This window comes from Molossus molossus, unplaced genomic scaffold (assembly GCF_014108415.1).
Source record: "Molossus molossus isolate mMolMol1 unplaced genomic scaffold, mMolMol1.p scaffold_m16_p_5, whole genome shotgun sequence".
NCBI lineage: Eukaryota > Metazoa > Chordata > Mammalia > Chiroptera > Molossidae > Molossus > Molossus molossus.
In genome coordinates, this window is record NW_023425388.1 from 183917 (window position 1) to 254954 (window position 71038).

The 71038-nt window shown below is 52.1% G+C and overlaps 1 protein-coding gene across 1 annotated transcript; it reads left to right on the forward strand.

Moving 5' to 3' along the window:
• Positions 1 to 17164: 17164 nt before the first annotated feature.
• On the forward strand, positions 17165 to 56655 carry MAP3K7CL (MAP3K7 C-terminal like). The gene is made up of 5 exons (XM_036243557.1): positions 17165 to 17206; positions 19120 to 19228; positions 32290 to 32351; positions 42039 to 42154; positions 56475 to 56655. Exons 1-5 carry the CDS (start codon positions 17165 to 17167, stop codon positions 56653 to 56655), a joined length of 510 nt encoding a protein of 169 aa, XP_036099450.1.
• The last annotated feature ends 14383 nt before the right edge of the window (positions 56656 to 71038 follow it).

Consider the following 71038-nt stretch of genomic DNA (forward strand, 5'->3'; position numbering starts at 1 on the left):
GTCGGTGCTTCGCTGGGGGCAGAGGTGGGTGGGGAGGGAGATTCAGGGGCGGGGACGACCCCCTGGAGCTGGGGGCCGAGGTGGGTGGGGAGGGAGATTCAGGGGCGGGGACGACCCCCTGGAGCTGGGGGCAGAGGTGGGTGGGGAGGGAGATTCAGGGGCGGGACGACCCCCTGGAGCTGGGGGCCGAGGTGGGTGGGGAGGGAGATTCAGGGGCGGGGACGACCCCCTGGAGCTGGGGGCCGAGGTGGGTGGGGAGGGAGATTCAGGGGCGGGGACGACCCCCTGGAGCTGGGGGCCGAGGTGGGTGGGGAGGGAGATTCAGGGCTGGGATCGACCCCCTGGAGCTGGGGGCAGAGGTGGGTGGGGAGGGAGATTCAGGGCTGGGATCGACCCCGTGGAGCTGGGGGCAGAGGTGGGTGGGGAGGGAGATTCAGGGCTGGGATCGACCCCCTGGAGCTGGGGGCAGAGGTGGGTGGGGAGGGAGATTCAGGGGCGGGACGACCCCGTGGAGCTGGGGGCCGAGAGGCACACGCTGCTCAGAAGACCTCCAGCCACTCGTGGGGACGTGGTTCCCGTAGCTCCTGTTCGGGAAGGTCGGTGAAGGGGCAGAGGGGGAGCAGGGTGTGACCTTCGGCAGTGCTCCAGGGACCTCCTCATGCCGCACAGGACGAGGGGCGTCCTGCCCAGTCACCTTGGAATGCACAGGCCGTGCACGCCCGGCGGTGGCCAGAGGGCTCCGTGGAGGGAGATGCGTTCAGGGCAGGAGGAAATGCTGCTTTTGAAACTGCTGGAGGGACCTCTCAGAACGGTCCCGGGCAGTCCCTGCCTCGCTCTCGGACTTCTCTCCACACTGGGGTTCCTGAGCCTCCCTGCTTCTCCTCACCCCAGACCCCGGGGTCTCCATGTGAAGGAGACAGGGTGGCTTCCTGCGGGTGGTCCAGGAGGCGGCCACCGGAAGGTGGTCCTGGAGGACAGGGGTCCTTGTCCAGGCAGCGGGAGCTCAGCCACAGGTCAGGGCTTGGGAAGCACCGCTGAGGGGCTTTGGCCCCCACTCCTGGTCTGAGGCTGCCCAAGGCGCCCCCTGCACAGCCCCCCGGGCAGCCCTGGTGTGACCTCCCGCCGGAGGGTCTGGCTGGGCGTCTGTGCTGACTGCTAGGAGGAGTGGGCGGCTGGCGTTCAGACCCCGGCGTGCGGCACGTTCTGCTCACAGAAAACCGGCCTGGCCTGGGGTGAGTCCCAGGACTAGAACGGAGCCGGGAGACACGGCCGACGGGCTGTGCGAAAGGGACTCACTTCTGCTGCCGTCGCTCAGTGAGGACAGGGCTCAGAGTGACCAGCACTGAGGCAGGCGGGGGGCCAGCTCGGGGGAGTCTGCTGAGGGCTTTGGGAAGGACGCCCTCCCCGCCCCCGTGGAAGGTGTCGTGTGGGGATGTGGTGGCGGAGCTGCAGCAGCCTCTCGCGACCACGAGGACGTAGGGAAAGAACAACGGGGCACCAGCGAGAAGCCTGGACCTTACTGAGCATCAGCTTATCCCATCCTGCCTCTGGCCCGTCCATTCTGCGACAGGACCGCTGATCACGGGTCAGGACATTTTATTGAGCCCGGGCCTGTTTGGCCAAGTGGCTGAGCATTGGCCCACACACCAGAGGGTTGTGGGTTCAATTCCCAGTCAGGGGCACGTACCTGGGTTGCAGGTTCGATCCCCTGCGCGGTCGGGGTTGTGAGGGAGGCCACCAAGTGATATATCTTCCTCACTCAATGTTTCTCTCCCTCCCTCCCTTCCACTCTATCTAAAAATCAATAGATAAACATCACCAGGTGAGGATTAACAACGACAACAGACATCCTTACGGAGTCTTCTGTTAATGGCCGAGGGACGTGTCTTGACAGATACGGACACTTGTCTGCTGGGCACGAGCCAGATTCCCGATGTCCACAGCTACGCCGTGTGAGCTGCGTGACCTCTCTCTCAGAGATGAGCACACTGAGGTCCAGAAACGTGGAGTGTGTGTCCCCCAGCGTGGCAAGCAGGGTCCTTGTGCCCCTGTGGTAGTCACAGCGACACGCCCACCGTCACCTTGGATAGAAGCCGGGGAGGGTAGGGATGGGCAGGAAGCTGAGGGCAGATGCTTCTCTCCGCGGGGGACTCGACCTCAGGATATCTCGACTCCTTTTTTTAAGTATTTGATCTGCGGCTGATGCAAGCTTTTTATTTCTGTTTGCTCCCTGCACCGGGCAGTTCGCGGATTTCGAGTCTATAAAAGGAGTGAGCAGAGGGCCTTTGATGGTCCCTTCTGCTGTGGCCGCGAACTTGGCCTTCCCTGCCCCGGGCCCCCGGAGCCCACTCCTGAGAGCTCTAATTTGGGGACCAGGGCTGAAACAGCCCCAAAGGGACCTTGCTCGCTTGTCATTTAAATAGCTGAGCCCCTGCCACGGCCATCTCCAACCTCTCATCTTTCCTTTAGCTAAGCAGTTCTTTTTCCACATTTGGCTTGTTTGCGATCGCAGAAACCTCCTTTTCTTGATCCACTGCAGCTCTGCGTCTATGAAAAGCTCAGTGCAGGAGGGAGAGGGATCGACATTCCTCTAGGGAACGACCTCAGTCGGAACTGCAGAGCCAGCTGGGAGGGAGCATGTGGTTCCCACGTCTCGCTGTGGGTGCAGACGTTGCCGCTGTGAGTCCTGGGCCAGTGACTAGCTTTGGGCCTCGGCAAGTTACTTTGACGGCCCTTTGCCTCAGATTCTACATCCGGGAAATGGGCACAATAACAGTTCTAGCCTCGCCGACAGGACGAGGTACATGTGCAGGGCCCCTTGTTCAAATTTTGATGAAATGAAAATGCCGGACCCCTTGTTCCGGTTTCCAGATGACACCAGGGTGCTGCTCCGAGATCCTTCGTGAGCACTGGGCTGGGCCTGGGCCGGGGCCGGGGCCGCTGGCCCTGGTCACAGGGCCACTGGGAGGGTGACCTGCATTCGGGTATTTCAAGTCCTTAGCTGAGTGCCAGGCACATGTGAACGTTAGCGAAACCTGACAAAGAGGCTGCCCCAGCGCAGGGACCCGGGGTAGTGGGAGGCGGGTGTGGCTCCGTCTGTGGGTCCCGCACACTCTGTGTCCATGTGTCCACGGAGCAGCTTTGCTCAGCAGAGGCCGCTCCTCCAGCCGGCTCGGGACGCATCGGCGCGCCACGCACCGCGGGACCATGACTCCCTCACGAGCTTTGCGGTTTTTACCTATTTTTACTCTACTGTTCTCCAGCCTCCAGCCCAGACCTCAGGCTGCCAGGGGTGGGGAACCTGTTCTCTGCCAAGGGCCATGCGGACATTTATGACACCGTTCGTGGGTCACACGGAAGGACCAGCTTAGCCCTGGCCCAGGGTTAGAGCACAGCCAGTGGCCTGGACAGTTGTGCGATGGTTCCCGGCCAAGGCACGTACCTGGGCTGCAGGTTTGATCCTCAGCCCCGGTCAGGGTTGTATGGGAGGCAATCATTAACGTGTCTCTCTCATATCAATGTTTCTCTCTTTCTCCCTCCCTCCCTTCACTCTAGCTAAAACAACCGCCCGGCCGGTGTGGCTCAGGGGCTGAGCGTCGACCCTGCACCAAGAGGTCGCTGGTTCGATTCCCGGTCAGGGCACATGCCCAGGTTGTGGGCCCATCCCCAGTGGGGGGCGTGCAGGAGGCGGCCAGTCAATATTCTCTCGCATTGATGTTTCTACCTCTCTCTCCCTTCCTCTCTAAAATTGATAAAGAAAAAATTTTTTAAAAATTATTTTAAAAAAAATCAATGGAAAAATATCCTTGGATGAGGATTAACAAATGAACAAAAACCAAAATTATCAACTTAAAAATTAGCCTGCCATATTTGGTCGGGCTAATTTGGCAAAGCGTGTGATATTAGCTGGTACTGATTTCGAGGGGCTTATATAGTCCTTGGGATGGACCTCCCCCGCCCCGGCATCTACTGACTCCATCTCTGGCCACGGGGTTTGTTCCAATTAAGCCATGTGAGTTTAGAAGAGTCAAATAAATAACAGTGGGATCATGTCATCAAAATATGAGCAAAACGTACAAGTGTAAATTATTTTTAAAAGATAACTGTAAGTATAAATGATGCATGAGTTTCCTCAGGGGCTCTACCAGGGGGTGATTAAAGTGATTTAAAAGATGTCTTCTGGCCCTGGCTTGTTTGGCTCAGCGATTAGAGTGTTGGTCCAGAGAGACCCAAGTTCAGTTCCTGCTAAGGGCATGTACCTCAGTTGCAGTTTGTCCCCAGCCCTGGTTGGGTCGTGTGGGTGGCAGCCACTCGATGTGTCGCTTTCATGTCGATGTTTCTCTCTCTCTCTCCCTCTCTATCTGAACAAAAAATGAAAAAATGTCCTCAGGTGAGGATTAAAAAAAATGTCTTCTGGATTTAGTATTAGTAATATAATCTCATGGATATGACCAGAGGACCTATTCACAGTTACTCTATTTTTTGTTCTTTTTTAAAAAAAATTACTTTTTCTTCTTTATTGATTTTAGAGAAAGAGGAAGGGAGAGGGAGAGAGAGAGAGAAACATGGATGAGAGAGAACATCGATTGGCCGCCTCCTGCAGGGCCCCCACTGGGGATGGGCCCACAACCCGGGCATGTGCCCTGACTGGGAATCGAACCAGCAGCCTCTTAATGCAGGGTTGATGTTCAATCACTGAGCCACACCGGCTGGGCTATTTCTTGTTCTTAATGTGTCCTTCAAGAAAACTATTAAAACCCTCTCAGATCAATGACAGATACAATTTTCTTGAAAGCTTTGTTTGAAAAACCTAAATGGAGTACAAAATACCATTCTGTCTATATTTTCATTAATCATCATTTACTTTTTTCTTGGTAAAAAGGGCATGTCATTCTCATTCGTTGTGAATTTCAGAATCTAACGTTAGCCCAATCTAGCTAATTAGGCTCTGCGCAGGGTTCTTTAAGAATTTGAATATATAAATAGTTGCAGCATCAAAGTATGAATTAGCTACAGTTTGTCCAGAGGGCTTTTGGAAGCAATAAGCATTTTTCACGTTCAGGAATGTTTTCCTGATTGATACGTCACTCCCATTTCCACAGAACTCAGGCCATACTAACAGGCCCTCAGTGCAGATTTGTCTAATTTGAATGACGTGGCAAATGGTGAAAATACTCTGATGCTCATCTTGGTCACGTTCGCCCTGAGTAAGGCTTTTTGCTGGTTAATTAAGTGTTTGTGAACTCTGTTCTGACTATTTGTAGGTTGAACATAGTCTCAGATCTCAAGGGGAGATGCCCCCCATCCTTCATGGGTTTTTCTGTGACAGGACCGTGTCGGGGTCTATTTGCAGACGCTTGTAGGAAACTCCCCCCTTAGCGGCAGCCCTGACGGGCAGCGAGCCCTCCTGCGCCGGTGTTAACGGCCCTATTTCTGAACCTCATTCGAGACGCTGGGCAGCCACTCGTTTGTGGTTGATACTGTAATTTTCAAAGTGTATTTTTAAGAAGGTGATGGACAGTCCGAAGCCCGTTTCAGTCCGAGTGCGGTCGCTGCTCAAGCACACAGGACTGCCGTCGAAACGCTGCTTGAATTGTGCAAGTCCCACGGAGCGCGGGTGCCCACGCTAAAAAGGGGAGCAACAGGTGTCTTCTGAGGCCTCGGCGATCAGTCATCTTTGTGTCGGCACCAGGAGCGGCACCCCGCTTCTAAACAAGGAAGAGGCCCGGGTGGTTCTCCGCCGCTATTCTGGGACGTGATGGCTTAATCCGAAAACTGTTTTGATGAACAAAACACGGTCTCTTCCTTGTCACTTTTCTGGACGCCTTGGGTTTCGGTGTCATCGGGGACTGAATGGGTTTTGCTTGGGTACGAAATACCCGATGACTAAGAGGCTTGGCGGTGACACTGGTGGTGTGAGGGACCGGCTTCCACAGAAAAGGGAGAGGAAGGACCTTCATTCTGTTCTTTTCCTGCCGACTGCTGTGAAATGTATTTTTGGTTTATTACAAACCAGTTGACTCTCGACGGGATCAAAGCTAGGGAAGGGATCCTGAGGGTGATGGTCTGGCTCATTTTGGGCCGTTCTACCCCCGACACGGAAGGATTCGCCGTCCCAGCGCCTCTGTCTCCGCGGGAGGAGCTGCCGCCAGGGAGGCGAGGCTGGTGTCAGGCGGCTCAATGGTCAGAGCCAGGAGGGGCCCCGGACAGCCCATGCCGTGTGCGGAGCTCAAGGGGTTGCCCCCCTTTCTGTCACACAGAGGTGACTTGCTCAGCGAGACCTCAGCCCCCTTCTGTGTCCTTGTACCTTTGACCCAACCTCCGGAAACAACGTCTAACGAGAGGCTTGGGGTGGTGATCTGATGACCTAGCTGCCGCCACCACCGCCAGCGCCCATAGCAGTCGGGGAGAGAAGTTCCAAAGCTGGAGGAGGTTCTGCAGGGCTCGTCCGAGCCCAGGCTCGGGGCCAGTCCTGGAAGCAACACCGCAAAGGACTGAGACAGCAGCCCGGGGAACAGCCTCTGCCGGTTATTTCACACATCAGAGCCTCGTGTTCAGGACCGGGGTACATGTGGTCCGCGCGTGGTAGGCTGGGGGTGGGAGGGAGCAAAGCAGGGAGCTCTCTGGGGTGACAGGGAAGAGGGGGACGCACGCGCCTGGGTGCCTCTCCCCCGTGGCTCACAGGCTCTGCAGGTGCGAGTCCCCATGCAGGGCGGGGATTCCGTGCCCGGGACCAGGGTGCTCATCTCCGCAGGTCCCGAGAAGAGCTCTTTCTCAGTTAACTTATTGTATTTGCGTGAAAACAGTGGACGGGCTCAGGGTAAACATCAGCCTGTCATTCAGGCGTTAGGACGTGGCTTCCACCACGACCCGCTCAGCTTGGGCGATTTTTAGTGATTAAAACGTCCGTGTCGTTAGTTTCTGGGGCAGAGCTGCTGGGCTGCCCCTTTACTGTCCACTGGCAGCTTCTGCCTCGGAGCGTCTGCGGCTCTGGTCAGGACCGCGACCCGCCCGCTGGGTCCCCGCTGCCGGCTCCCACGACCCGCTCGGGGATCAAACTCACTTCTTTCCACCCTCAGAAGACACAGCTCCCGGCGCTTTGAAGAGTGGTGTGCGTCTTCCTGAGGGTCTCCTGGGGGCTGGAGGACCCCACACCCGAGCTCCGTCCCGGGGAACACCCTGCTTCCCTTCCCGTTTGGGGTCCCTTCCGACTTCCTCCCTCTTGACAGCTTTGCAAAGCCCCTTCTGGGAGCCGTCGACGCAGCCCGGGAGCGGGTGCCCGAGGAGACGGCCGGGGCCACCCCGAGCAGGGCTTCTGCAGACGCACCTTTGAGGACGGGGAGCCTCAACTCACCTGGTCGCACCTGTGGCTTTTTGGCTACTGACTGATTCGTCACGGAAGCAGACGTGAAGTCGGTAGGTGACTGTGAAGCCAAGTCTAGCATCAAACGAGAGGTGCTGCAAAGTGAACCGACGTCCCTCAGCTTTGGTCTCGTCCCCCGGCTTCCGGGAGTCTTCTCTTCTGCACACTGAGTCCAGGGTGCGTGGAGCTCCTGCTGGGCTGCTCGGGGAGCCGGCTGGGGGGGGGGCGGGGCAGCCCGAGGGGACGGAGAAGCACCTCGTGGGCTGAGCACTTTGGCAGGAGGACGAGCAAGGGCTCGGAGCACCAGGCCGCAGGAGGAGGCGACAGCAGGGGGACGAAGCTGAGCCTCGCCAGGTGTCGGGGTGCTGGGAGGAGTCAGTGCGGTCCTTCTGCAGGGTGGTCAGGGGGCAGCACAGTGTGAAGGGCTTTGAAGGTGAGCGTCGTCCTCTCGGCAAGAGCAAGTCGACAGATGGATCTGTAAACCTTTTCATTTTATCAAAGATCGACGTGCTCACGCTTCGATACAGAATCGGCAGCAGGGCTCTGCCCTCTGGTCTGGCTCCTCAGCTCCTCATTTGGGGGGGGTGCTCCCGACGCTGGTGCGTCCTCCCTTTTATGTCTACAGGAAGTGCCTGTCCCGCAACCTCTTGCTTCCCCGTCCGGGCCGTTGCCTGTCGGCTTCCACCAGCAGGACTGCATTCGGCCCTTCCTCCCTGCGCGACGCTCGCCCTGGCTCCCTTCCGGTGGCACCTCCTTTCGGTCTGAATTTCAGTGAGATCAGTGTTCAACATGTACATCATCAGGGTCGTGTAAATGCTAGTCTGAGCCAAGGCAAATGTCAGCCACAGACCCCCCTGGGGTTCGTTTCGCTCGTTTTTTTTAATTTTGTTTTTCTTTATTGATTTTAGAGAGAGAGTAAGGCAGAAGGAGAGAGAGAGAGAAACATTGATGAGCGAGAACATCAATGGACCGACGACCTCCTGCACGCCCCAACCTGGGCATGTGTCCTGATCTGGAATCGAACTGACGACCTCTTGGTGCAGCGTCGACGCTCAACCACTGAGCCACACAGGCCAGGCTGCTTGTTTGTTTTTTTGTTTCATGTACTTGTCTTTGCTCTTCTGACCACTGTCTAGATCTCGTCTCATTCAGTGCAATGGGGTCGTCCACGTACGTCCCTGAGGGGCCCTGCTGGGGGTGGACCTGGTCGGTGGGGGCCAGGCACTGACCCTGGCCCGGGTCACTCCGTAATCTGCACTGTCTGCAGGGCTGTTTTGTCCTCTGCTGTGTTGAATCACTGTCTGCTTATCCAAGGCATCCTCTTCCCTGGTTTGCTCCTGTCGCTTTCTGAGAAAAGGAGAGAGAGAGAGAGTGAGCAGGATGTAAATTTTCCCTGAGACCTTGGTCCTCAGACTTTGAGCCTCAGACTTGATCGATGGTTTGGTCAGGGATGGAATTCTAGGTTGGAGACTAGCTCCCTTTGCTTGTGGTTTCCAGTATGGTTACCGGGAACTCCCGGCACATCTGCGTCCTTCGTGCCCCCTCTGTGCTCCACGGCGCCCTGCTCTCTCCAGTCTGCCCCCTCTCCGCTCCTCACCTGTGTTCCAGCTCGAGGAATTGTGCTCCTAGTGGGCCCTTTCCCAGCTTCTCCATCCTTGCGGATTTATGCCTAAAAGCAAAACAAAGCCAATTAAAACAGAAATCAACTACACCACCAGAGCTTCACCATCACTTGAGCAGGGCCTGAGGACTATAAACCATGACGCTCCCTCTCTACCTGGAAGTTCTTGCGTGGATCTGGGTCAGCGGGGCGTGGAGCACCCACAGGGCGGGTGGGGACAAAGGCGGGGAGCCCACGAGCGCCTCTGGGACTGGGCGGCGCTGCGCCGTGGCCGACGCCCTGCCCCTCCGCTGGCCAAGGGCTCCAGCGCGGCCGGTGGCGGTCGTCCTCAGTCAACACGTTCGCTTGCTTTGGGTCTGTGAGGTTGGAGAGATGTCAGCTGAGGTTGTCAGTGTCCATCCACCTGAGGGCGGAGCTAACTTGGGAGAAAGCTGACTGGGGGTGCGGAAGGCCGGTTCCCCGATGTCTGTGCCTGTGGATGAATCCACTTCTGACACGAGAAGGCCCCGCAGCTCTGTGAGCGGTAAATGCCCTTTGACATTCAGGCTGATGCTAAATTGGTCCTTGACCTCTGCAGCTGGGGGGGCCCTAATTCAGAGCTGAGAGTTGCCCCCCCCCCGGGGAGGTGCGCTGGCATTTCAGCCCCTCTTGCAGTGAGTTTCAAAGGAAAGCTGGACACTGGAAGGACAGATGGCCGTGATACCTACGGGGCCACACAGGTCAGTATTTGGGACTTGTAGAAATAGTTCAAAATGTTCTTCATAATTTCAGCAAAGCTGGGACCTGAACACTGAAGCTCACTGGAGAAATAGCTGAAGGGCCTTCAGGACACAGGAGTTCCGCCTGGTTTCCGCAGGCTTGTGTTCAGGGCCAACGTGGGCAAAGAAGCAGTTGTTGGACGAGGACCAGCGTGTCCTCGCACGGTGCTCGTGTGCGAGGCCGAGAGCGTCACGGGCTCCCGTCAAACATGAGTTTCCAAGCAGGTCCCCGGGGCGGGGCCCCTCCGGAGCGGGCCGAGGGCACCGAGGACAGATGGGGACGGCCGCCCCAGGAGCCCGTCTGTCCTGCCCGACGACTGGTCCACTGTGTTTTAACTCTGTTCGTTTACTTCTGTTGAATCTGTACACTTGTTTTATAAGAGCTTTATACGTTTGGTTTAATAAAGAGTTTCCCAAGAACCCTACACATGGTTTTATACTCATGCTTACTTAAGTAACATTGGTATTAAAATTAGCGAAGTCAATATTGGAGACTTTTTTTTTTTTTTTATTCCTCACCTGAGGATATTTTTCTACTTATGAGATAGAGTGGGAGGGAGGGAGAGAGAGAGAGGGAGAGAGAGAGAGAGAGAGAGAGAGAGAGGGGTGATAGAGCCACATCGACTGGCTCCCTCCTGCATGACCCCACCAGGGCCAGGGACGAACTGCAACCGAGGTACGTGCCCTTGGCCGGATCTAAGCCCGCAAGTCCATGGTCTGTGGGCTGACGCTCTAACTGCTGAGCCAAACCGGCCAGGGCTGTATTTTCTTTTACAAGAATATTTTTCTCTCTGCTTACAAAGCAGTCCTGCAAGACAACAACAACAACAAACTAACAAACCACACACACAAATAAAAAACCTGGAGCTGACCTAGTTTCGTATCCAGCTGCTAACTTGCAGGGATCTGGAGAGCAGAGAAGTAGTTAAACGCAGGTGCACCTGTGTGGGCGCTATGCTTTCTTTGACAAGCACACTGCAAACCAAGAAAAAACAGGTGGAGGAGGTACCTATAGGCCTTTAAAATGTAAAAGAATAACAACCAGCCCTGTATTTAGACCTAGTTTGGGTCTTGCTTAAAAATAAACGATGAACTGAAAACACAACTTAGGACACTTGGAGAAAACAGAGGTTCGAGTACTGTCTGAAGGATGGAGTTGGGGAATTGCAGCTGGGTGCTGTTTGGGATTTGGTGGTGTTAGAAGGGAATGTTCTTGCCTTTTGGGGTACACACTAGGATATTTATAGCTGATAGAACTTAATGTTTCCCTTAGGGTAACTTTAAGATGATAAAATAGCCCTGGCTGGTTTGACTCAGCCGTTAGAGCATCAGCCTGCGGTCCTGAGAGACCCGGGTTCGGTTCCCGCTAAGGGCATGTACCTCGGTTGCAGTTTGTCCCCGGCCCTGGTTGGGTCGTGCGGGTGGCAGCCACTCGATGTGTCCCTTTCACGTCGATGTTTCTCTCTCTCTCTCTTCCTCTCTCTCCCTCCCACTCTACCTGAACAAAAAATGTCCTCGGGTGAGGATGAAACAAAACAAAACAAAACAAAAAAAGATGATAAAATAAATATCTGTATTAGAGGGAAAAGTTTGAGAACTTGGTTTATTAGTCCTGCTGGGTTATGTTCTTGGGGAAGATGAAAATGTGGAAACAACATATATGACATTCCTACAGTCAGGAACATTAAAGGACATTTCACCCTCTTCACAGCCTGGTGTCCAAGTTACAGAAACAGGAGCACACATGTCAGATCTAATCAACTATAGATGATAACTTCATACAGTATAGAACCAAGTATATAAATCAGGTGAAAGGGGAAAACCATGAACACACACACACCTACACACACACACACACAGACTCACACACAGAAACACACACACAGACTCATGTTCACACACACACACAGACTCACTCACACACTCACAGACTCATGTTCACACTCACACACACACAGACTCACACTCACACGCACACACACAGACATTATTTTAGTTCCGCCTTAGAAAACCCCGTGTCACCCCAGCTTGCTTAGCTAATTCTATACACTAAGGGTTTGACACTGCAGGTCTCTTCAGGTCTGGCCCATGAGCCAAGAATGGTTTTTACTTTTTGAATAGTTGACGTGTCCAGCAGAGACTCTTTAGTGACATTTGGAAATGGTATGAAATCTAATCCGTGTCCATAAATACAGGTTTCCTGGGATAATGCTGCCCATTTATGTACTTTGTTTGTAAATAAAGTGTGTTGGAGCCCATCCACCCAGTTCTATGTTGACTTTGCTGCACGTAACCAGAGGAACGGCAGAGGTGAGTAACTGTGGCAGAGACTGTACGGCCTGGATACCAGAGAGCGTTCTGACCCGACGGGAATGCTGAGGCTCAGGGGCTCAGGGGCTGTTCTGACTCGTGCAGACTTCAGAAGCAGAATCACAACTCAATCCTAGGTTTTCTGGTTCTGCTAACACCTTTGGGTACCGGTTTTCCTGTATGTTTGCCCCTTTGAAATAAGAATTTCTACTTACAAAGTACTTACTGTCTTCCCCATATCATTGCAGGTACATTCCTTGTACTGAGTCATTTAACTTCCATGTTCCGACTGGGACGAGGCAGGAGCTGCTAAACTGGGGCCTGAGGGCTCCATCTAGGCTGCTGTCCATTTTTATAAATAAAGCTTTATCGGGACACAGCCACGCCCATGTGTTCCCTGTGTCTGTGAATAGAGTCGGGCCCATCTGTTCAAATGCATCTGGTCTGTGGCTCCTTTTGTGCCCGGAGGGCCGAGGTGAGCAGTTCCCACAGAGCTGGTAACTACTGTGAGGTGTGAACACGTCATCCGCTCTTTACCGAATGAAAATGACTGATGGTTCGGGGAAGACTGATCACGTGCTGTGCTGGTCACATGGTAGTGGGAGCTAACTTCACATATCAGTGTTTCGTGTGCTCACTTACAAAGCCCAGGCCCACCCCGCTCGACTGAGTCCTGACAGAGCCTGGGATTATTATTTTAATAATCTTTATATCTTTAATCCTCACTCGAGGATATTTGTTTAAAATTGTTTTTCTGTATTGTTTAGAAAGAGAGGAAGGGAGAGATGGGAACATGGATGAGAGAGAACATCGATTGGCCGCCTCCTGCATGCCCCCCACTGGGGATTGGACCCACAACCTGGGCATGTGCCCTGACCGGGAATCAGACCAGCCACCTCTTGGTGCAGGGTCGATGCTCAACCCCTGAGCCACACTGGCTGGGCCAGAGAATGTTTTTCTATTTATCTTCAGATAGAGTGGGAGGGAGGGAGAGAGGGAGAGAAACATCAATCAGCCTCCTGCACGCCCCCCACTGGGAATCGAGCCCACAACCCCAGCATGTGCCCCGACCGGAATCCACCTGGGACCTCTCAGTCCACACTGGCCAGGCGAGTCTGGGATTATTAAAAGACAAGAAGCCAGGATTGAGGCAAATCTGGAAAACATTAGCCTGGGACAAACTAAGTCTTCCCAAAATGTTTGTTGAATGAATGCGGTCACATCAGTTGTGACCACACTCTGTGCTCAGAGGTCTTCCAGCCATAACTCAGAAGCAGGTCTACCGTCCACTGCCTGCAAAGCTCCTTGAATACTACTGAAAATCACCTCCCACATACCAGTAAAGATACATGTATTGCTGAGAGGGATAAAATAAAGGCTACTGTTACTACCCAGAGTCTAACTGTCCGTCGGTTGCTATTTTCATGCACACCCTCCTTTCTGGACTGAATCACTATAATTCTATTGAATTCTCAAAGCACCACGGACCTGTTTTGGGTGACAGCTCTGGAAAGGGATTCCACTTGGGTTTAGGTTTGTTAGTTTCTTGGAAATGTTTGGCTAAAGAGCCCAGAAAACACATCATCATTCCTGTGGGAACAGAAGAACTAGGGAACATTAGTTATTATTTGGAAATCTTGAATTTATATGACCAGACTTAGACGGAGCACATGTAGCCTATTTTGATGTATTCGTTTTGTTTATTTCTTGTTGTTGTCAAATTACCCTTGAATGAAACCTTGTCTTTCGTAGCTCTTGACCACCGCCCCCCCAACAGCCCCAAAGTCATGTTTGATGCCCTGAGGACGCAGCCTGGACGGGCGGCCGGTGCCTGTGGCAGCCCCCGGCTCGCTGGCTGACGCTGGGGCGTCCTCTGGGTGAAGATCTGCGCTGGACCTGCAGGTGCTTTGGACAATATCGTACAGGTGATCATTTCTGTGGTGGCGTCCACTGTGCAGCTGCCCTTCCTACCTACCTCTGGGTGGTTCTCCAGGGCTTTGGTGAGCAGGGCAGAGAGGAAGGAGCTACCTCATTCTGAGGGGTGAGTGTCCCTGGAATCCAGACGCTTCCCGTCTCTGATGACTTTGGCTTTTCTGGAGTCAGACCCGGGACCGATTTGGGAGACAGTGCGGCTGTGGGGTCCACATCCCATCGGCACATGGAAGACGCACAACTTTGATTCCCTTGGGGCTTATCATGAAGGTAGCTGGTGACAGATGACCTGGACGCTAGACCACTAGGAAGTTACACTTTGTCTGCCCTCAGCCAGCAGCTGAGAGCCAGGCTGACTGCCGAGGAGGCACCCGGCCAGGCCGTCCGTGCAGACGGACCTCGGGGCTGCAGGAACAGCCCGAGCCAGTCACTCAGATCGTCGGGTCTCAGTCTGCACATCTGTCCAACGGGGTGACCGTATGGACCATGACGATTTTATAGGATCTTTGGGGAAATGAAGAAGAGACAGGGAATGAGATTCTTTTGATCAATTAAAATGTATTATGTAAGGGGATATTAACTGGAGACTAAAATAATAACAGTAAATATTTGCAGTCAGAAATGCAAATAGGGCCCGACGGGTGTGGCTCCGTGGATTGAGCGCTGCCCCACACACCAAGAGGTCACCGGTTTGATTCCTGGTCGGGGCACATACCTAAGTTTCAGGCTTGATCACCTCTAGGGGGCAGGCAGGAGGCAGCCAAATGATGATGTTTCTCTCTCTCATTGATGTTTCTATCTTTCTCTTCCTCTAAAAAAATCAATAAAAACATTAAAAAAAAAAAAAAAAAAGAAATGCAAATAGGTTCCCGTGTGGATGCTCTGAGGATGTGAACCTACGCAACAGCGGCGTGTGTCTCGTAACTTAGGCCTCCATGCGTGAGGTCAAGGAACCCTGTGATGTCCTCTTATTTATTTAACATCTGTGTGAGCGCTTTTAGGCTTACACGTTAAAAAATGAGTGAAGCCCTGGCCGGTTTGGCTCAGAGGTTAGAGCATCGGCCCGCGGACCAGAGAGTCCTGAGTTTGGTTCTCGCTAAGGGCATGTACCGGGGTTGCAGGTTGTCCCCGGCCCTGGTTGGGGTTGTGTGGGTGGCAGCCAGTCGATGTGTCTCTCTCACATGGGTGCTTCTCTCCCTCCCTCCCTCCCACTCTATCTGAAAATAAATGCAAAAAATATCCTTGGGTGAGGATAAAAAAAAAAAGAGTGAAAATCAGTTTCTGTATATCCCCTCCCCCATATTTTCTCCCATTATTAACATCTTGCCTTAGTGTGGTTCATTTGTTACAAGTGAGCAAATACTGATCCGTCACTAGTAACTAAATTCCACGCATGAGGTTCACCCTGGGTGGTGCGCACTCCATGGGCTTTGACAAATGTGTAGGAAACGCTGTCACACAGAGTCCCCTGTGCACCCCCTGCTCTTCCCTCCGTCCCTCTCCGGACTCCTGGCAACCCCGGGGCTGTTCACTGTCTCCATAAACTTGCCTTTTCCAGAATGTTACATAGTTGGAATCTGACACTATGTAGCCTTTTGATACTGGCTTCTTTCACTTAATATACACTTAAGTTTCCTCCATGTCTGTTTGTGGCTTCAGAGCTCATTTTTCACCACTGAGTAATATTCCATGGTCTGGATGGACCATGGTTGATGTATCCATCACCTGCTGAAGGACATTCGGTTACCCCCAAACTTTGGCCATTATGAATAAAGCTGCCAGAGACACTTGTGTGCAGGTCTTTGTGTGAACCTAAGTGTTTGGGGGCTTGACTGCGGGACTGTGCGGTTACAGTATGTTGAGTCATGTAAGAAACTGCAGACTGACTTCAGTCTCACACCATCTGCGTTCCCACGAGCTGGGAAGGCACCTTTCTGCTGCTCTGCCTCGGCCCAGCACGGCGGTGCCGGTGCCCTGGGCTGTGGCCGTTCTACAGGTGTGCGGCGCATCCCTTGTCTTAACTTGCAGTCACCTGAGGACATACAGCTTCACCGTCTTCTCACGTGCTGTTAGGCCTCTGTGCCTCTTTTAGGAGATGTCTGTCAGGTCTTTGCCCATCTTTACAATCAGGTTGTATGTTTTCCTACTGTTGAATTTAAGGTTTCTTTATTCCGGACGCCAGCCCGTTATCTGATAAGCCTCTCCCAGCCTGTGGCTTGTCTGTGGATTCCCTTAATACTCGCTTATCTTTAATTATTTAACCTCATCGTCACGGTCCAACTATTTTAAAGTACTATTGGCATTCTCAGCTGTTAGAGGCTGACAGTCCTGACACCCTCTTCCTGCTTGACGTGTTTTGCAGTTGGTGGCGGCTGCAGGGGGACCAGGTCATCAAGCCCCTCAGGGCCCAACCTCAAGCCTCATGTTCTTAACGGGGATCCTCACGTTGTCATCCGAGCGTCAGCCTGTGGCCGCCGGGCGGCTGGGCATCTGGAGCTGACCCCGCGGCGTTTCTGCTGACTGGGTCACCCTGTTTGCCAGGGTGCTGGAACAGTGAGACACCAGTTGGGTCACGCTGAAGACATTCCTGGCGCGCAGAGCAAGCTGCTCGTATTTTCGGTTTGCCGGGTCCAGTGAGTTAAACATTTGGCCTCTGCCAGTGTGCTGCTCATCAATGCCCCCGACAGGAGGAGGGCTTCTCCTGCTCCTGCTTTTTCTAGAAGCATGACCACATCCCGGCTGTCGGAGAGGCGCACAAGGAGAGGGTGGCAGCGGGCAGCGGAACAGGAGGCCCGTGGGACGCGGGTCTGGGGACAGCAGGTAGCAGAGCCGGCCGACAGCTGTCCCTGCTCCTCAGACGGTCCCTGGCTGCCGCGCGGCAGGTGCAGCCGGGCTCTGCCTGAGTCTCCGCTGCACAAAGGCGACAGGCAGCCAAGGCCACGCTGCCCTGGATCACACGAGGGCGCACACTGCACCCAGTGAGGTAAGGAGCAGGTGCGGCCACCAGAGGAGGGATGGGAAAGCATGCTGCCACAGCTCCGTGGGCGACACCGTGTGCGGCTCACAGCCCACCGACTGGGCTGCTGCCGCCCTTTCGAGGCACACAGATGTCCCCGTTGTGCGGGGAGCGGCTCTGCTTCTGCACCGCGGTCAGTGCCCCTTCCCATCCCCGGCAGCCTCATGGTCCTGGAGGCTGGTGGCCCCTTGGCGCTCTGGTTTCCGGTACAGGGAGGCTGGCTGGGAGACTTCGCCAGGAGAGGAGCCCCCTCCGCATCCTTAGAGGTCTTGGTGACATGGTTTGCTGACTGTACCGTGTGTGCCAATGAGACTTTTTGTTTTAGCTACAACGTAAAGGGGGTTTCAGTGTTTGTTTTGTTAAATTTGAGACAGTCTGTTCTATTCCCCAGGAGCAGGTGGCTACCGGGATGCTTGGTTCTGAGCAGACGAGGTGTCACAGAGAGGAATGTCAGGGCTGAGAGGGAACAGACTCACACCCCCTCCCCCTACGCAGGATGCTCCCTCTCCGGCTTTCGGAGCTCAGAATGACGTGGCGTGGGGTGCTGGAGGGTTCGTCGCTGTGTAGTGTGAACCGAGTAGGCGCAACATGATCCCAACCGACATAAACAGTTGCTGTTTGCCCCCAAAGCTGGAGCAGATGCTTCGCATAAGCCTGTCTTCCTCCCACATTCTGGGCCAGATGCTTCCATACATGTTAGGTCTAAATATACATGTGCATATACATGCATTTGCTTTGGCTCTATAAATAATTGTGAAAACAAAATTCAGTGTTCTCGGCACTATTTTTAGAAGGAGAAAAGTTATGGGAAAGATTCAGGGACCTTCTTGTGAGAAAATGTCCTGCCGGAGCATTTCCCAGAACCCCGCTAAGGATGGAGAAAATATGATTTATATTTTGCCATTTTTAGAGACGTTTTTCTTAAAATATCATCCAGAGCTTTAGTTTACTGTCTACACGAGAAGGAAGGTTTAGGGAAACCATGACTGAAATCAGAGAAGTTAAATATGTGTATTTAAAGAACAAAGATGTATTTATAACAATATCTCTCCCTAGTGCCAATGAATAGAAGTGGTTCTATTTCTTGGTTTAAATGCATTTGGGCAAAATCTCGTAATGATAACAAAGAGATATTCGTGTTATTGCCCACCCCAACCCATCTTATCTGTAGGGTATTGTTCCATCCAGTCTACCCTAGTTTACTAATTAAATGATAATTTAATAGATGAACATCGATAGGATGTTTTCAAGTTTTGACTTTTGCTTGCATTGTTCATGGTTAAGACATGAAACCTTAGAGATGCTGACAGATTTACAGGGGATGAGTCAGATTTTTAAAGCATGTAGTGTTCATAACATACCCGTGGGATGTTGAAACGCCCGTGGTATCGTCAAATGATTCTGTGATACTCATTCTTTGCCACCCCAGATCAATAATTCCCATCCAACGGAGACTTCTGAGCATGAACGCTCGTCTAGTCTACTGTGGAGCCTCTGGGGCCCTATCAGTCCCCTCAACTAGGGACTAAGACCCCAAGGCCAGGGTTGGACTGACCGTCTGAGGGGGGTTACCAGGGAATCTTGTCTGTTTCATTCCAAAGCAATGCTGTGCAGGTCAGAGGAGGATTTTACGTGGGGTCGGGGAACACTTTCCCTGTAGGGAAGGAAAGCCAGTGACCAGGAGCATCTTCCAAGTCAGAGAGCAACACTCAGCCACACCCTCTGCTTTCCAGGCCCCCCCCCACCCCGGGGGCTGCCGAGAGCCCCCCCCCGGGGCTGCCGAGACCCCCCCCGGGGCTGCCGAGACCCCCCCCCGGGGCTGCCGAGACCCCCCCCCGGGGCTGCCGAGACACCCCCCCGGGGCTGCCGAGACCCCCCCCCCGGGGCTGCCGAGACACCCCCCCGGGGCTGCCGAGACCCCCCCCCCGGGGCTGCCGAGACACCCCCCCGGGGCTGCCGAGACCCCCCCCCCCCCGGGGCTGCCGAGACCCCCCCCCGGGGCTGCCGAGACACCCCCCGGGCTGCCGAGAGACCCCCCGGCTGCCGAGACACCCCCCCCCCGGGGCTGCCGAGAGACCCGGGTCCAGGCCGACGCCCCGACGCCCCTCTGTCCTTGCAGCTGGAAGACCCCGGGGGAGGCCGCGGCTCCGGCGCCCACATGATCAGCACCGCCCGGCTGCCTGCGGATCGGCGCGTGCGCATCGCCTTCAGCCTCGACCCGGCCGCAGGTGCGCTGGGGGGGGGGGGGGCTCCAGGTGTTCGGGTGCAGGAGGGGGAGGGGCGTGCGCGGACCCGCTGGGCGGCCTAGCGTTTCCTTCCCCTTCTCCTTCCGCCTCGGCTTCCCCCGCAGCTCACTTCCCGCGACAGCGAAGCGGGTCGTTGCCCGAACCTCGTGCGGACACGCGGGCGGGGGGAGAAGTACGTCCCGGTCCGTCCCCGCAGCGTTTCCGGAGCCCCAGCTCGGGACGGGCGGGGCCGCCCCAGGGGCCTCTGACCCGGGGCCTCGCGGGGGCACAGCGCTGACCCGGGGCCTGGTCCCCCACCTGCCAGCCGCGGCCCACGGGCGAAGGGCTTGTTGGCGACACAGTGCGGATAATACACACGGTCTGATGCTGTGACATATACTGTGTGAGGACATGACGTCATAGACATAGTGCTAGTGTTATAATGTACATAGTATATAATGTGTGAGGGTACACGTGTGTGTATAATGTTACAATGTATATAGCGGATGTGCTCAAACAGCATTGTCCCTTAGAACTTGGGTCTCTTGAGGATTGATTTTCTTTCTGTCTGTCTATCATCTATCTATCGTCTATCTATCTTCTACCTACCTACCTACCACCTATCTTTCCTCCCTGCGGTGCCCTGGGAGAGGTGATACTTTAAGAAGCAATGACTGAGAAGGGACAGGTTCTTCCCCAAACAAGGTACAGTCAGGACGTGGGCTCTGTGACGTCCGCCGTGACGCAGGGGGTCCAGCTTTGCTTTGCGGTGATCACAGTGGTTTCTGGACTGTGCGGCCCCAGTGGCCAGGTGACTCCGGAGCAGGAGGGGTGAAGCCTCCCCACCTCCCCCACCATCTGGTCTCTCCACGACCTGCCTGCCCACTGCTCCCCACACCTCGTCCCTGTATGTGTCCCCTTGAAAGTCAGCAGTGAAGGGAAGTCCTCCCAACAGGCAGGCCGATCCGTTGCAGCGTAGAAGTGACAGCCAGCATGGACGCCTGTCTTGGCGTTAGGCATTTACCTGTATAGGGACTGATGTTCCCAGTCGGCAGAGGCAGAGACTGAGGCCCAGAGACCACACTTGTAGCGAGTCACGGAGTTATGATTTAGACCCAGGCCCCCAGATGACCGTCTGAACCCTCGCCATCACCCCACACTGCCCCTCTGAGGAGAGGGGAGGAGAGGAGAGGAGGGAGAGTGAACAAGAACTCCACACTTTCTGCTCAATTTATCTGCAAACCTAAAACTGCCCTAAGAACATAAAGTCTATTGATAGAAAAACAAACAGGAAGCAAAGAAGGAAAAGGCCTTGTGTTTTCATACGTTTTGGGAATGCAAGGCTCTGAGGGATAGTGTGTGCCGAGTGGCTAGCTCGCAGGACAGATGTGTGTCCCTGAACCCAGGGAGAAAGAAGACGTTTCATTTCCTCTTCCTGTTCATGCCCCCTTGCCAAGGAAATTTCAGTGTATCAGGCGTGTGTATTCCAAGAATACTACTGCGCCATAATTCAGGGCAGGACAAATACATGTGCTGCCCCCCTTCCTTATTTCAACAGACTTTCGTCTGTGTGCAGAGGGAGCCAGGAGGGGTGAACCTCACCCTGGGTTGTACGCACAGACTCTTGTTTGAAGTACCAGACTGATAGCTTGTCATTAACTCACCACCGTCCTGCAAGCTGTCTGGGCCCCTGACGGGGGGCCTTGTGTGTTTTTCATCAGTCACTTTACATTGATTTGTTTCCATCTCTTTCTTTAAAAAAAAAAAAAAAAAAAAAAAGTATGTTTTTATTGATTTTTTAGAGAGAGGGGAAGGGGGAGAGAGATGGAAACACCCATGAGAGAGAGAAGCACGGATCCGCTGCCTTCCGCAGGCCCCCTACTGGGGATCAGCCCGCAACCCCGGCCTGTGCCCTGCCGGAATCACCGGACCTCCCACTCCATCCACTGAGCCACACCGGCCTGGCTGTTTCCATCTCTTTAAACGGCACAACAATGCCCACTTGTGAAAAAAAAATTGCTATCGTAGTTTCAAATAGGAGAGGTCGTTTATTTCAAGTGAGTCCTGTTCTCGCTGTGTGGGAGGCCTTCTCCTGTGGTCAGTGTCCCCGCAGAGCTAGGGAGGGCACCTGACTGGGGTCCCAGGGAAGAACTGGTGTTTCTCAGCCTTTGATGAATATCACCTGCGAGCACCCTCAGCACTGCGAGTCCCAGGCCCCGACGCAGCCCGGGCTCCAGCGCAGGGCGGACGCTCGTGTCCGCGAGCGCCCGGTGCCGGTGGAGCCCACTGTGCACCTGTGCCTTCCAGTGCGCATGGCACCCGGACCGCACACCAGGGAGGACCCCGACTTTCCCCGGAAACGGGGCAGCTGAGGTGAACGTTCAGGGACTAATTTCATAGTGTTGGTTTTTATTGTTGAGGAGTAAGCAGCGTCCATGAGAAAAGGACGCATTTTTGCCTGTGAGTGTTGACTTGTTCATTTCTTATGAGCCTGATACGGTGTTCATTTCCCCGAGCACTTTGGGGCCGGTTTTCTTTTTCTCTCCCCTCCCCCCTCCCTCCCCCTCTCTCCCTCCCTCCCTCTCCCCTTCCCCCTCCTTCCCCTCCCCCCTCTCCTCCCTTTTGCACATTTCTTTGAGAGGATTTGGGATAGGGGTTAAGAACACAGTGCCAGCCCTGGCCGGTTTGGCTCAGCGGTTAGAGCCTCGGCCCTGCGGTCCCGAGAGACCCGGGTTCGGTTCCTGCTAAGGGCGCGTACTTCGGTTGCAGTTTGTCCCCGGCCCTGGTCGGTTGTGCGGGTGGCAGCCACTCGATGTGTCCCTTTCACATCGATGTTTCTCTCTCTCTCTCTGTTCCTCTTTCTCCTTCCCACTCTACCTGAACAAAAAATGGAAAAATGTCCTCGGGTGAGGAAAAAAAAAAAAAAAAAAAGAACACAGTGCCAGCCTGGCCGGTTTGGCTCAGTGGTTAGAGCGTCGGCCTGCGGTCCAGAGAGACCCGGGTTCGGTTCCCACTAAGGGCATGTACCTCGGTTGCAGTTTGTCCCCGGCCCTGGTTGGTCGTGTGGGTGGCAGCCACTTGATGTGTCCCTTTCATGTCAATGTTTCTCTCTTTCTCTCTTCCTCTCTCTCCCTCCCGCTCTATCTGAACAAAAAAATGAAAAAAATGTCCTTAAGTGAGGATAAAAAAAAAAGAACACAGTGCCTGTCGCCAGTGTAGCTCAACGGTCGAGCACTGGCCCATGTGCCACGAACACGGTGTTCTAGCGTCAGCTGGTGTGGTTTCTACGCCCCTTGCCATCCCAGTCTACAGCATCTTGCCAAGTCACTAAACTTTGCCGAGTTGCTGTTTCCCGTATGATGTGTGAGGGGATCTACGGAGCTGTCAGAATCCAGGACCACTGCACATGCAGCGCTGACCACATGCCGACACACTGCACACTGGCGGGTCCCCGAGTCCTGCCTGCGCCTCGCACTCGTGCTCCTTGTCAAGGTAGAGCGTACAGTACGAGTGACCAGCAATAGTTTAGGGACTGGCTATCCAGCCGGTGGACTGTGGGTGTCCCTGGACTCCTTTTACCCGTGATCTGACGCTTTCTTAGTGTCTACGCTCCCAGACTCTGCCCGAGGTGGGTGATGTGCGCCATAGAGGGTCCGGCATGATTCTTCCTACGGGTGCCGTAGCCAGAGGTCTGGGGGAACCTGTGGTGTTCAGAGCAGACAGAGCAGCTTCGTGGACGATGTGGCCGCCCCTGACCTTGAAGGTGGCGCTGAGGGCAGGGCAGGAAAGGCACCATTTCTCGGTACAAGTACAGAAAGGGACATTCATCTTTTTTTAATCATTGTAGAATGTATTACAGATGTTCCTCATTTTCCCCCCATTGACCCCCTCCTCCCCACTCCCGCCACCCTCCTGCCTTTTCCCCGCACTGTTGTCTGTGTCTGTTGGTTATGCATATAAGTTCTTTGGTTTATTTCTTCCCACCCCCCCAATCCCCCTCCCATCTGGCAACCAACAAAATGTTCTCTGTATCTATGAGAATGTTTCTGTTCTATCTGTTCATTTTGTTTGTAGATTCCATTGTCGATAGATATGTATTCATTGCCATTTTGTTTGTTCATATATTTTATCTTTTTCTTTAAAAAGACCCTTCAACATTTCATATAATAATGGTTTGGTGGTGAAGAACTCCTTTAACTTTTTCTTGTCTGGGAAAGTTTTTATACGGCCATTGGTTCTAAATGACAGCTTTGCAGGATAGAGTAATCTTGGTTGTAGGTTCTTGCTTTTCATCACTCTGAATATTTCTTGCCACTCCCTTCTGGCCTGCAAAGTTTCTTTTGAGAAATCAGCTGACAGCCTAATGGGAACTCCCTTGTAGGTAACTAACTGCTTTTCTCTTGCTGCTTTTAAGATTCTCACTTTGTCTTGAACCTTTTGCATTTTGATGATGATGTGTCTTGGTGTGGGCCTCTTGGGGTTCATCTTGTTTGGGACTCTCTGTGCTTCCTGGACTTGTATGTCTGTTTCCTTCACCAAGTTAGGGAAGTTTTCTGCCATTATTGTTTCAAATAGGTTTTTGATTTCTTGTTCTCTCTCTTCTCCTTCTGGCACCCCCAAGATGTGAATGTTGGCACGCTTGAAGTTGTCCCAGAGGCTCCTTACACTAGCCTCATTTTTTTGGATTCTTGTTTTTTGCTTCCTTATATTCCAAATCGATGGTTTGCTTCTTGGCTTCACCTACTCTACTATTGAATCTGTGTAAATTATTCTTTATTTCAGTTAGTGCCTCCTTCATTTCTGACTGGTCCTTTTTTATGCTCTTGAGGCCCTCACTAAGTTCACTGAGGTTCTCACTAAGTTCATTGAGCATCCTTATAAGCAGTATTTTGAACTCAGCATCTGTTAGGTTGCTTATCTTCATTTTGCTTAGTTCTTTTCCTGGAGATTTTTTCTGTTCTTTCATTGGGACCTGTTTCTTTTTCTCCTCATTTTGGCTGCCTCCCTGTGTTTGTTTCTATGTATTACTTAACGAGAGGTATGGGTCTAGCTGAGACCAGATGCTGCTTGTTTGAAGGATTTAGGAAAAACCTGAAGCAGGATCTGAGACAGGCCAATCCTATGGTTAAGCAAGTGGCAACAGCTTGAGTGGACCTGAAAGTTGGGTGGGGCGGGGTCTCAGGGAATCACCAGGGCGGGGCAACCAGTGTGAGCCAGGTTGCTGGAGTCCCAGATATGGGGGCATCTGCTGCCCCAGGGAAGGGCTCACCAAAGGAACAAAGGCCTCTGACAGCACATTTGTCCTGGAGAAAGCCCCCTTTCCAGCCCTTGCTCCAATGCCAAACAGCTCAGTTCTTCCCTGTATGTCTCTGGTGCCCCTTGAGCTGCCTCCCCTCCAAGCTTAGAGGGAGAGAGTCCGATAAGACTGTGCGCGGGCCCTTTAAGAGGAGCTGCCTGGGACTCCAGCCGCCTCAGCCCCCGCTGGTTTTTCCAGCCAGAAGTGATGGGAATTCTCTTCCTGGCCCTGGGACCCTGAGCGGGGCACCTGGTGTGGGATGGGGACCCCTCAGTCCTCAGGGAGGACCTTCCCAGCCGAGGTGTCCTCCTGATTTTTATCCGCCACATGTGGGCGTGGGTGTGGGACCAGCCCGTCCCCTCTGCCCTCCTTCTAGTCTCGATGCAGCTGCTGCTTTAATTTCATAGTTGTAGGACTTTATTCAGCTCGGTGTCAGGCGGTTCTGAGTGATGGTTGTTCTGTAGTTTAGCTGTAACTTGGATGTGGTTGTGGGAGGATGGACACCGCGTTACCTACCACCATCCTGACCGGAAGTCCTGTTCATCTTTGAACAGTTCTTCCTGGTCCCTCCAAACACGAAGCATGAGCTCAGCCTGAGTCAGGACGAGCAGATAAACCCATAAACGCTAAAACTCTTGGCACTGGAGAGAGGTCCGACTCCCTGAGCCTGGCTGCCCCAGGCAGGCGCTGAGCCCGTGGACACTGTCTGTCCAGACAGCGGAGGACTGCGGCCCCCAGGACAGTCTTAGAAATTCAGCCAGAGAGCTTGGACTCGGCCCAAAGCAATGCAGGGCGAGAGCCCTGAGCCAGGGGCACTGGGGCGGCAACAGGGATGTTAGGTTGGAGGACAGTCGGGAACGTGGAGGAGACACGGAGGGGCTTTCTGTCGTGATACACAGACAGCGTGAGAAGCGGGGTGAGAGGGACCCTGAGCTGAGAGCTCACTGTGAGGGGGTGGGAAGGGGCTGGCCGCAGACGGCCCCTCCTCTACGAGGAGTCGGTCATCGGTCATGGGTTGCAGAATGAGCCTCGAGACTCCCCATAGACCACCGGTCTCCAGGGGTGTTTTTGAATTATCTCAAGTGGCACCGTATCTGAACTCTGACCCTGCGTTCACAACTCCTCAGCACACAGTGACAGCCGTCAGAGAAGACCCCTCATGGCTGGGGTGGGAGAGGGGTCGGCTGTGTTACACCTTCTGCAGAGCAGAGAGCTGGGCTCCACCGTGCAAACGTAACTCTCGAGCGCTGGGAAATCAGTGATACAGTATGAATAGCCACCTTGTTTTTCTGGTACCAGATGAAGATTCTGTGAAGTACAACTGGATTCATTGGTTGGACTGTGGCTGAAGGCCTTAGAGAAAGGCCAGGAGGAACGTGAGTGTTTGCTGAGGACTTCGGTGCTCCAGTTTCATCGTTTTATCAACTTAGCCCTGGCAACAACCCAGCAGGAAGGGCTATTAGACCCATTTTACAGACTTGGGCCATTGGTTAAGTAACTTGCCTCGAATGGCAGTTAATAAATAGTATTAAAAGGGGATTCAAAGCGAGGCCCTTTGGGCTGATTTCCCTTTATTACTCATTTGGAGGCAGAGTCCAGGTCATTAAACAGAAGCACAAATGTTCCTGAGAGCAGAGAGCTTCCCAACGGCCGTGGGGAGCGATGGAGGAAGGTCAGTCCTGATATATTTTTGCAGAGCAGGAGAGCAGAGGTAAATTTTATTTGGTGGTAAATATACTTCCAAGAGGTTCCTTCTGAAGCAGGTGTTTCTGGGTGGGTATGTTGTAAGCTTAAATAAGTAAAAATACTGTTACGACAGGATACATTGACGAGTCACAAAGTGGTAGCTGCAACAATGGTGATCAGTTGACTTTCTGAGAAACGTAAAATCGGCCCTGAAACTGGATCAGCTCTCTGTGCAGTGGACACCTTCAGTCTGTTTGACGGAAGACCTCGCTTGCCTGATAGTTTTAGGTGCTGGTTGAGGTAACATGTTGATTAATATTGATTATAAAGAATTGACTATCAGCCCGGCTGGTGTGGCTCAGTGGACTGAGAGGTCGCCGGTTCCATTCCCGGTCAGGGCACGTGCCCGGGTTTCGGCTCGATCCCCAGTGGGGGGCGTGCAGGAGACAGCTAATCAGTGTTTCTCTCTCACATCGATGTTTCCATCTCTCTCTCCCTTTCTCTCTAAAAAATCAATACAAACATATTTAAAAAAAAAAAAAGAATTGACTATCTGCCAGGTGTCACACCAGATCTCTGCCTGTGTCCCTATCTGCAGCCTTATTTGTGTACCCAGCTATGCTTTTAATTTTACAGGTCCTGACAAATCTAATGTGGATTGAAGAATTCGTGTCTCCGATGCTTAATAAGCAGGGGCCAAAGTTTTAAAAAGCTTTTGATGGGTTTCAAAATGCTGTGATGTGCTAATGAGAAGCTAGGCATCCAGACATTTTACAAAATTGTTTGATATATTGTTAATGTGGGTTGGCAGCCGTGTATCACTTATTTTATTTCTGTAAATGAGATAATCAATTTAGATTTGAAATGAAAATGCTCCAAGTCCATTCATGCATAAGTTAAAATTTTCTGGACAATATTTCATATAGAAAGTGTTTGCTTAGATAGGAAAGTAAAAGGAAACCACCTTTAATTTGAGACTTAAATGAGAAGAGTAAACCCACAGGACCTGAGGTGGTGGCCGCACCAGGGAAATGCCTTCACCAGCAGTGGGGGGACAGACAGCGGCTGTCTGTTCTCTTTGTACCATTCAGGTGAAGAATAAGGATGCCGTCAGCCTCCACCATGCACACGCGGACACACACTCATACACAATCACATACATACACTCAAACACACTCTCCCACACACATGCACACTCACTTTCTCACACTCATTTACACACTCACACACATACACACACTAATACACAATCACGCACACTCATACACACGCTCACATACACACTCACTCAAATACACACACTCACACACATACACGCACACACACTCACACGCACACTTGCATACACACATTCACACACACCCTCATGCACACACTCACACTTTCTAACACACACTCATACACACACTCACACATGCACTTACACTTTCTCACACACTCAGACACACATGCACACACACTCATGCACACTCTCACACTCACACACACCCACATACACAGATTCTCACACTCATTCACACACATACACACACTCACATACACACACTCACACACACACACACATGCTTTGCCTTCCTACTACCCCTTTGGTCAGATTTATGGTGAAAAGGAATGGAAACTAAACTTAACTATCTTAAGCATTTATTATTATTACGGATTATTTTCTAGACACAGGCTTTAGGAGAAATGATTGATCTTTACATTCCTTTAGTAATAAGTAGTTTTGGAGACGGAATATCATGTCCATTTTGAAGAAGAGAAACTGAGTCTCAAAGAGGTTATGTGGATTGTCTACATTCACCAGTGAAGAGTGGCCGACCTGAGCTTCAGATGCAGGTCTGCCCTGCTGCGTGCTGTGCTGACCGCAGTGTCCTTGGTGGTAGGGAGCTTCCCAGGCCGACAGCTCCCGTGAAGGCTTCTGCATGAGCCTGGGCACCGCCCTGTCGTTTGTCCTTTAACTGTGTTTGTCTCTGGTGCCCTGAAGGATGGTCCCCAGGACACCAGCACTTGGGTGACTGCAGGCGGGACCAGCCCCGTGGTGAGTGGGGGCCGGGATGACGAGCTTGCAGACACTGTCGGCCAAGCATCTCGCCTGCGGGCCGCCTGCCCAGGGCCCCTTACGACTGTGCAGGCAGTGACCACGAGGCCTGGGTGTGCAGACAGATGGAACAGTGTCCGAGCAGGTGGCCTCTCGGGTTCCTGGCTGGGAGTGAAGGAGCTTGGGGTGTCCCCTGAGCCTGGCTTCCCCTCCCCAGGGGGCTCCTGTGTGTGGCTTCGGCTTCCCAGGCCAGCCCTGAGAGTCTGGGGTGGAGGGCCCAGTGGGAGGGGGTCAGACCCTCAGGTGCTGGTCCACACCCGGGTCTGGCTTTGATGAAGTTTTCACCTCTGATGTAAGCAAAAGCAATAAGGACAGGGCCGTGAGGACTTTTAGGGTTTGCTTTTATCTTAAATCTAAATGCAGCCAATGCCATGGACACTCTTCTGGTCTGGGAGCAGAATTAGGTGTTAAAACGTCCTCTGCCGTGAAGAGACACTGGACTTATGGCAGTTATTTCTGAATCATGCCCACTGGCTGGGTCTGAGCTGGACACTCGACACCATGGTTCCCACTGTCTGGGGGAACTGCTGCCGGCTCGTGACATCCAGAGGTGGGGTGTGGGACTCGTGGGCCAGAGGGGAGGCAGGCGGGAGCACGGCGAGGAGCCCTGGCTGGGACACCCCTCCTGTGCGAGGCCCCTCCTAGCCCTGCACACCCAGAGGACAGTCAGATGGTCGCTGAGCACCTTCCGGCCGTGGGCTCCAGTGGCTGCAGACATGAGGGTCTGGCTCACGGACCTGACAGGTGGAGGGGCCCGGGACGGGGTGGCCTCCCCGACAGCTGCTCGGTGGTCTGAGACGAGCCCGAAGCACACAGCGGAGCCCGGCCGCCCTGGTGGGACGATGGGCAAGGTCTGTTTTAAGTGCCATCGACATAGTCACGCCGCCTCTGCTCGTGAAAAAGTCCTGTTTGATTCCCCCTTTTGTGGGATCCGTGCTGCACGGTCCATGAAGCCCACGGTGCCATTTTAAGAAAGAAGTCCCCGAATTACTTCCTTATTGCATTAAAATAGGGTAATGACGTTGCCGATTTAGATGGAGCCCCTGTCATGGTATTTGATCAATATTTGGTAAATCCATGCAGTAAAAAATTTTTTTTCTTTATTGATTTTAGAGAGAGAGGAAGGGAGAGGGAGAGAGATAAAAACATTGACGAGAGAGAACGTGGATTGGCAGCCTCCTGCACGCCCCCCTGGGGATGGGCCCACAACCTGGGCACAGGCCCTGACCAGGGATCAAACCAGGACCTCTTGGTGCAGGGTCGACGCTCAACCACTGAGCCACACCAGCCGGGCAATGAATGCATTTTAATAAAAGGTACTTGCATCTGGATTTGTCACACTATAAATAAACATACCTGGCAGCTGTTTTTCTTTAAAAAAAAAAAAAAAAGGCCAATTTGGCAGGGGGTCTCCTGCATACGACTGTACAGTCCACCTGGTTTCCAGAACCGCCAGCCCGACTGGTGCTCCCGGAGCTCGCGCCAGCGTCACGGTCCAAGGCGCGCGTCCGCGGCGCAGCTGTGGGCCTTGGCCTGGCATCTTCCTTCTGGCCCCACCCTGTGATTCATCCTTCTGCTTTTAGACGATTCGCCTATTTTTAAAACCAGTCAAGGAAGGCAGCCACTGCTGGAAAGTAAACACCACACGTCAAGGAGGGCCGCTTGGTGAGCCGCTCACCAGCCCCCGTTCTGGCGGGCGGGGCGCGGCCGGAGCAGATGGCCGAGCAGGAGGGGCCCGGCTGGTGCTCAGACTCCGCCACCTCCGCACATCTGTCTTCGGTCTTCGTGCTGTGGCTGCCATTCCCTGCTTGGAATGATCAACCTGATGCACGTTTCAACGAAAGGCTTACTCCCCTTTTGCCACCGGAACGTATCGATTCCGTGCTTATTTCCGCGTCAGTTGATCAGGCGTCCCTGGCGGCTCCAGGAGCCTTTACGTATCTGCAGTTATCAGCGTGGTCACACGTCTGTGCTTGTATGTGCTGTGATTAACGACACAGGTTTCTGTCATGGGCTTCGTTAATTCTGGGTCCCACTGGGTATTTGCTATTTATTTCGCGAAAGCAAAGCAAATGAATTCTTTTTTATAATGAAGGAGGCAGGGTGTGAGTTCACTGGGAGCCCGGCTTCCGCTCCTGGCTGCCCTCGGCCCTGCCCTGCACACAGCAGCCTCTGCTCCCCGAACCTGCTCGTCTGGGTTTGGTGGGGTTGGGACGCCCAAGTGTAGCACGTTCCTAGTTACCTGTGCCAAACCGTCCGGCCTTGAACTCACTGAGGCAAAGTAACCACAATGTCTGGGATGTTGCTATTTTATCAAAGTACATTTTAAATGCACCTTTGACCCAAATCCATTGAAAAGCTACAGGTTTTATAATGAAGGTCACCGCGAAAGGGTCATTGGCAACAACGGAATATTTACGACTTCTGTCCAACTCCTGGCAAACGATGGGCGGATTTAAAAACCCGCAGTGTTTGGCAGAAGGTGTCACCTCTGATCTGAGCAGGAAGAGGCCTCCAGCCTGCAGGGAGGGACTGGGGAAGATTCTCGTTTCTGCTTCTCTGAAGCTGGTCCGTGTCTGTGAGCCTGGGCACAGGGACCGAAGGCTCCCAGCGGCGATGCCCTGGGCTCACGCTCTCGTCAGCGCAGAATTCTGACCTTGTGCTTGACTGAAACACACCAGAGGCTGCCACGTGCCGTGAGCCGAGGTGCGTGGCTGGGGCTGGTGCTGCCCCGTGGCAGTGATCTTCTGGTGACTGTCGTCGCGCCGTCAAAGAAGCCTCACGCGTTAGACGCGGGACCTCTGTGCCTTGCTCCGGGCTGGTCCCAGCACAGAGGGAGCTTCTGCGCGGTGGACGGCCGGTGTCACGTCCTTGCGTCCCAACCGAACATCAGCAGTTCTCAGAAATAACTGGACTGTGGTAGCGAGGCTGCGAAGACGACCTTCCTGTCCTTTGTTACAGTTCGCGGTAGCTTTGGGTTTATTCTCCTTTGAGGCTGTTTTGCCCCCGTCTGAGTCCCGGGGAGGTGTTGTCAACAGGAGGGGAAGGCGAGTCGCCACGGGACCTGCGGAGCCAGCGCCACGCGTTGGTGCCGTTGACGGCGGTGCCGGCCTCTCCCGCCAGGGCCTTGTCAGCAGGCTGTTCTTGAAGAGGTTCGGGGGTGACCTGGGTATCTGAGGCCAAACTTCTCTCAGGTTTCGTCGGATGCTTCTGAGATCGGCACCTGCTCCTCCAGAAACACCTGCCAGGCAGGCGGCTTGGACACAGAGGTGCCCCTGTCCCTCCTGCATCGAGGCTGTGGGCCGAGCCTCCCTGCCCTTCCCCTGCGGTGACCCAGCGGGGACGCTGCTCGACTGCCCCACGCAGCTGCGCCTTCGTGGGGTTGTGGCCGGACAGAGAGCAAAGCCACCCGGGCTGGCCGCCCCGGCCCTGCAGTCACGTCTCCTTCTCACTGACACGCTCTCTTCTGTCCTCCGCGGGGTCTGCGCCTTGTCAGAGCACCTTCCTGTGTCTCACGCAGGAGTATTGAACCATGAGCAATGCTTCTTTTTTTAAAAAATGTTTTTTATTGATTTTTTTAGAGAGAGAGGAAGGGAGAGGGAGAGAGAGATAGAAACACCCTTGAGCGAGAAGTGTCAACATCGACGGCTGCCTCCTCCGGCAGCCCCACTGGGATCGAGCCCACAACCCGGCCTGTGCGCTGACCGGGGAGCCACAGGGACCTCAGTCCAGGGGACGGTGCTCAGTCCCTGAGCCACACTGGCCGGGCGGAGCCCTGCTCCCTCCGTGGAGAACATTTGTACACTGGTCCCGCCGACTGAGCTCATGTCCTTCTGTTTGTATCGAATGCGACGGAAATTGTCTCCTGCAGCCTGTCTGCCCGCGACTAAGTGACGGCCAGCAGAGGCCGTCGGCCCTGACGGTCTAACCAGGACGGCTCATGCGGGAGAGGGCTCTAGGGTGACAGTTTTGTTTTCATTCCAGATGGGACGCCTCCGGAAGACCCCTCTCCTCCGGCCTTCCCGGAACTAGAGCAGCAGCTGCAGGTAAGGAGCCTCCGGCCGCCCTCCCTCCTGGGTCACAGAGCAGGAGGAGGGGTGGCCGAGCTGGGAGACAGACAGAGGGAGCCTGCGGCCACCGGGCTTGCGTTTCCAGAGCTGGGGTCAGGCCGCAGCCCCTGCACGACGTCCCTGCCTGGGGTCCAGCTACAGCCGACATCAAGACCGTGCAGGGAGCCCTGGCCAGTTTGGCTCAGCGGTTAGAGCGTCGGCCTGTGGTCCAGAGAGACCTGGGTTCAGTTCCCGCTAAGGGCATGTACCTCGGTTGCAGTTTGTCCCCGGCCCCGGTTGGTCGTGCGGGTGGCAGCCACTCGATGTGTCCCTTTCATGTTGATGTTTTTTTCTCTCTCTCTCTCTTCCTCTCCCTCCCTCCCACTCTACCTGAACAAAAAATCGAAAAATGTCCTCGGGTGAGGATAAAAAATAAAAATAAAAAAGACCGTGCAGGGAGCCCTGGGCCTGGACCAGCCGAACGTGCTCCCTGGTCTCCAGACAGCGCAGAGGGTCTGGCTGGGTCAGGAAGTTAATAAAACACGATGCGGAAGACATGTCCGTGTGGCGACTTCAGAAGCATCTTCCTTCCTCTGCCCTCCACGGTTTTCTGACAGCTTTTAACATCATACAGTTGTGTTAGTCAGACCTTGGCAGTGCCGTCTGTGACCCATGCGGACAGTGCCGTGTGCACAGTTATGGACGATTTGGGAAAGAGACCCCGTTTGAACGCATCAGGATGGTTGGGAAGGAGCCTCTTTGGGACATTTCCGTTCTCTTTAGCGGATGGGGCGGATCCAGGCAAACACGGCTCTAGGGAGAGGTTCTGCCTCGGGCCAGGAGTCTGCCTCACAGGGGTCACAGGTCAGCGCACAGGGGTCACAGGGCTCGGGCCCTGTGCACAGACCTCGGGCCCTGTGCACAGACCTCTGCGTAGCCGCCACTTACCTTTCTCTAAGTGTTGCTTTTGGGAGCCTCTTGGAGGGGCCCGCAACCCCCAGCTCCCAGCAGACTGGTGTCTCCTCACACTCCCGGTCCCCTGGAGGCATTGGAACTGGGGACCCTGTTCCTGAACAGCCCGCGACCGGGGGGATGAACCAAGAAGGGGCTGGTGCCCCTTTTCCTCAGCCTGTTCTCACCTCCGTGCCTGTGCCCGGAGCTGGTGCTCCTGCGGGGCGGCCCCCTGGAGGGGTCCTCACTCTCCCCGCCCAGCAGAGCAGTACTGGGGTGGAGACTGCGGAAGGTTGTCCAGCATGTGGGGGTCACACCTGCTGTCGAAAGGGCTCCGTTCTCTCGACCGTGCTCCGCAGCTCCAGCTGACCTCGCCCCCTCTCCTCCTGCGTCCGTGCAGGGTCCTCAGCCTGCTGCACCCCTGCCTCTGCCGCCCCCATGGTCCCCACTTCCTTTTCTGTTCCCACGGATAACACCCAGGCTCTCTGTCCGCCCGTCTGTCCGGCACGCGCCCCTGGCTCCATGTTCCTGCTTGGCGTCTGGCTCCGCCCCAGGGCTGTCTGGGAGCTGCTGGTGTGGGTGGGACTATGACTGTGTTTGTCCCTGTCACTGTTTCTCCTGCTTCACGGAACCGTCATCGCCAAGTATTTTATCATCACGAAAGTCCAACGAGCATAAAGAGCAAACGTGCTTCAAACTCGCACAGTGAAGCCTTTCAGGTTCATGTTCCCCCTCAAGTTGTGGGCCATTAATTCTACTTTTTTTGTTATTGGAAAAAAGTGCTTTTTTCCTTTGGGCACATAAATGATCTTTCCTGGCCCACGGGTCGTCCTCCACAGGAGTCATGGCCGTTATCGGCATCATCTCTCTGTGAAAGCATTTCATTTCATAGCTTTATTTCCACCTGACGTATTTCAGAAGTTAATTCTCTTTAATTACCTCAATCCAACAAGCTGTCTCGTCTTTAGGGTCCTCATGCGCTGGGTCCTCACGCGTTGGGCAGCTGAGAGGCGGCTGTCGGCTCGCGGGGGTGACCGCCATGACCTTCAGCGGGGGTTCGCGGCGTCGTGAACAGAGAACATTCCGACATTGAAGTAACGTCTTGACTGCGAGCGAGGGACGTGGTCGGCCCATTGTGAACATTTGCAGTTGTCAGGAGCTTGTCGGTGACTGGTCTCGGAGGTCGCCTGTTCCTGTGCTGACACCGCAGGGCAGGGGCGGTGGGGGCCGAGGGGAAGAGCTGACACGGGAAACCACACCTGCGCACAGTCTCACTCCCACGCTGACGTGAGCGTGCACACCTGCGCCGGGGGGTCCTGGGAGCCAGGCAGTGCTGACGTGCAGAAGGACAGCCGTCTGCGGAGCAGGTGGTCCTCAGCCAGCGCCTGGGCAGTCCTCTGCGGGGGCGCGGGGAGGCCTGGGGCTCCCGGAACCGTGGGCTGGTCGCTGTCCGCGTGCACGGGGACTGACTCCATCTCTGCTGCAGCCCAGGTGCCAGGGAACAGCAGCGACGCCAGCCCTGCCCCGCGTGCCCTCGGCGTTGGCGGCACCTGTTCACACGAGCACGGTGGGCCAGGTGTTCCCCGCAAACGGTCTTATCTGAACATGGCGACAACTTCCTTTTTTTAGAAAATGTTTTTATTGATTTTTTAGAGAGAGGAAGGGAGAGATAGAAGCACCCATGTGAGAGAAAAACATGGATCGGCCGCTTGCTGCACGCCCCCTACTGGGGATCGAGCCCGCAGCCCGGGCATGTGCCCACCGCCCGGTCGGTGGGACGATGCGCCGTCAACTGAGCCACGTTGGTTGGTCCCTGGCAACTACTTTATAAGCTGACTACTATTTCGAGATGGGACATGTAAGGTCAGGTTTTTGTCTGAACACATTGGCCAACGCAGATGACCTCTGCTCTGCATCTAGGTAACCTCTGGGACACCTGTTGCGGAACCTATCGAAGCTTCAATTGCTTCGATAGGAGGAGTTTTTTTATGTCTCGCTTGTGAGGGTGCCGTGCTGGGGTCGTAGAACGACCTTGTAAAGTCTGTTCCGACTTTCTGATACCATTACGCCCTCTTTTCTCATCTGTGAAATACCTACTTGGTGGACACGCTATCAGCAATTTGACCCCCAGGATTTTTCTGTGGCTTTGCCAAGAATGTGGACATGTTTGAGCCTGTAATTCGTGGTGCTTCTATTTTCACAGAAGCCAAAAACAGCCTGTGCGAGAATAGCTGTGACACCCGCTGCCTTGATGTCTCTGTTAATGCCGAGCGCTGGGCCAGAGACCTGGGCCAGGTGTTAAAACGAACGTCTCTTCACGGGCTTCGTTCGCGGGCCGGAGGCCTCGCCAGGGGCAGGCTGATTCTATTTTGTGTGGATTCCTTTCCTGGAAATGGGTTTCTAAACTCTCCAGCCCATGGAGAGTGTGGGTGGAGCTCGTCTGGCCACGAGGGGCCACGTTAGTCCCCTTCTAAGAATGAATGAAAAGTCGCTCCTCTGGTAGACGCCTGTTTCCTTCTGTTTGAACAAGGTAGTGACCGGCCTCCCTCTCTGTTCGGAAGGTGGGACAGTCCTTTAACAGGCCCAGGGTCTGGGTCAGGACGACCTTGGTCTCTGAACTGAACGGCGCTGCCGTGTTTCGGAGATCACGGTGCGGCGCGTAGATGATCCAAAGCTAAGCGGCAGGGAGGTCGTCGCTGGGACGAGGGGCGTGTTTTCATGACCACGGGGGGTGGAGGGGGGTGGACAAACCTGTGGAATCAGGACGATGGGAAGAGGGGCCTCGCCTTCCACTCGCCGGACTGGAGGTCGGCCCACAACGGCCAGGTCTGTGGTCTGGGGAGCAGTGTGCACTGTCCGGACCTCACTTCTCTGAGCTGCAAAGTGGCGAGCGTGTCCGGCTCCGTGACTGTGGTGGGACTCAGACGTGGAGCTGGCACAGCGCTCGGCAGAGTGACCACTCGACTCATGTTTGTTTCTTCCCTAGTGAAACTGTTAGTGAATGAAGCATTTAAGAATTTATAATTAGCCCGGCCGGTGTGGGTCAGTGGTTGAGCGTCGACCCTGCACCAGGAGGTCGCTGGTTTGATTCCCGGTCAGGACACAGGCCCAGGTTGTGGGCTGATCCCCAGTGGGGGGCGTGCAGGAGGCGGCCAGTCTATGTTCTCTCTCATCGATGTTTCCATCTCTCTCTCCTTCTCCCTTCCTCCCTCGCTCAAAAATCAATAAAGAAAAAAAATGGTAATTAGAGTTGGGGATAGAGGTTCTGACATCTCTTTCCATGAAGTCAAGGTACTTGGAAAACAATATGACTTTTTTTTTTTTAAGCAAATTGAGCAGTAGTTTTGCCCCCCTGCCCAAAGCCCTCCCATCGCATCTGAGAAGACAGTGACAGGTGTCTCTGTGGTACACACTGAACTTCCTTTTCTCAGACAGTGTCTGCTGAGTCCAGAGACTGATGTCACCTCCGCAAATAAACAGTGTGCAGCCCGAGTGGTTACTATAATATCTTGTTATCCGAGTAGTCTCTCCAGCAACTTCGTTCAGGTCCTGCATCAGTCTGTTGCTTGATAGCTGTGAAGGCAAAATGTGGAAAAGGGAAAGAAAGTCTCAGCGTCCCAGGGCCCGTGAACACCCGGCGGGGTACGGCTGCGTGTTCCCCTCGAACACGTTGAGAAATATCGTGCAGCATCTTTGGCTACTGTGACCAGAGAGAAAATATCTATAGATCCTTGAAACGTTATGATGGCACCTTTTATTTTTCATTTTTTTAGAAACCCAGTGGTCATCGGGATATGCTTGTAGGAAAAGTTTGAGACACCCTTTCTGTATTGCCGGTGTGAAAGGGAAGGACCCACGACCTTCCTTCTAAAGTTAACAGTGCGTAAGATACGCTCCTGTTTGTGGGTGCTGCCGCCGACCTTACTGTGGGCACCGCAGAAACGTCAGCCCTTAAAATGTTTAAATATCTGAAAGTCTAAGATCACAGCCTCTTCAAATATTACGAGTCCCGAGTATGTTTTTCCCTTCAGTTTTAACAAGTTATGCTTGTTAATTTGGGGGCATTAAAGTGCACCATAAATTTAAACCAGACGCCCCCACGGGCCCCCCAAATAAAGGTAACATCGAGAATTAAGGAATAAATACAAAGTCTGCTCGGCAGCCGCCGCATATTTAGCTTCCTAAATATACCTGGTGTGCGGGAAGCTGGGTGAGGAAAATGAACGTCTTACGTTTTGGAAGCGGACGGCGGACGGGCCAGTAGTATTTGGAGAAGCCCAGGAGAAAACGGAAACGCTTAAGCTGGCTTGGCCCTGGGGAGGATGTTTGGCCGGGTCCTCTCCCAGGGGGCCGAGCCAGGGCTCCAAACCAGTGTCCGGCGGGCGGAGGTGGGGGCAAGGCTCTCGCTGGCATTCCTGGGACAAGAGCCTGTGATTTCTCTGTTACTTCATCGTGTTAAATCCGTCCTGGCGAGTGGGGTGGCGCAGGCTCTGCCCTGTAATTTAAGGCCTTGGAGCTCTGTCCCCAGCAGCAGCTGGAGGAGGCGGAGGGGGAGGGGGGAGGAAGTGCCCTCGTGGGGTCTGACCTCAGGCAAACCCCGTCTGCGTCTTGGAAAAGCGGTTCAGAGTTGGCTGAGACTCTGTTAGGAGAATGTCTTAATCTAACCTCCTTGGGGCTGGCGGTGCTGAGTGGGGGGCGTGGACGGTGCGTCTGGGGTCTGAGGTCTTCGGCTTCCAGGTGCGGCTGGCTCTCCCTGGAGGGTGCTGTTCCGCCCTTTCAGCCAGAGTGTGAGGTGCCTGTGCCCCAAGTGCGGGGGATGCAGCTTCACGATGGAGAAAGTGAGCGCATTTCGCCTCCTGGTGCAAAAAGAAATTCATCATCAACACAAAGTTTATTTTTTGCTCATTCACTCCCAGGCCGGGAATAGCTACAGAGATCTCTCGGACAAGAATAGTTAAAATTGAGCGATGAGAATTGAAGCAAAAATAAAAGTGTTAATTCTTATTCCGAGAAGTTAATAGACTATTTCATCCGGTTACCACAGACTTTCTTTTAAGATACTTTTTAGTTTTTAGTGTGAACATGTGTTAGTGTCTTAAACACATGTGTGGCCAATTAACTTGTGAGTGCCTGAGTTTTACATGTCACATGACGGAAGCTGACCGGTAGCTCCATTTTTAAATTGGAAACTTAATTCTTGTGCTTGAATTTCAGGAATTTATTTCCTCAGGCAAATATGTGAATGGACACTGTTGGTCATGTACTGTTTCCTATTTAGAGGGGTTGTGAGAAGGTAAGAGAGAGTCACTCTCCATGAACACCTTAGATGGTACACACCAGGACACAAAACCACATACACACAAACACACACATGTGCACACACAAACACACATACACACAAAATTACTTACACACACACAAATACACAGAAACACACAGAGAAACATACAAACACACACATACACACAAACACACAAAACCACACACAACCAAACATACACAAACACAGAGAAACACACATGCACACTCAGATACACACACAAACACATGCATATAAACACACACAAACACACGCACACATGTACACAAGCACACATACACAGGAACACAATACATACAAACACACACACATACAGAAACACATGTACACATCATATCACAAAGCAATGATAGTGTCCTATGTCATACAGAACGTTACATTTCATTACAGTTCTATTTTTGTATCAGGTATAAAACCTAAATATTTTAATACTCTCATTCATCAGAAGAACATACGTGTGTAAAATTCCTTGGTGAGTCTCCAGGCTGCAGTAAATGTCCAGTGATGTCAGAGCCTCTGCGGACAGCGGGTCCCACTGACCAGGGCACTTTGGTCTCCAGCAGCACTGGGGTCAGTGTCTCCCGATGAGAAGAGAGGTTCCCTGGGGGGAAGGCTGGGAGCTCAGACAGGGCGTCCTGGCCGCAGGGCTCGGAAGGTGGCCGGGAGGAAGATTTAATGATAACTCTTTTTTTGGCATTAACTTTTTTTTTATCATGGTAAAAACACGTAACATAAACGTTAGCATCCTAATCATTTCTCAGTGTACAGTTCGGTGGTGTTAAGTACATTCACATGGTTGTGTGACCATCTACAGAGCTTCTTCATCATGCAGAACTGGAACTCGACGCATTGAACAGCAGCTCCCCGTCCCTGCCCCGCCCTGGCAATCGGCACCACAATTGTACGGTGCAGTCGTGGGTGCGTTGTGCCAGATAACGTCTGTCCTTGCTTTAAACGAAATCTACCTTTCTCTTTAATGCTTTCATGCAAATTGGGAGACCTTGATGTGGTGCTGAGTTCACGGGTCACGTTGGGGAGCAGACAGGTGTGGGACCTGGAGCTGAGGGGTACCTGCACCCTTCCTCCCCCAAACACAGCACTGAGTGTTTTTGGTTCATTCTTCTAAAACTGGCATTGCTTCTTGCTTGTGGGAAATCTTGAACATATTATTATGTATAAGTAGTGTGGTCATCCTGCTAGGAGCACATGAGGATGCTGAATCTATCCCGAAATATCCCCTAATCATCAAATACCCCTTGCAGCAGGACCCTGCTCCCTGTACATAACTGTGTGTTTGACTTTCCCACAGTTATGAAGTGCTAATAAACAAGAATCCATGACAAAAAATTTCCACTTAATAAAAAACTAAGGTGGGGCGGAGTGGGGTAAGAGGTCTTTCTCTTCTTAAGGAAAGTTCATATCTAATGTTCAGTTTTCCCTTTTAATTATGGCAGCAAAGGACAGTCCCCCTTGGTCGCGGCCGCCCGGGAACCCTTGCAGAGTCCCGAGTCTGTGTCTTTTGGCTGTCACAGGTAGCAATGCTGCACGTTTGGTTCAGGCCCCTACACCTGGCAGGTTACAGCCTGAACCGAGTGCTCTGTGAGTTTCATACGGACAGGACGCAGATGCGCAGAGTCTCAGGGCCTCCCAACATGCAAATCCCGTCACAGGGCCTGGGTGACTTCCCAGCGCTTGGCCAGACTGCCCAGAGTAAATGGCTTCCACTCGCCTCGCTGTTCCTGGCCATTTGCCAGCGGAACAGGTGAGACTTGATGAGGGTGCTGAGTTCAAGGGCAGACTCGGAGGAGCCAGGAGTTCTGAATTCCTTTGGCAACAGCTTTGTCTCCGGGGGTGAGTTGCACTGTGATACTGCCCGGCACTGTTTGTCCACTTACTTCTGTGTAGAAAGGGGTACCGGTCCCAGCAGGCTGAGCTCATACTGTGTGTGTGGTCTGGGACGAGAAGAAAAGGTGCTGCATAATGTAATTTTTTATTCGATTTTCCATTAGTTAGGGCACAACGGAATTTACAGGAAGGTCAATTTCCTCCAAATCGATTTCGAATTTTATTTCTTTAAAGATCTGTACTCAGAGGGGTCTCATGATAAATGAGAAGGGTCATCTCGTCCATCAATCAGACAATAAACTTTATAGAATTTCTGTTGCATCCTGGGTGGGGGTCCCTAAACATGACACCCAAAGAAATCTGTGTCCTTGAAGAATGTGAGGGGTGGAGCAAGCAGTACGAGTTTATTAGTGATAGTTACTAACACGAAAGCAAGGAGGAGATGCGGACACACAGACACGACAGACACACAGACACCACAGACACACAGACATGACAGACACACAGACACGCACAGACACACAGACACGCACAGACACACAGACACGACAGACACACAGACACGCACAGACACACAGGCATGACAGACACAGACACGCACAGACACACAGACACACAGACACGACAGACACGACAGACACACAGACACGACAGACACACAGACACGCACAGACACCACAGACACACAGACATGACAGACACACAGACACGCACAGACACACAGACACGCACAGACACACAAACACGACAGACACACAGACACGCACAGACACCACAGACACACAGACACGACAGACACCACAGACACACAGACACGACAGACACACAGACACGCACAGACACCACAGACACACAGACATGACAGACACACAGACACGCACAGACACACAGACACGCACAGACACGCAGACACGACAGACCACGCGAAGCAGGTTAGACGGAAGGCCCGTGGATCAAGGAGATCCGATTTCTCAGATATTATATAACATTTTCCTACAAATAATTGAAATGGGCATTAAAACCTTCTTAAAAGACTATTAACGAGTGTTTCTAGAAATAATGGTTTTACTAGTGTGCTGCTAACTAGAAATTGGAATTATAAACTCCGGGAAGGCTAGTTCTTCAAAACCGACTCCCGAAGCGGGCCTTCCCCAGGGGACGGTGGCGGGAGGCCCCGCTGCACGTCCTCCACTTGGGGTGCGGTCTTCCCTGCAAGTATCAGTTTGGGTGATTTCTCAGAAGAGAGCCTTCCCTACGGCCACTCCCGGGAGGTGAGTTGATGCCCCTGGTCCGCAGGACCAGAAAGCTGGGTCCCGGGAACAGACCCCGAAAACTCCCCCCAGGCCCTGGCCCAGCAGGGGCGGCAGGCGGGTCTCGGTCGGGCCTGGGGGTGCCTGACTGACCGGAAGGCGAGCGCGGGGCGTGTTCACACCGGCAGAGTCCGAGGGTTCTGCCCGGGTCACCGACAAGGCGGGTCCCACGGCCGCGCCCCCCTGAGAACATCGGAGGGCAGAGCGCTCGGCGCTCGTCCTGGTGCAGAAAACGACTGGTCTCTCCTTGTCCCGAAGCCGCTGCCGCCGCGCCCCGACTCGCTGGAGTCCGTGCAGGTCTTCAAGCAGCACTGCCGGCTGGCGGAGGAGTACCGGGCGGTGCGGCGGGAGATCGCGCTGCTGGAGGCCAGGAGGTCAGTGCCGGGCTGGGGGGCGGGGAGCAGGGGGCAGGTGGGGGGGTGCAGGGGACAGGAGGTGGGGGGGCAGGGGGCAGGGGACAGGAGATGGGGGGGCAGGGGGGTGCAGGGGACGGGGGAGCAGGGGACGGGGGCAGAGGACGGGGGGAGCAGGAGACTGGGGGGTGCAGGGGACTGGGGGTGCAGGGGACTGGGGGTGCAGGGGACGGGGGGTACAGGGGATGGGGGTGCAGGGGACGGGGGGCATGGGGCAGGGAGCAGGGGTGACGGGGGCGCAGAGGGCTGGGGCGGGGGTTGGGTGGCGGACAGGGTGCAGGGGGCGGGTCCCCAGGCGGCCTCCTGTGTCCCGTCCGCTGCAGAGCTGATCCGGGGGCCCCGGGGCCTCGATACTTTATGAGCCGTGAGGAGCAACCTGGGCGCTCTCTTCCCTGAACTTAAGTTTTTTTATTTATTTGTTTATTTAGTTAATTCAGACAGCGGGAAGGAGAGAGGGGGGAGGAGGGAGAAACATGCGTGGAAGGGACACACGGAGTGGCTGCCACCCCCACGGCCCACCAGGCGGGGGACACACCGCAGCCCAGGTCCGTGCGCTCAGGGACGATCTCAGGACTCGGGTCGCAGCGGTGCGCTGACCGCTGAGGCACCGGCCGGAGCCCCACCGTCAGACAGAGATGCCCAAGGCCCCCGGGGGGGCGCTCCCCACCCCCAGGCCCGGCTCATCCGCTGCGGGGGGCTGTGCCTAATGCGAACCTACGGCTCCCCCAGCAGGAGATGAGCATAGAGCGAGGGCTAGGGTCAGAGCGACGCATGCGTGCTGGACAGTGCCGTGCGCGTTGACTGAGTGACGCACAAGCGTTGGAAGAGTGACGCATGCGTGCTGGACAGTGCCGTGCGCGTTGACTGAGTGACGCACAAGCGTTGGAAGAGTGACGCATGCGTGCTGGACCAGTGCCGTGCGTGTTGAAGGAGTGACACACAAGCGTTGGAAGAGTGACGCATGCGTGCTGGACAGTGCTGTGCGCGTTGACTGAGTGACGCACAAGCGTTGGAAGAGTGACGCATGCGTGCTGGACAGTGCCGTGCGCGTTGACTGAGTGACGCACAAGCGTTGGAAGAGTGACGCATGCGTGCTGGACCAGTGCCGTGCGTGATGACTGAGTGACGCACAAGCGTTGGAAGAGTGACGCATGCGTGTTGAGTGAACCCGGACATTGCCTATAACTCTGCTTCTCTTCCTCTTACTGAAGAGGCACAACACGCATATTTATTATTTAATTCTTAAATCAAAGTAGGTGTAATATATTTTGTTGTGAGAAATTCACGAGTCTGTTGGGACTCTGCAGACGCGTGCCTGGCGTTGCCCAGGTAACACGGTGGGGGGCTGGGGTGGGGGTCGGGCTGCCACACCCCTCGAGCCCCCGTGAGCGGGTCGCGGACCCCGCCCCTGGCCACCGGCGGGTGTGGCGATCGGCACAGCTCGGCTCGTAGCCTCGCGCTTCTTGTCGGGCCGAGGCTTCCTGAGCGCGGGGAGCAGCTTCCGAAGGGACCTGAGGGCGCTGGTACCGGGGTGGCCGGCGGCAGGTCCCAGGAGGACGTGAGCCGTCTGCGCCCACAGGTGTCAGTGCGTGTGTGTGGTGTGCACGCGTGTGCGCGTGTGTGCGCGTGAGCAGGTCTGTGAGTGCACAGGTGTCAGTGCGTGTGTGTGGTGTGCACGCGTGTGCGCGTGTGTGCGCGTGAGCAGGTCTGTGAGTGCACAGGTGTTAGTGCGTGTGTGTGGTGTGCACGCGTGTGCACGTGTGTGCGTGTGAGCAGGTCTGTGAGTGCACAGGTGTCAGTGCGTGTGTGTGGTGTGCACGCGTGTGCGCGTGTGTGCGTGTGAGCAGGTCTGTGAGTGCACAGGTGTCAGTGCGTGTGTGTGGTGTGCACGCGTGTGCACGTGTGTGCGTGTGAGCAGGTCTGTGAGTGCACAGGTGTCAGTGCGTGTGTGTGGTGTGCACGCGTGTGCGCGTGTGTGCGCGTGAGCAGGTCTGTGTGGACGTGTGGGGGCCTGAACTTTGGTGTCAGGACAGAGAAAGCAGGTGGTCATGTGTCTACTTGTGAACCCTCCAGGGAGGTTCTGGGAACGTTGTTGTCTGAACCAATGTGTGGCTTTGTCTGGGGGGGATGGAAGACTCACCCAGGACGTTGTATGATTTGTAAGTTTATATATATATATATTTTTTTTATCCTCACCCGAGGATATTTTTCCATTTTTTGTACAGATAGAGTGGGAGGGAGAGAGAGGAAGGGAGAGAGAGAGAGAAACATCGACGTGAAAGGGACACATCGAGTGGCTGCCACCCGCACGACCAACCAGGGCCGGGGACAAACTGCAACCGAAGTACATGCCCTTAGCGGGAACCGAACCTGGGTCTCTCCGGACCGCAGGCCGACGTTCTAACCACTGAGCCAAACTGGCCAGGGCGTACGTTTATATTTGTATGTTGCGTGTAGAGAGTGTGCTAGGGTGACAGTGAGCAGGACCCCCGGGGTCGGGCAGAGACGCTCCGGCTGCGTGTTCAGGGCGATGGTCTGTGGCTGCCACCACCGCGGTAAGAAGCGCGGAGCCGCCTTTGAGAAGGAAGGTGGCTGGAGGAGCCTGTGCACAGCCTGCCAGACCACAGTTCAGCTACTCGAAGGCCTTTCAGATAACTGCTACATGCGAAGCAACGCCAACTTCTTTTTTCTTCTTCTTTCTTTTTCATAAGGTCTCTCAAATTTTATTTTTTTATCCTCACCCGAGAATTTTTTTCCATCTTATCTTCAGATAAGGGGGGCGGGGCTAGAGACATCTATATGAGAGGGACACACAGACTGGTTGCCTCCTGCACGACCCCGACCAGGGCTGGGGATAAACCGCAACCGAGGTCCGTGCCCTTGACTGGAATCAGACCTGCAGCTCTTCGGTTCGCGGGCCAACGCTCTAACCGCTGAGCCAACTGGCCAGGGCTCTCAGATTTTTTCTTCATTCCTACATCTGCCATTTGGGAATGGGACTCGGAACTCCAAGTGTTGGTCAGTGTAATATTGTGCTGTGTGTCCTGGGAAGGACACACAGTGCTTGGCCTGGACTTCAAGACGGACCTGCGTATGACCTTTGTGCTTCTGTAGAATGTCCTTGCACCCTCGTCTTCGAGGCCACCGACCCCCACTGTCCTGCCTCCACCTGTGCTGGTCCACCTCAAGGCCGAGCATGCCCCTCCCTCCCCTCTGCTTCCCAAGGCCACCCTCCAGAGAAAGGCTTAGCCAGCCTGCCCTGCCCTCCTCAGGGCTCAGCTCTTTTCCTGAGCAAAGGAAAACTCAAAAGAATAAGACTTCCGGCCCTTTTTGTAGGTGGTGCTATCAACAGTCATCCACCTAAAGTCTGTCCTGTCTTTCCGACTGTGCTCCCTGCGGACACGGACACCCTGCCCCATCTCGTATCCCGCCTGCCGAGCAGGGAGCTGCGCTCAGGGTCGGACCGGAGGGCGGGTGCCTGGGGAGGGGCAGTTATAGGGGATCGTTTTATTTGTCATTTCTATGACTTATATTTAGAGTCAATATCAGCAATAAAGGCTAAGATAAATTGTTGAAATAGGAAATATGATTATATCTTATATTTATAAATAATGAGGTTGGTCCTCCAAGGGCTATTGGCCATCATTGTTTCATTAGCACGTTCCTGGAGCAGAGATTCACTGTGCAACATATTTTCCTAAATAACTTGTTTTCAAGCCAGATGAAGTGGGCCCACTGGATGTGACCTAAGTGACTGGCTCTCTGTTTCTTGGTGATTCGGGTGAAAGTTTCTTCCTCGTCACTTCCTGAAGTGTGGCCCCTGGTGAATGGTTACCAGCCGCACAGGGGGAGCTGCTGACTCAGGTCTTTCAGGAGTTTTATTGGAGTCGCCACCGGGTTAGGCTGATCTTCTCTTAATCTCCAGAGGGGGTCGCCTTGGCTCAGGGTTGAGAGACGCAGAGCAGCGAGAAGTTGGTTACAGCTGTGATTTTGTCATGGTGTTGGATAAACTTTTTTTTAGGATTATAAACTCTTCATAGAGTGAATTCCATTTAAAGAACCACTTCTAACCTATTGACTGATGATGTAAAAACAGCTTGCTCTTATTTTTATTGGATTTTTTTCTTTTCAATTGAAAAGAAAAATGGCACTTTTATTGAAAGCTTTATGAAAATTACCAAGAATTCTTACATCTTTGCAGAATTCCTGTTACCATTTTTGCCTATATATTTCTAGGCCTTTTGCATGTGAACACTTTTATATCATTACATATATAGTAATATGTAATATGTATGCTTTTTTCAGTAAATATTATAAGCTTTTCATATAACAGTTTCTGTGTTTGTAATGGAGACACAAAAAAGTGAGGTATGGACATTTTATGGCTTTGGACATTTGAATTGTTTGACGGGAAGTTTTTAATATGTAGCATTAAATAAACAATTAGATCTACAATTAGTAAAGATTGCTTTGCTCCAGAGAGAGCATCTTATCTCGTTCGAAGGAGAAGCCGCTTCATTATTCCAGACACGAGAACCATTGTGCTCCGGCTGTTGTGTTCGAAAGATAGAGCATCAGAAAAACAGATACACTCTCAGAAAAGTCAGGCTGGAAACACATAATTAAAGTAACTCCGTGGTTTCCAGTCTACTCAGAGTTGTGCAACCATCCCCACGATCGAGTGGTCAGCGAGTCCTCTCTCCCCTCCCCTGCTCCCCTGCTCACGTCTCTGAGGGGTTCCCAGGCCGATGCTTCAGATGGAATCAGACACGCGTGCTCGTTTGTGAATGGCTGCTTCTATTTAGCAGGTTCAGCCACGCAGCATCAGTACTTCATTCCTTTTGTACATGCCCCTAGCGGGAACCGAACCTGGGACTCTCTGGTCCACAGGCCAACGCTCCAACCGCTGAGCCAAACTGGCCAGGGCAGTACTTCATTCCTTTTTATCATGGATAAAGTTCTACACTCATCAGGAGACGGACGTTCAGGTTGTTTGGACTTTCGGCTGCTGTGAGTAATGCGCTCTGAGCCTGGGAGTGGACTTGCTGAGACACACGGTGACACGGGGTCACCTGCGAGGAACTGCTGTTTCTGAGGTGGCCGCACATTTCACATTTCAGCAGAAATGTGGGGGCGTTCCGATTCTCCACACCCTCGCAACACTCCTGTCCTTTAGATCAACAGTCTTCTTGATCCTAGTAATGAAGGAATTAGTTCTCCATTCAGGAAGAAGAGACTCGATAATCACGACCATTCCTTTTAGTGGTAAAATCTGTGATTTTGTGATTTATCTTCTCCACCCATCCACACTCCTACCCACTGTCCGCGGCAGTTTTAAATGAGTCGGACGTGGAGCCCGGACAGCGGCCGCAGCCATGCCAGGACTTCCGACTCCTCAACGGTGACTTGAAAGCAAAACTATTTTGACCTGAGTTATTTGTGTGACACAGTTGATTTGAAAGGAAAAAAAAAAAGAGCAGGAACAGATGATCCGATGGCTGCAGGATTTAGAGGAAGTTCTTTTTTTTTTTACTTATGTAAGTTTTACTAACCAATTTCTTTTTATTTACTTTTTAATACTTTTTTATTGATTTTAGAGAGAGAGGAAGAAAGAGGGAGAGATGGGAACATGGATGAGAGAGAACATCGATTGGCTGCCCCCTGCATGCCCCCCACTGAGGATCAGCCCACAACCTGGGCCTGTGTCCTCACCGGGAATCAAACCGGTGACCTCTTGGTGCAGGGTCGATGCCCAACCACGGCCAGGCTGCTAATCAAGTTCTTGAAAAATGTTTTATTTATTTATTTTTTTCCAAGTCACTCTGAAATTTTTATTTATTTATTTATTTTATTTTTAATTTTATTTTTGTTACAGATGTTTCTCCTTTTTTGCCCCATTGACATCCTCCTCCCCATCCCCCGCGCCCCCATCCCCAGCTTTGTTGTCTGTGTCCATTGGTTATGTGTACATGCATATAAGTTCTGTGGTTTATCTCTTCCCTCCCCCCACCACCCCCTCTTCTGAGGGTTGTCAGTCTGTGCCCTACTTCCATGTTTCTAGGTCTACCCTATTCCTCAAACTGTTATGTTCAGTATATTCCACAAATAAGTGAGATCATGTGGTATTTGTCTTTTTCTGCTTGGCTTGTTTCGCTTAGGATGATACTTTCCAGGTCCCTCCATGTCGTCTCAAAGGATAAGAGATCTTTCTTTCTTACATCTTCATAGTACTCCATTGTGTACATGTACCACAGCTTTTTTATCCATTTGTCTACTGATGGACACATGGGCTGTTTCCAGATCTTAGCTATTGTAAATAGTGCTGCTATGAACATGGGGGTACATATATTCTTTCTGATTGGTGTTTCAGGCTTCTTAGGGTATATTCCTAGAAGTGGGATCACTGAGTCAAATGGCAGTTCAATTTTTAATTTTTTGAGGTAACAGCATATTGTTTTGCATAGTGGCTACACCAGTCTGCATTCCCACCAGCAGTGTATTAGAGTCCCCTTTTCTCCACACCCTCACCAACACTTGTTTGATGATTTGTTGATGGCGGCCATTCTGACAGGTGTGAGGTGATACCTCATTGTTGTTTTAATTTGCATCTCTCTGATGATTAGTGATGTTGACCATTTCTTCATATGTCTCTTGGCCACTCCACTTGTATGTCCTGTTTGGAGAGGTGTCTATTCAGCTCCTCTGCCCATTTTTTAATTGGGTTGTTTGTCTTCCTTTTGTTGAATTGTATGAGTACTCTATATATTTTGGAAATTAACCCCTTATCTGATATATCATTGGCAATGATGCTCTGCCATACAGTGGGTTGCCTTTCCATTCTGATGGTTGTTTCTTTTGCTGTGCAGAAGCTTTTTATTTTGATGTAGTCCCATGTGTTCATTTTCTCCTTTGTTTCTGTTGCCTTAGGTGATGTATCAGTGGAAATTCTGCTGCGTATGATGTCCGAAATTTTGTTGCCTACATTTTCTTCTAGGATTTTTATAGATTCACAGGTCACATTTAAGTCTTTTATCCATTTTGAGTTTATATTTGTGTATGGTATAAGTCGATGGCCTAGTTTTATTTTTTTGCATGTAGCTGTCCAATTTTCCCTACACCATTTATTAAAGAGGCTATCTTTACTCTATTGTATGCTCTTGCCACCTTTGTCAAATATTAATTTTTTATTTATCCTCACCTGAGGACATTTTTCCATTTTTTATTCAGATAGAGCAGGAGGGAGGGAGGGAGGAAGAGAGAGAGAGAGAGAGAGAGAGAGAGAGAGAGAGAGAGAGAGAGAGAAACATCGACGAGAAAGGGACACATCAAGTGGCCGCCACCCTCACGACGCAGCCAGGGCCTGGGACAAACTGCAGCTGAACCGGCCAGGGAAAATATTAATTGAACATAGTGTCTTGGGTCCATTTCTGGGTTCTCTGTTCTGTTCCACTGGTGTATATGCCTGTTTTTGTGCTAGTACCAGGCTGTTTTGATTATAGTAGCTTTGTAGTATAACGTGATATCTGGTATTGTGATCCCACCTACTTTGTTCTTCTTTTTCAAGATTGCTGTGGCTATTTGAGGTCTTTTTTGGTTCCGTATGAACTTTTGAAGGATTTGTTCTAGTTCTGTGAAATATGTCATTGGTATTTTGATGGGGATTGCATTGAATCTATAGATTGCTTTGGGTAATATGGATATTTTAATGATGTTAATTCTTCCGATCCATGAACAAGGTGTGTGCTTCCATATTTTTATATCCTCCTCTATTTATTTTTTCAATGTCCTGTAGTTTTCTGCAAATAGGTCTTTTACTTCTTTGGTTAAGTTTATTCCTAGGTATCTTAATTTTTTTTGCCACATTGGTACATGGGATTGTTTTTTCTGTGAGTTCATCATTGATGTATAAGAATGCCGTCGATTTTGTAAAGTTAATTTTGTATCCTGCTACTTTGCCAAATTCATTTATTAAGTCTAGTAGATTTCTGATGCAGTCTTTAGGGTTTTCTATGTATAATATCATGTCATCTGCAAATAATGACAGTTTCACTTTCTCCTTTCCAATTTGGATCCCTTTTATTTTTCCTTCCTGTCTGATTGCTGTGGCTAAGACTTCCAGTACTATGTTAAATAATAGTGGTGAAAGTGGGCATCCCTGTCGTCTTCCTGTTCTTAAGGGAAATGCTTTTAGTTTCAGCCCGTTGAGTATGATGTTGGCTGTAGGTCTTTCATATATGGCCTTTATTATGTTGAGATATAATCCCTCTATTCCCAGATTGCTGAGTGATTTTTCAGAAATGGATGGTGGATTTTGTCGAATGCTTTTTCAGCATCTATTGATGTGATCATGTGATTTTTTTTCTTCATTTTGTTTATGTGGTGTATCACACTTACTGATTTGCGAATATTGTACCAGCCTTGCATCCCTGGGATGAATCCCACTTGGTCATGGTGAATAATTTTTTGGATGTATTGCTGGATTCGATTTGCTAGTATTTTGTTCAGGATTTTGGCGTCTATGTTCATCAGGGATATTGACCTGTAGTTTTCTTTCTCTGTAGTGTCTTTTTCTGGTTTTGGAATTAGAATTATACTGGCCTCATAAAACGAGTTTGGAAGTCTTCCTTCTTCTTGAATTTTTTGAAATAGTTTGAGGAGAATGGGTGTTAGTTCTTTTTGAGAGCTTGTTTGGAGGTTCTAGCAGGGGAGCGCAGCTACTCGTACACCCTTGACCGAAAACCGGTCCTCTCCTCTGGGGAGAAGGTCGTCCTCTTCGACCGAACGCGCAGCTTCGGGAGGGACGAACATGGATCGGTTGAGGGAGGAGGGGGACACCCGCCTAGCCAGCCAGATCAGCTGAATCAACCCTGGCGATCAATGGGGTGACAGATGTCGCAGCCAGATCGCCCTCACATCCTGTTAGTTCTTTTTGGAATGTTCGGTAAAACTCCTCTGTGAAGCCATCCAGGCCTGGGCTTTTGTTTGCTGGGAGAGTACCTCTTCAATTTCCTTAGTTGTTATTGGTCTGTTCAAGTTTTCTGTCTCTTCCCGGTCCAGTTTTGGGAGACTGTGTGTTTCTAGAAATTTGTCCATTTTGCTAAGATTGTTGAATTTGTTGCCATGTAATTGTTCTTAGTAGCTGTTAATGATCTTTTGAATTTCTGTGGTGTTGGTTGTTACTTCTCCTCTTTCATTTCTGATTTTGTGTATTTGGGTTCTCTCTGTTTCTTGGTGCGTCTAGGTAAGGGTCCATCTATCTTGTTTATCTTTTTGAAAAACTGGCTCTTTGTTTCATTGATCCTTTGAATTGTTTTTTTGGTCTCTATGTCATTTATTTCTGCTCTGATCTTTACTATTTTTTTTCTTCTACTTGCTCTGGGGTTTTCTTTTTGTTAGCTTTCTAATTCTTTAAGTTGTGAGGTTAGATAGTCTATTAGAAATTTTTTTTGTTTCTTGAGGTAGGCCTGTTTTGCTATGAACTTCCCTCTCAGAACTGCTTTTGCTGCATCCCATAGATTTTGTGTTGTTGTGTGTTCATTTTCATTGGTTTCCAGGAAGTTTTGAATTTCTTCCTTGATTTCCATGGTAATCCATTCATTGTTTAATAACATGCTATTTAGCCTCCATATGTTCAAATGTCTTTGCATGTTTTTGTTGCAATTGATTTCTAGTTTCATGCCATTGTGATCTGAAAAGATGCTTCATATGATTTCAATCTTCTTGAACTTGTAGGGATTTAGTTTGTGTCCTATCATGTGGTCTATCTTTGAGAATGTCTCATGTGCACTTGAGAAGAATGTGAATTCTGTAGTTTTGGGGTGTAATTCTGTGTAGATATCTATTAAATCCATTTGGTCTTGTGCTTCATTTAGAGTCTCTGTTTCCTTGTTGATTTTTTGTCTAGAGAATCTATCCAGTGATGTCAGCGGGGTGTGGAAGTCCCCTGCTATGATTGTATTGCTGTCGATTTCTCCTTTGAAGTCCTCCAGAAGATTTTTAATATATTTTGGTGCTCCTATATTGGGTGTTTATCAATGGTATATCTTCCTGTTGGATAGATCCTTTCAATATTATGTAGTGGCCTTCTTTGTCTCCAGTTATGGCTTTCATTTTGAAATCTCTTTTATCAGGTGTGAGTATTGCTGCCCCAGCTTTTTTCCCATCCCTTCACTTTCAACCTGTGTGAGTCTTTTGTTGTGAGGTGGGTCTCTTGTAACCAACATATAGATGAGTCATGCTTTCTTATCCAGTCAGCTCCTCTGTGTCTTTTTATCGGAGCGTTCACTCCATTTACATTTAAGGTGATTATTTACATTTAAGGTGATTATTGATATGTACTTATTTATTGCCATTTTTGTTTAGTGTGGTTCTATTTTTCTTCCTATTTCTTCTAATTATAGCAGTCCTTTTAACATTTTTTGCAGTGCTGGTTTGGTTATCTCTTGCTGCTTTTAGGATTCTCTCTTTGTCTTTAATTTTTTGAATTTTAATTACTATGTGTCTTGGTGTGTGCTTGTTTGGGTTCTTTTTACTTAGGGCTCTCTGTGCTTCTTGAACTTGAATGCCTTCTTCCTTCACCAAATTAGGGAAGTTTTCTGTCACTATTTCTTCAAATATATTCTCTAACCCTTGCTCATTTTCTTCTTCTTCGAGGACTCCTATGATGCAAATATTATTACATTTCCAGTTGTCCCACAGTTCTCTTAAACTGTCTTCCTGTTTTTTAATTGTTTTTTCCTTTTGGTTTTCTGATTGGTTGATTTTTTTCTACTGTTTCTTCTAATTCACTGATCCGGTCCTCAACTTCCTCTACTCTGTTGTTTAGACCTTCCAAATATGTCATTCTTGATTTCTTCTTGGTGGTTTTTAATTTCCCACTGGTTGATTTTCAACATCTCTATGTCCTTACTCATGCTGTTGAGTTCTACTGTTTCTTCTAATTCACTGATCCGGTCCTCAACTTCCTCTACTCTGCTGTTTAGACCTTCCAAATATGTCATTCTTGATTTCTTCTTGGTGGTTTTTAATATTTTCAACATCTCTATGTCCTTACTCATGTTGTTGAGCTTCCTCAAGATCATGGCTCTGAATTCTAGGTCTGTTAACTTGCTTAACTGCACCACATTTATCTCATCTTCGGTAGAGGTCTCTTGTTCTTTCATTTGGCTTTCGTTTCTATGTTTTACCATTTTGGCTATCACAGTGGGCTTTGGAGCCTGCCCAATTTTCCCTGTGGGTGTTCGTGTTCTGTTGTTCTAGCAATGCTAACCAGGAAAGTAAGACTTGACAGTGGTGTTTAACATGGGTCCTCCCATGCTCATCCAAACCCAGGAGAGGGAGCCACAAACAGGAGGACCCATGTTAAACACCACTGTCAAGTCTTACTTTCCTGGTTAGCATTGCTAGCCCAGGAATGGTTCAGTTTTCCTCTAGCTTTTTGCCTGGAGGCTATCAGTAGCGGTTACCTGAAGAGCCTTGGGTTGTCAATTGAATGAAAAACTCCCTCAGGTGCTCAGTGTAAGGGGATTTCTCGAGGGTGGGGCAGATGCTGGTTGTTAATGGGCCTCAATTTGCATTTCAATGGCCCACCTGGGTGGATTGAATCTCTGAGGGAGGGGCTGCTGCCTCTCCCCAGAGCCCTGGGAAGGAGCAATATGGCCACTGTCCTGCATGGCTGCAACTCAGCAAAAGCTCTGAGCCCCCTCCAAATCTTGAGTGTCCCCACACAGTTCCAGTCCAGTCCGTCCTCCCTCTGCTGGAGCCCAAGGTGCGTGGCTGTGGTTATTTTAGTGTCTGTCCCGGCTCTGGCCTGTGGAGTCGCTGTCTGTGGGCTCCCAGCCCCCCTGTTGTGTCTCCTCAGTCCTATCAGGATTGAGTCAGTGTCCCTGGTTATATGATCCTTACAAGCTGCTTTTCTGTTGCTTTTTCCCATCGGTTTGTCTTTATTTTTGTTGTAATTCCAGTTTGGTCCTGGGAGACGGTCTGTGTAGCTTCCATTCACTCCGCTGCCATTTTGAAATCCTCCAGAAGATGTTTTAAATTGCAGTTCTCGTTCAGTGGTGCTTTGCATTCGTGCGGCTCACAGACGGTGATTAGACAGCAAAGCGCCCAGTTCGCACCTTGCATACTGATCTCAGTGTTACGGACCCTCCGCCCTATTCTATGCTAACCAGCTTCTTTAAGACAATTACCAACATGTAATTATGGATATTTATTGCTTCAACTATGCTTAGCAGTAATGAGTCCTAACCATTTAATAAGATACTTGGATGTTGGCTCTTTCTTATTAGCTGTATGACTTTTTCTTTCTTTTTCTTCTTTAAATCCTCACCCGAGGATATTTTTCCATCTATTTTTAGACAGAGTTGGGAGTATGACTTTTTCTTTCTTTTTCTGGTTGCCTCCCACACAGCCCTGACCAGGGCCAGGGGCCGAATCACAACTGAGGTATGTGCCCTTGACCAGAATTGAACTGGTTCACAGGCTGATGTCCAACTACTGACCGTTTGACTTTCCCTTTCCTCATTTTTAAAATATACATTTGCCCAGCTGGTGAGGGTCAGTGGACTGAGCATTGTCCCAGGGACTGAGAGGTCGTGGTTCGATTTTCAGTTGGGTCACATGCCTGGGTTGTGGGTTCGATCCCTGGTAGGGGGTGTGCAGAAGGCAGCTGATCCATGTTTCTCTCTTACATCGATGTTTCTAACTCTCTCCCTTCCTCTCTCTAAAACATCAATAAAAACATATTAAAATAAAAGAATAAAATATGCATTATGTGTCTCCGAGGTACCTGACTCTTCAGTGATTCATCTGGTGAGCACATTTTGTAAACTTTTATATTCTAAAGACCATAGGAGAGTCAGAGATTATTAAGGGCAGGAGGAAGGGTGTGTGCACACCCCGCTGCTCCTGTGTGTTCACGCCCTGCCGCCCCGAATGCCTCACTGACTGTCCCCAGGAGCTAAGACATTCTTTCACTTAACCGCAGCACAGCCGTTGGCACGGAGCATCTTAACTTGGATGCAGAACTGTCTATCACCTAGTTCATAGTTCGTGTCTAAACTGCAGCCTTCCCAGTCATGTCCTGCACAGCTGTTATGTCGTCGTCGTTACTCCTCACCCGAGGTTATCATTCCACTGATTTTTAGAGAAAGTGGAAGGCAGAGAACAGAGAGACATCGATGTGAGAGAGACGCATCGATTGGTTGTGTCGAGCACGACCCTGACCACCGGGGCCGGGGGTGGAACCCGCAACCCAGGCACGTGCCCTTGACCAGGAACTGAACCTGTGACCATCTGGTCCGCGGGCCGGCGCTCTAACTGCTGAGCCACGCCGGCCAGGGCCCAGCTGTTATTTCCAGAACTGCACACTGTGTGTGTCATTTCTCTTTAGTTTCTCTCCTTCTGGAGGCTGTAGACTGGCAACTTCCTCTCCGTTCGGGGCTGCGTGTCCCGGGCAGGAATACCACAGAAAGCGCGTTGTGTTCTCGGGGTGCCTGTTCCCCTCACTCTTCAGGTGTCCGCACTTTTCCTGCAGAGAAGGAAGGAATGTGACCTGTGCTTACACTGAGGACGGAGAAGTCAGGGCCAGGCTCCCTGACCCAGGGGAGGGGAGGGGCCTGCGGTGGGGGGTCGTGTTCATCCATCTAAACACGGACTGTGAGTCTCGGGCTCTGTCTCACGCGTGTTGACACGGATGCATTATTTGCCTGTATTTCCCGGACCTGAGTGTACTTGTCACTATGGGTCCCCCCATGACCTCTGTGCGCAGTGAGGACACAGATACCGGTTGTGATTAGGGCTGTAGGACGTACATCAGGACCAGGGAGAGGATGGCCATGGAGAAGGCGGGATTCTTAGTTCAAGAACTGGTGAGGATTCGTTCAACTCAGCTAAAGACGAAGGAAGGAAACTGAATCTGGGGCCAGGACTGGCTAAGGGACAGCATGGTCCCCACACGTGAGGCGATGGGACATCTTCAACTATAGACAGGTTTTTCTGGGTTTTGCCCCTAAACTAGCTGTAATTTTAAACTTTGTTGCACCCTTGAAAAGGCGGTGTTGTTTAGCCCCCGAAGGAGTTGCTGAGTGTTTCCTGGCAGATGTTCACTGTTGGGGCGTCTCAGCAGGGCGCAGAGTAGGGTAACAGGTCTGGGCCTGGGGGGCCGGCGGCCCTGTAACGGGTCTGGGCCTGGGGGCTGGTGGCCCTGTAACAGGTCTGAGCCTGGGGGCTGGCGGCCCTGGGTGGGTGTGTGTTACAGTGTGTCCTGCTGCCCCTGCAGGGAGGAGCTGGTCGCCAAGCTGGCGCAGGCGGAGAAGGAGAAGGTGGATGCTGCTCAGCTGGCCCAGGAGTTTGAGGCGCTGAGCGAGGAGAACCGCACCTTGAAGCTGGCCCAGTCCCAGTGTGCGGAGCAGCTGGAGAAGCTCAGGACCCAGTTCCAGAAGAGACAGGGCTCGTCTTAGCCCAGGGGCGACCGCACGGCTGGGCGCTGGCCCAGGGGGCGGGATGCGCCCTCCCTTCTCCCCGCGCCCACAGGGCCGTCTCTGAGCTCGGTGCTCGCCAGGTCTGGTCTGATAGGAGGGGTATTCTGCCTTAAATACGCTCATTAAAGCAAACCTATTACCATACGTGTTTTCAGAGGTCTTCATTTGTTTCCAAAGGTGTTGTTTCTTATTTAGGAAGATACGACAGACATAGAGCATTGACGGACTCCTCTGAGAATCTTAGACAGAATTAAACCCCAAACCAGACCAGTAAGACGTTCATGGCTGTTTTTTCGGAGCGTTTGTAATTTCCCGTCGTTAATATTTCACCTGTGCTCCCGTACGAACCGGCAGGAGCGGCTCCTCATGTCCATTCACCGGTTAATCCCTCAGTGATGATCCTACTGAGAACAGCGGCTGCATGTCATCAAAGCTTTCTCGTGAAAGTGTTCGGGAAAGCGTGTTTCGCCCAAAGGCACACACCGCGGGCGACTGGCTGAGACAATAGGAGCAGACAGCTGCCTGGTGTGTGCGGGGCCCAGGACAGGGAGGATGCTGAGCCATCACTTTGGTGAGTTCCCGTGAAAACATCAGTAACATCATGACCCCTGCTCTGTTTGGGATTTAAGAAGGTGTTTTGGGTCAGTAATAACGAATGGAAATAGATGAGTAAATTCAAGGTTAAAATGATTTTCTCTTGTTCTACTTATCACCTTGTTTCCCAAAATTGATTTTTGTTTTATGTCCATTTCTATTCGTGTAACTTCTTTTTCATTAAACATGATCAAAACAGTCTGAATTTTGTCCCTCTCTTTCTTTCTTTCTTTTTTTATTTCTTTTAATCCTCACCTGAGGATATTTTTCTATTTATCTTCAGATAGAGCGGGAGGGAGGGAGAGAGAGAGAGAGAGAAACATCGACGGGAAAGGACACATTGTCTGGTTGCCTCCCGCACGACCCCAACCTGGGCTGGGGATGAACAGCAACCAAGGTACGTGCCCTTGATCGGAATTGAACCTACGACTCTTCGCTCCGTGGGTCAAAGCTCTAACTGCTGAGCCAGACCGGCTAGGGCGTTTGGGCCTTTCCTAACCAGCCCTGTGCTGAGGGTCGGCGTTGGCAGGCCTCCCTCAGAAGTGGTCACTGGTGGAAGCAGCAGAGCGATGCTCCTCCTCAGGGAGACCGTGCTCTCTGAATAACAGCTGGGCGCTCGTACTGAATGACGCACGAGTGTCTTAGGCATTTACCCAGAAACAGAGAGGAGCTGAGTGACAGGTGAGCTGGCCTGGGGTAGACCAGTCCTCAGCTGCCGGGTGACGGCCTCGCAGACACGGGCCAAGCAGAGACTGTTCTGTTGTCATCAGGACTAGGACGAGCGGGTTCCCCTGACGTCTGGAGAGGAGCACCCCAGCACAGAGGACCCTGGCTCACACTCCACGGCGGGTGCGCCCTGGGCCAGGCTCAGCCTCAGTCTGGGCGAATGCTGCAGGGTCCATGGTCCCCGAGCGTCCTGACCTTCAGTGCCCTCATTCGTAAAAGGAAGGTTTTCAGTTGATCTCAAAGTGTGATCTTATGTGAGCATAATCCCCCCCGACCGAAGGTGAAAGTCACTATTATTCTGGCAGAACTTTTTTTTTAAATCCTCACCCGAAGATATTTTTCTATTTATCTTCAGATAGAGTGGGAGGGACAGGGAGAGAGAGAGAAACATTGACGTGAGAGGGACGCGTCGACTGGTTGCCTTTGCACAACGCCCACCAGGGCCTGGGACAGACTGCAACCGAGGTCCACGCCCTTGACCGGACTCGAATCTGCGACACATTGGTCTGCGGGCCGACACTGGCCAGGGCTGGCAGATTTATTTTTTAAGTCACCCCATGGCCCATAAAAACTAACATAAAGGAAGGATTCTTCACTAAATTATACAAATCCAGGGTGGATGGAAGAGGAGGAAGAAGGTAAGTCATGAACTTCAAACACAAGGATTCGTCTTTGGCCACCGCGCCCGGACGGGATCACAGATACTCACGGATTCGAGCAGTCACAGCCCTTGTAGCAAAGGGGGCAGGTGGACCCAGTTCCAAACCAACTTTTCTGCCAGAATGAAGCTGATCTAACGGTCAAAACACGGAAACACGGCCGGTCCAGAGGAGACTCCGGGCAAACAGTTCTCGTCTCTGCTCGTCTCAGCCTGAAACTTGACTGTTTCCAGAAGATCGTCTGTGACTCAGAAGCGAGCGTTTCTCCAGGCGTGTGTGTGAAGCCGCCTTTCAGTCATCGATACTATGAAACCACCCATTTCTGTAGGGTTGTCAGGGGAACTGAGAAGCAAGCTATCTTACGTCATGTGTCACCTTCTCCCCGACAAGTTGCCCTCAGACTGTACCGCTGCGCCCCGTCTGCGTGACACAGAGCCGTCGAGGGGACCTGTCAGCTGAGTGAGCCATGGCCCCCCCACCCCCGGCGCGAGCGCAGACGCCCTGGCATCAGGGCCGATGGGTTTGGGGTGTAAGGAGCCTGAGCAGCCTCTGCAGTCGCCTTGCTGAGGCCCCCCTGCCGCTGCCCATTCAGGGTGTGCGCCAGGAGAGGGATGTGGCCAGCCCGCCGGTGTGGCTCAGGGCTGAGTCTTGACCCTGCGCCAAGAGGTCGCTGGTTTGATTCCCGGTCGGGGCACATGCCCAGGTTGTGGGCCCGATACCCAGTGGGGTGTGTGCAGGAGGCGGCCAACGGATGTTCTTTCTCATCAATGTTTCTCTCTCTCTCTCCCTCTCTAAAAAATCAATAAAAAAAAGTAAAAAAATAGAATATAGCTAGAAGTCAAATCTCTGGTCATTGATGTGGGTGGAGGGTGTCTCTCTGTCTCATCTGGTACTTGAACTTGGATGTGTCATTAGCTCAGGACAAATACAGAACTAGAAGGATGTAGAATTCAAATCTACAGAGTTTCCGATACGCTCATATTGGGTCACGACCTTTTTGGGGGCTCCCTCCACAGGCGGCAGCAGGGAGACCTGAGGGAAGAGGCGGACCACTCGGGGTGGGAGGTGGCAGGGGGGTAACCCCGGGGACAAACTGACGAGGCTCGTCTTGGGCGACTGCATGAGGACCAGTTTTCCCATCCACCCAACACACCTTAAATGTTCACGTGGGGCCCATGTGGGTGCAGGCATGAACCCAGGGGGCTTTAACTGGGTCACACCCAGTCCAAAGTCCCAACCACATTTCTACCCACATCTGGGTCCTGGGGCACCTCTGGGAGCGGGGGAGGCAAGGCAGGCAGGGGCGGGGAGCTCCACCGCCCGCCTGGTCCAGCTTTGGGGTCAGAACAGTGTCTCCCCCTCCCACTCCTCCTCCTCCTCCTCTTCTCTACAAAAATGTCAAAGGTGTTTATTCATTTGCTTTTGGAATTATTTGGCCCGAGTTACACATTAGTTTAGGAACATGAAAAAGAGAATCTGGCCCTGGCTGGTTTAGCTCAGCGGTTAGAGCGTCAGCCGCGGACCAGAGAGACCCGGGTTCGGTTCCCACTAAGGGCACGTACCTCGGTTGCAGTTTGTCCCCGGCCCTGATTGGTCGTGCGGGTGGCGACCACTCGATGTGTCTCTCTCACATCGATGTTTCTCTCTCTCTTCCTCCCTCTCTCCCTCCCACTCTATCTGAAGATAAATGCGAGACTGTCCTCGGATGAGGATAAAAAAAGAAGAAAAAGAGACTCTGCAATGAGGACACTGGGATGATTTCTTAAAGGTGGCAACTGCCGAGCTAAGATCTGATGAATGAGTAGCAGCTAAAGCGGCAAAGGAGGCAGGCGGGGGAAGGTGTCTGGACAGAGAGGACACGTGCAAAGGCCCTGCGGCATGTTCAGACACTAGCAGGAAGGTCAGGGTGGCTGAGCATGAAGAGGTGGGGACAGTGTGGTACAGGATGAGGCTGTACAATAAGCAGGAGCTTGAAGGTCACATGAAGAATTTCGGCCTTAATCCTAGAAACAATGGGAAGCCACCGGAGAACTGTAAGCACAGGGTAACATGTCGACATGTTATTGTCTAGGGAATGCTTTACATTTTCATCCCAAAGTAATCTCATTTTCAGTAGCTTAGAGTTCGAGATGCGGTTATGCCCCACTTAGCAACAGGGTATATCCTGAGAAATGTGTCGCTAGGTGAGTTCGTGTTTTGTGAGCATCACGGAGGGGTCGGCGCCTGGACAGCACAGCCCACGGCGCCCCAGGCTGTACAGCGGCGGCTGCGCACACTTCATGAGATTAACTCAAGCACAAGAGGAAACCGAGCAACAGAGACTGGCGAATGCAGGTGGACGGTGAGACTGGCTGGTGGGACAGGGCAGCCGTTGCACAGCGACCCTTTCCTCAAAGCGGAAAGGGTGCACTCCCAGTAAGGACAGAAGTCATTGTACCCTCCTTCTATGTCTCTGAGTTTATTTTGTTCAGCAGCTTGTTTTGTTCATTATATTCTGCAAATAAGTGAGATCATGTGGTATTTATCTTTCTCTGCTTGGCTTATTTCACTCAGCACAATAATCTCCAGGTCCCTCCATGTCGTCTCAAAGGGTAAGAGATCTTTCTTTCTTACAGCTGCATAGTACTCCATTGTGTATGTGTACCACAGCTTTTTTATCCATTTGTCTACTGATGGACACTTGGGCTGTTTCCAGATCTTAGCTATTGTAAATAGTGCTGCTATGAACATGGGGGTACATATATTCTTTCTGATTGGTGTTTCAGGCTTCTTAGGGTATATTCCTAGAAGTGGAACCACTGGGTCAAATGGAAGTTCCATTTTTAATTTTTTGAGAAAACACCACATTGATTTCCATAGTGGCTGCACCAGTCTGCATTCCCACCAGCAGTGTACAGAGTCCCCTTTTCTCCACACCCTCGCCAGCACTTGCTGTTTGATGATTTGTTGATGGCGGCTACTCTGACAGGTGTGATCCTTGAAGCTATTTTAATGACCATTTTTCTCCTTACAGAATAAGTAAGCCCTCAGCAGGTGGCAGAATGACAGCCAGAATCTCCCCTGCTGTCACCACTAACATTTAATTAGGTGACACTAATACTCCTGCTTTCTTGTTTTTAATCCTCACCCAAGATTGATTTTAGTAAAAGAGGAAGTGAGGTGTGTGTGTGTACATAAATGGACAGAGACAGAGACAGAGACACTGGTGGGATAAACATCAATTGGTTGTGCCCCAAGTTGGGCTGGAACTCAGTCCTGTGGTGTGTGGGATGCACTCTTGGCCAGGACAAATAATCCCGCTTTTTAATACAACTTTTACTGCCTCCTGGTTTTAACGCTACGTCATGTTTAAGGTTGCCAAACCAGAGCCTGCGAGTGACTGTTCTTAAGCAATTAGGACTCTCAAGACCATACTCCCACCTGCCGTTGTTTCGTTGAAGAAGGAAAATCAGGGACGGGGTGCAGCTCAGCACAGACGGGCATGGGTGGAGTCCACGCAGAGCGGAGCTGACCTGCGGGGAAGCATTCGCCCTCGGGCCCTCTGACGACCCTTCCCGTGCCAACACCCCTGTTCCAGTCGTGGGAATATTCCACTTCCGAGAGCTTTCTTCACAGTGTCGAACCCCATCCGTTCTGTCTGCGCCTGGGACTCGGCGCATGTCCTGTGCGGTCCCGATGGCGCTCACGTCTCAGGCCGCTTGGCCTTTGCAAGACTACTTCACGTGCGGGTCACTTCACTCGTGGGTTCTTTCACGTGTGTGGTTTATCGAGGCCACAGAAATGACGGAGTGATGCCCGAGCCACACAAGGCAGAAGCCGAGTCTTTCCCTAACGGGATTGTCTCTTAACCTTTAATTGGCTGCTTTTGGACTCCGGTGTTGAGGACAAGAACTCGGAGCAGATGGACAAAGGAGGGACCAGGCTTTTTCACAGCCACGAGGGACCCGCATCGGCCTCTGCTGTGGCCGTGGCTGTTCTCTCGGTCTGAGTCCTGAGAAGGGCAGAGAGGTCGCAGGACAGGACGAAATGTGTGAGACAGCGTTGTCCCAGCTTAAGTCCTTGCTCACTCAAACACAGAGCGAGTGCTGAACACGACCGACCCCGTCCTTCCAGTAACTGAGCACGTGACCCGCAAGCCCTGCAGACGTCTGCCGGAGTCAGCACCACGGCGATTCGATGACGTAAAATAGCTGGGAAAAAGCCAGACACTGGGCAGGGGGGAGGCTGATTTCTTGTAAAAAGCATTTGTTTACTTTTTAGCATGCGCCTTGTTACTGTGTCCTTGTTACTGTGTCCTTGTCACTGTGTCCTTGTCACTGTGTCCAGCCCTGAGTGTTGCGAGAACACCTGGTTTGCCAACCACATTCTCGGCCTTTCTGATTTCTGGGAACCAACGCGGTGAGCCCAGTGGTCAGATCTCAGATCCGGGCAAGAAACGAGGCTGAGACGCCCAGGGATGCCCGCGGATCCGCGTTGTTGCTCATCCCCTTTTCTGTAAAGTGTGCTGCAGGTGTGACCCACCGACAGCCCAGTGGGGCATCGGCACCATCCTCAGGTGCCAGCCCCGGAAACCGTCGGGAGTGGCCCCATCCGGAGTGGGCTGATCCGCACACAGAGCTTGGATGTCGGAGCCAAACCCCCGCAGCAAAGCGCAGACCTCAGCTTAAGTCTGAGACGTATGGTTAAGGTTCAGGCAGGGAATCTCCGTTTCCCCTAAATTCCAGGCTTGCCCTGTACCGATCACGGTCCTGGCCGGAATAGATACACAGTCCAAAGGGGCCAGGAGAACAGAATTTGTACCAAGTTGGAGGCAGCCCTGGCCAGTTTGGCTCAGCAGTTGGAGCATCGGCCTGCGGTCCAGAGAGATCCAGGTACGCTAAGGGCACGTACTTCGGTTGCAGTTTGTCCCCGGCCCTGGTTGGTTGTGTGGGTGGCAGCCACTCGATGTGTCCCTTTCACGTCGATGTTTCTCTCTCTCCCTCCCTCCCTCTCTTTCCCTCCCGCTCTATCTGAACAAAAAATGGAAAAAAATGTCCTCAGGTGAGAATAAAATAAATAAAAAAAACAGAGTTGGCAGAGTTAAGGGGACCAGGAGGGCCAGTGAAGACTTTAGGGGGTGGGCCACCTCAGAAAGTTCCCCTGTGTCTTCACGAGCAAAGAAGGGGGGATGCGGTGAAGACCTGCTGGGAAGTGAGTCCGGAGAAGCTCCCCCACCGCACCCCCGAACCTGTCCTTTGGTGGGAGCGAGGCCACAGCCTACCCAGGGCTCGCCGGCAGACCAGGGCGGTGAACACCTGTCTCTCTCTCCTCCTGACGGTCCGTCTTCTGCCGGCGGCTGCCATTGGCCAAACCCAACCGCAGGCCAGAGGACAAGGACCCTGTTGCTGAGGTCAGACAGCGGCGTCTCGGGCACAGAGCAGCTGCAGGCGTAACCCCGTAGCCCTGAACTTCGGGGTCTGTTCCTTCAGAAGGGCCCGGGGAGCAGACCATGCTCTTGGAACACAGTGTTTGCAATGTTACGTGTTTCTCAAAAGAAAAACACTGTTGCACGGTTACAAGTGAGAGAAACCCTGGGCTATGAAAAGTGAGTTCTCCCCGCTCCAGGGTTTCTCCTGGGGCTGACGCTGACCTGCGTTGTCGCTTCCTTGCTGTATTTGAAGCATCATAGCCAACGGGTCCCAAGCCTTCTAGAAGCCTCTTGTTCCACAGGGACCCTCGTTCCCACCGAAATCACTTTACATTTAGCAAAGCCATCTTGGCGTCATCACGTTAAAACAGAGTTTTCCCATTACATCTCACCTGAAGGCTTCATTTGCATTTATAAAGAGCGTTCAAGTGGCAGCCTTGTTGTCTAACAGAATCTGTGATTGTCTGCTTGTCCTGCAAGGGTCTCCTTAGCTCAATGTGAAGAATCGGAGAATTGGTTCAAGCCAAATGGTCGCGTCAGCAGGGACGGCCTAGATTGTTTCAGAGAGAAATGTCGGGATAAAGTCACCGGCCTTCCTGGCCTCACAAGGTGAGTTTGGAACGAAACGCGGTGTGTAGGCCGAGAGCCGCTTGGCCGATGCCCCTGGCAGTTGGGGGGCGGGCCTCGGGGTGTTCCCTCTTTCCGGTCGCAGGCGTCTTGTCTCACGGGTGGCCCGGCCCATAACCCTGTCCTGCCCTGTGCAATGGGAGACACCACACCAGCGCCAGCGGCTTCCACAGGTTGGAAATGTCTTCTCTGGTGTAAAACACTGGATCCTGGGCTGATGCGAAGCTTCTGCTCTGTACATCTTCACGACCTCCAGCTTCTCTGCCGTGACTGAGTCTGTGCCTCGTCGTTATGGTCCAAGGAGGCAGCAGCCAGAGCAGAAAGGGATGGGAAGGCTGGCTGCCCGAGAGGCTGCCACGGACGCCTCCGGGCACATCCCCGAGGTGGCTGGCTGTGTGTCAACTTGGCTGGCCACGGCGCCTGGATGTTCGGTCACACATTCTTCTGGGTGTGTGTGAGGTGTTTCTGCATGAGATTTATATTGACCTTGGTGGGCAGAGTAAAGGAGACGGCCCTCCCTCTGCGGGTGGGCCTCGTCCGATCAGCTGAAGGCCTGAATAGACCACAAAGGCCGACTTTCCTCCTGCTTGAGCACCCGGAGACGGGGCAGCAGCTAGTCCTGCTTTTAGGCTACAACAGAAACATCATCTCTTTCTGGGCCTCCCGCCTGCTGGCCTTCCGAGGACAGACCTTGGGACGTATCAGCCTCCATAAGCACACGAGCCAACTCCTTGTAATCCATCTGTCTCCTGTTTCTGTTTCTCCCGGTAGCTCTGACTCACACAGTCTGGTTGCCAGGAACTCGTGAGGGGGAAGGTGTGAGCAAGACGACAGGCGAGGTGTGCGGGATGCAAGTGGAAATTCTGCAGGGAGGGGCCTCAGCTTCCGGGGTGCTGGTGAGTCAGCAGTGAGGCAGAGCCGGCTCCATCTGGGACCCTGTCCGCAGGGCTGCTCCCCGCATGTGGGCTGAGCCAGCAGATGCAAGTCTTAGGGGCTTTGACCAGACCCACACGCCTTCGGTCTGTCTCTTCCCGGAGCGTGTTCAACACAAATATTCCCGCCGGTGAAGCTCTGCTCCGTGTGGGGTGCACCCCGTGTTGTGACTGTGCATCTGAAATGCGGGGACACAGTGTCTGTCCAAACCGGAGACGCAAGCGAGGGTGGCCACTTTGCATAGCAAGCAACACGCCTCCGGACGGCTGACCTTCCCTTCTTCGCACCAGGCGCGGTCTGTGGAGGGTGAGAGCCCCCGGCGCCGTGGGAGCTGCTCACGGACACTCGCACAGGAGCCACCGCACACCCCGGAGGCGCTTTGTGGGGTCACGCTGGGCTCCTGTTCTTTCACCCGTGAAAGGGGTGTGGGGTCACCGCTAGGTTTGCTGTTATTCTTGGATCCAAGCATAAAGCTATCAGAATAAAGGTTGACTTTTTTCCAATCCTCACTGAGGGCGTTTTCCATTGATTTTTCAGACAGTGTGAGAGGGAGGGAGAGAGAGGAACAGCGACGTGAGAGGGACACACCGACTGGCCCCTCAGCACAAGCCGGGCCAGGGATCAAACTGCAACCGAGGTATGTGCCTTAGACCGCAATCGAACCCGCAACTCTTTCGTCCCAGGGCTGAGGTTTATTTTTTATCCTCGTCTGAGGACATTTTTCCATTTTTTTGTTCAGACAGAGCGGGAGGGGGAGAGAGGAAGAGAGAGAGAGAGAGAAACATCGACGTGAAGGGACACATCGAGTGGCTGCCACCCGCACGACCCAACCAGGGCCGGGGACAAACTGCAACCGAGGTACATGCCCTTAGCGGGAACCGAACCCGGGTCTCTCCGGACCGCAGGCCGACGCTCTAACTGCTGAGCCAAACTGGCCAGGGCTAAACGCTTACTTTTAATCTGTAAGTGGCTTCATGCACAGGCCACATGTGAAGTAAACACTTGGGGCATCTTGTTTAGAGATTAAGACTCTGAAGATGTGACAGGCCACCTTCTAGCAAGCACGGGCCCTTGGGGGTGCAGACCCGCACACTGAGCTCTGCACCGCACGTCTGCCAGCCCGGCTCCCCTCACCCCCATGTCTGTGAGCCCGGCCCCCCCATGTCTGTCTGTGAGCCCCACCCGGGCAAGACTCTGGGCTCTGACTACGTCCCCTTTGTCCCTGCCGTCAGAGCTGTGTCTCCCTGTCCCCATCTGGGTGACACAGCACCAGCGGCCACGTCATTGCTGGGCGGGAACCCTGGTGCGGCCGTGGTCGGGGGTTGATTCCCATGGAGTGAACGGGAGATTCTTCAAAGACCCTGGACACCGACTATGGAGACGTGGCCTGAGAACGGAGCCCGCACACGCGGTGAGACGGGAGCCGATCGCCCAGGAGGCGCGATACCCCTGCCTCAGAGGTCACACAGCAAGGCACAGGCGGACTTCCAGTCCTGACTGCATCCTGTCCTGAGGCACCGCTCAGGGTTCTCCCGGGAACAGAAGGGGACGCTGGGAGCTGGAGACTCGGTCTGAGAACCAAGGGAGCGGGTCCGATGCCGCAGCCCCACGGCCTTCGGGCGGGAAGACCCCCCGCCCCCAGGGTTCGCCTGTTTGTTCCCCTCGGGCCTTCAGCGGGTCGGGTGAGGCCCACCCGCGCCAGGGACAGCTGCCTGCTCTCTTCTGTCTCCTGACTCACTTATTTAAATGTATCTATTGTTGAAGGCATTACAGATGCCCCCTTTTCCCCTATGGACCCCTCCTCCCTGCTCCTGCCCCCACCTCTGCCTTCACCCCAGATTGTCTGGGTACGTTGGTTGCGCATCTATGAGGTTCTCTCTTCCTGCCCCCCTCCCCTTCCCAAATCATAATCTCACCTAAAAACACCGCCACAGAAGCTCCCAGGACAATGTTTGACCAAGTATCTGGGCACCTCGTGTCCCCGTCAGGCTGACCCAGAAGTAACTGTCACAAACTCTGTCCCGCACCCGCTCAGGACAGACTGGCTGCCGCGTATCCGCTCACATCCTGGCCCGAGGGAAGGTTTGGTCAGAACCGAGGTAACGTCTGAGCACTTGTCCTGTGAGAGACACGGTTACAGTGGGGAAAGAGGAGGCCCTGGTCCATGAGGACGCTGGTTAAGAAGCACCTTTATTTAAATGGGCTTCACCTGCCTTCACTCGCCGCCCCTGTGCCCAGGGATGTGATTTGATTTTCTCTCCTGTTCGCAGTTTCAGAAGCTGGAGCCCCACAGGGTCGTCGTCACTACTGTGCGGGACGAGGTTGGCTCATCTGGGAAGTTCGGAATGAGGGGCGAGTGGAGTCGGGAGGCACCCAAGCCCCAGGCCTTATCTCGCGGGACAGCCGGAGGGGGGTGGGGAGATGGGGAAAGAGAGCCTGGAAGGAGCAAGGTGTGGGGCGCTGCAGCTCCACCCCCTGGGAGCAGAGGCTCCGATGACCCAGCGGGTGAGAATCCGGCTGGAGCAGAGAAGTGGTGAACAAGATGTTGTTACCGAATTCCTCGAGGAAAATGGTAAGAAGGGGCTCGAAGCCCCACGAGACAATGGCATCCGTGGGTCAGAACAAGCCTGACCTACAAGGCAGGTTCGATTCATTGGTGAGACAGCAGGGCCAGTAACGGTGAGCTTCTGGTCATGCCGCTCTGTCTGCCATCCTGGCGACTCCTATTGATTAGTAGATATGTGAGGATTAGTAGCAGGATGAATGTGGACAGTAGTGCTGTTCTGTGTATAATAATTAGGATGGAACAATTACGGGGGGTGCAGCCCTTCTGGCCCCTGGGGACTGGGTCTGGGGCCTCTCCCTTGGTCCTCGCCTCACCCTACTTGGGAACCTGTCGTACTGATCGAACTTGTTCTGAGACTTGCCTGGTTTCCTTGCTGACAACAGCTGTGTCCCGTTTAAAGCTGTCTCCTCAGAACAGACGTGGTGCCTGGCAGGAGCTTCACGGCTATTTGCTCACTGAGGGAAGGAAGGAGGGAGGGAGGGGGGAAGGAAGGGGAGAGGGGGGACCCTACCCCTGCTCTCGGGGTGTTTAGCACTCGGAGCGGCACCTCTGCCTACACATCAGACGATGCTACAGCACCAGACAGGAGCGTGGGGTGCCAGTTCAGTAAATAAAAATACAGGGTGCCAATTAAATGAGAACTTCAGATAAATAGCAAATAGTACATATACATAGACTCCTGGGGACACACCGGTACTATACGGTTTAGTTATTTATTAAAATTGAGATTGAACTGGGCCATCTGTATTTTACCAACCCTATTAGAGAGGAACAAGGCCTATAAGAAATTATTTGTTTTTAGGGTGTGTAGGGGGGTGTAGAGAACAGGAAATCATTCCGTGAACAATTTTTAGAAAAGGTGGGGACTGAGTTGAGTTACAAAGGACACAAAAAACCAAATTCAAGGAAGTGAAGTTCTGAAAGAGGGCATCTCAGGAGAGAGGCAGTTCGGGTGGAGACTGGATGAAACCCGGTTCAGCCCCGGTGAGAAAGTTTGAGCTGGGTGGAGAGAAACCCAGCGAGACCGCTGGGCAGGCCGGTGGCTCCAGGAGGCAGAGGCTCCGCCCCCTGGTCTTGGCCAGACTGTGAACAGGCAGGACCAGATCTTCGGGCAAACGTTTCGTTTACCAGTTGAGCAGGGTTGGACATTAGTCTCTCCCTGTAAATAATGAGGAGGAAACACCAGGAACATTTTGCAAGGGTCATGAATTGCTCAACCATTTGTATTTTTTTTAAAACACTGGTGTCAAAACAGTATCTCACAATCTCTCACAAATTGAGAAAAAAAGTGAACGCTAGTGATGACTTATCGAAACAAGATGGGATAGTGTGGGAAATACTGACAACTTCTACAGGATCTGTAATTTTAGGTTTTTCCAGTTTTCCATTAGCATTATATAGTAATGCTCCATATGTAATTTCCCTTAATCTCGACAATACAAAAATACTATTGTGTACATAAGTAGATACAGTAACGCTAGAACACTATTGTGTAAGTAGATACAGTAACGTTAGAACACTATTGTGTACCTAAGTAGTAACGCTAGATCACTATTGTGTACCTAAGTAGATACAGTAATGCTAGATCACTATTGTGTACCTAAGTAGATACAGTAACGCTAGATCACTATTGTGTACCTAAGTAGATACAGTAATGCTAGATCACTATTGTGTACCTAAGTAGTAACGCTAGATCACTATTGTGTACCTAAGTAGATACAGTAATGCTAGATCACTATTGTGTACCTAAGTAGTAACGCTAGATCACTATTGTGTACCTAAGTAGATACAGTAACGTTAGAACACTATTGTGTACCTAAGTAGTAACGCTAGATCACTATTGTGTACCTAAGTAGATACAGTAATGCTAGATCACTATTGTGTACCTAAGTAGATACAGTAACGCTAGATCACTATTGTGTACCTAAGTAGATACAGTAACGCTAGATCACTATTGTGTACCTAAGTAGATACAGTAATGCTAGATCACTATTGTGTACCTAAGTAGATACAGTAACGCTAGATCACTATTGTGTACCTAAGTAGATACAGTAATGCTAGAACACTATTGTGTACCTAAGTAGATACAGTAATGCTAGAACACTATTGTGTACCTAATTAGTAACACTAGAACACTATTGTGTACCTAAGTAGATACAGTAACGCTAAAACACTATTGTGTACCTAAGTAGTAACGCTAGAACACTATTGTGTACCTAAGTAGATACAGTAACGCTAGATCACTATTGTGTACCTAAGTAGTAACGCTAGAACACTATTGTATACCTAAATAGATACAGTAACACTAGATCACTATTGTGTACGTAAGTAGATACAGTAACGCTAGATCACTATTGTGTAGATACAGTAACGCTAGATCACTATTGTGTACCTAAGTAGATACAATAATACTAGAACAATTATGTGCATCTTGCTGAGGTCCACAATGTTTATTTTCTCATCTCTGATCACTCAAGGAGCAATTACTTATTTTGAAATTCAAATCTGACTGGACTCCAACATCCCTATGGTTTCCCTTAAATCACACCCACAGATAATGACCCTCAGATTCCTGAGCTCTCGGGGCACAGGCACTGTGGGGGCAGACGGAGGAGCACCTGCCCCTGTCTGTGGACAAGGGTGGGTTTGCAGGGGAGACTGTGCTTGAGGAATGACCGACAACATTTCCTCACCTTCTGATAAGACTGGCAACAGGCAATGTGTGAAGGAAGAATCCTCACAAGTAAAAGAAGCATCATCAGCCCTGGCTGGTTTGGCTCAGCGGTTAGAGCGTCGGCCCGAGGATCAATGAGTCCTGGGTTCGATTCTAGCCAAAGGCACGTACATTGG

Excerpts from the sequence above, each read along its gene's own strand:
- MAP3K7CL (XM_036243557.1), top strand. The coding sequence starts at position 17,165 with ATGGTCCTGGAGGCTGGTGGCCCCTTGGCGCTCTGGTTTCCG. Across the intron at positions 17,207-19,119 it reads CCTTGGCGCTCTGGTTTCCG|CTGGAAGACCCCGGGGGAGG; the intron begins GTACAGGGAGGC and ends CTGTCCTTGCAG. Across the intron at positions 32,352-42,038 it reads AACTAGAGCAGCAGCTGCAG|CCGCTGCCGCCGCGCCCCGA; the intron begins GTAAGGAGCCTC and ends CTTGTCCCGAAG.